Source organism: Schistocerca gregaria, chromosome 7 (assembly GCF_023897955.1).
Source record: "Schistocerca gregaria isolate iqSchGreg1 chromosome 7, iqSchGreg1.2, whole genome shotgun sequence".
NCBI classification, from domain to species: domain Eukaryota; kingdom Metazoa; phylum Arthropoda; class Insecta; order Orthoptera; family Acrididae; genus Schistocerca; species Schistocerca gregaria.
In genome coordinates, this window is record NC_064926.1 from 318,258,642 (window position 1) to 318,330,730 (window position 72,089).

Consider the following 72,089-nt stretch of genomic DNA (forward strand, 5'->3'; position numbering starts at 1 on the left):
TGCCAAAGGTAGGATTCGAACCTGCGACCGTAGCAGCAGCGCGGTTACGGACTGAAGCGTCTAGAACCGCACGGCCATAGCGGTCGGCCAGCCTGAATTAAGCATTTGATCTCATGTGCAGGGAAACAGCTACAGAAAGGGAGAAATTGCAAAAGATTTCAGGCACTATTGACTAAAGGCTTCCTGATTAGGCGGAAGAGGCCAAACCAGGTACATTTCGTCCCTACTGTGGAGCAACGACAAGGAAAGTAGAATGCGTGCTGAAGAGGCATGGACTGAGACCAGTGTTCCGCCGCGACTCCAGGATACAAGATATGTTACATCCCATTGAAGCCAACACATGCATTCGACTTCCTGGCGTTTACGGTGTCCATTGTGAAGGTCGCAGCATTTACACGTCACGAACACTCTACACTAAACGTTGTGCAGAGCACTCACGATATGTTAAACAAGAGGAACATACGAAGTAGGCCATAGCTGAACATTGTCTATAAAATAGAATTAAAATCCAACTTGAGAAGAAAAGAGATTTATCCTAAACATCATCATCTTGCCATTCTGTCACGAAAGGAGCGGCTGAAATTAGAATAAACAGCAACAATTTTAATAGAGACAAGGGGTACCGAGTTGATAAGGCTTGTGGGCGGGCTTCGTTTATCGAGCGAAAGCAAAGACGGAGGCTTTGAAGCTTAGTGGGAAGCAGAAGGGCAGTTTCAAACGCGGTGCCGACCCTTGACGCCACCACCAGTCGGCCATAGTGGCCGAGCAGTTCTAGGCGTTACAGTCTGGAACGGCGCGACCGCTACGGTCGCAGGTTCGAATCGTGCCTCGGGTATGGATGTGTGTGATGTCCTTAGGTTGGTTAGGTTTAACTAGTTCTAAGTTCTAGGGGACTGATGACCTCAGAAGTTAAGTCCCATAGTGCTCAGAGTCATTTGACGCCACCTGACGTTATTCGATCTCGCAGCGGGACGGAACTGTTATTAGCTGCCCGATACGAGTCACGCGCATGAGTCACTTATTTCCCCTCCGAAAAGTTCCAGGTGCTGCTGTTCCACCTGTTTGAGCAGATACCGTTACAACCCCGGCCGTCAATGATTTTAAGTTCTGATATCGAAAGCTCGAGTGTTCTATTCGAAGTGACGCGGCTTGTAAAGAAGATTTTGTTGTTGCATACCACTGTGAAAGCCTCTGAGGACACAATGTACTTATCACATAGTGTAGAATTACGAGTAACAAATTACTGACAGTAGCAGCGACATTTTAAAAGTTCTTTACAGGAATTGTGTTACAGAATACGAAATGCAACAGATATTGTCAAGTTGAGCACCTCAGCTAAACTAATACTAATTTTTATGGTTAATGAACATAGCTGCAGCTGTAGTACCACACATTTATTGTGTTACGATTGGTTTTGTTCGTAGAACATCTTCAGCTTGTAGAGTTGTGCCGAAGTCATGATGTAAATGGTACTGTTGTCGAATGCAATGTTAAAGACCAAATCCAGAAATAATGATCACAAACATTCCGCCGACTACTTGGCGGAAGTGTGGTGAGCAGACACGGTATGCTGCGTTTAGTAGGCTACTGATGTTTTCATGACATATTAAATAAGAGCATCTTTTATTTTGCGTTGAACAGTACATAAGATAATGTATCACAGCACGTCACTCATTGTGAAGTTAATATTTCTCTCCAGAAATCCATCCGTTCCTTGAGCATGTCTTGACGTGTCACAAATTCCAGTTTCATATCAAGATAGTTCGTAGCATTGGCCGTCAACCTTTCCCAGACCATTGGATTTCCAGAAGGCGCAGGATCCCTGGAAAAAAAAATTGGCAATCTTGTGATACAATATGCGTATCCGTCTCAATAGAAACTACTGTAACGCTTATATTAGTGAACTGCAACGTAAAAATTAATTCTTATGCATATCAGAAATGACTCTACTTGCTTGGAGTGTGAGAAAAGTAAATAAAAAACTAAATTTTTTCACAGATTTGGAAGAAATGACAAAATATTTCAAAGCTCGCAAGAATGTAAAAACGTTCACACCAAAGATGATACATGGTTGTCTTGGTCATGCTACATGCCAGCCAACGGCCATGCGAACGGTAAGCGTTGTCTGCACGTAGCAGCTAAGTGATGTCTGAGAGGAGAGCGGTGGTAGTGCTACGGTATTGGTAGGAGAAAGCTGGGACAGGCACACAGTAAAATGTCATATTTATCGGATTTCCTGTTCTTTATACACTGTTTTAGACTACCAGTTCCACGTTCAGGAGATTCAACCGAGTCCTCCCAAAGTGGCATACGTATGCAAGTACAAAAATTATGCTGCTTGACAAATGTGAAGGCGCCGGAAGAGAAAGAAGAAACGAAATGGAATTTTACAGTCTAAGATAACTTTTTTGAGTCATCAGTCTGGTTGCATGCAGCCCGCGCTAACCTCATCATGCACCCAATGTCCCAAATTATTTGCTGGATGTATTTTAATATCTGTCTTTCTAAACTGCGCTTACTGTCTATAGCTCCCTCTAGTCAATGGTGGTTATTCCCTGATCTCGGAACACATGTTCTATCATCCTGTCCCCTCTTCTTGTCACTGATTTTCATACGTTCCTTTTTTCACCGATTCTGCAGAGAACGTCCACAATCATTATATATTGAGAGGGTCTTTGGTGTTATGGCGGTGTTTACAAAATCGAGTCACAGATAAAACGAACTTGGCTGTATGAGCATAACGATGCCCCCCCATGGTCCAGATGTATGCACTGATTGTGCCGAGAAGGAAGTCATAATATAGTCAAATCCTCTTCTGAGGAAACCTCGCCCACAATTGTCTTAACTGCTCGTTTATATCCTGCAGCTTGCCTCTGACCAATGATTCAGAATGTCACGGAATATTTCAGGGACTCCATTGTTTAGTCTCGGATTGCATGCGCAGATGCGCTCTCTGTCACATCCGAATGGCGCACAAATTCGGGTGATGCATGAAATGACCAACCACAAAAGACCCACCATGAGGCTTTGAGCAGCCACAAAAGACCCACCATGAGGCTTCTTTCAAATTCTGTCAGATGCTGATAACGCTTTTTCGCACCAGTAGACGCTATCTCTGTTTCCCTCGCTGTCACTATTTAACAAGAGACACCATTCACGCCACTTATATGCCTTACCAAGTTGGTAACAGCACTGGTCAGTAATAATGCTCTCTGGCGGCAGTTCAATCTGTGACAGAGAACTGCCGCTGTAATCATTTACCCACCCGTCATAGGTAAGCATGTATACTAAGTTACAGTGACATTTTGAAAGGTTCTATGTCGCCTCTTACTTTATAAATTTTTAAAAAAATTTATATCATTTCACGGTGGAAACGGGCTGAATAAGGTTATTCTGATGAGAATATTTGTATTGAGGGCTCAAACTATTTTTCACTTGATTGCTACACATGTTGGGAATTGTATGTGGCCTTGCTTTTAGTTTTCTCTTTTACTTCCCCGTGTGGCTTATTGCGAGACGAGCGCTAGAAGATGCGACACACTGCATTTTCATGGGGAGTCTGCGCTTCCGCGAATATGGAGAGGGTCGTACTCATTGGGCTTGAGCGCCTGGCGGGGCGACTGACCTCAGTCGAATTTCCCCTATTGTGTGGAGGACGAAATGAACCTGTGAGCCATCTGAGTGTCGCCATAGTTTATGTACTTACCGTTCCAGTGCGTCTGGAACGAAGACTGTCGGTGCCAACTGACTTTATTGTTTTCATGAGTCTGAGAATTCTTGTGGACGGTGCCCTACCAAGTGCGACTGTCTGGCGCCGAATGGCCGGTGGTCTTGGCATACTGTATTCATAGCCAGTCAAACGGCAAGTTCAGTGCCCCCAGCTCAATAACAGAGGCACGATTGGTCAACTTAAATTGAGGCCAGTTGATGTCGTAAAGCCCTGCACGAAATTGGAGGGAACGGTCGCTATCGGCGCGAATGATGTTCTGAGATAGTGTGGGGAATTGATTAACGTTGGATTCGCTCTAGCGTTGTACGGATGCAAGGCCCTCGGGATCTGATCTTGGTCGAAATCGAACTGTCTTGCGACTTGGTCGCACTTTTTCGTAATCGTTGTGGAGCATGACTTCGGACATACTCCAGATTCATTCTACGAATTAAGATCCAGATTTCCGCTCTTGTACCGACAGGACGAGTTGAAGCGGTTTTGCTGTATCTCATCCTGGAGTTGCATCCTCGTGTATCAATGAATTTCTCTGCTTCGGCCAAGCGAGCAGAACTTAGAATCCTCAGACAGCATTCGAGGCCACGGGTTGAAACAGAATGGCTACACAGCAGGAGTCGGTGCCTACATCATCAGAACGCTGCCTACCGACGACGTGCTTCTGGTTTCAGACCTGGTAAAGTATTTTGCGACTCCGGCATTGTAGGACCTATCATTTTTATACTGAAGTCCTCAGCAGCATGCTGACTCGCATTGCTACAGTTCCACCCTTTTGTTTTCCATGTGTTCCAATTTGAGATCCGGGGAGAAATATTTGATTCATTAGGATCTCCAGTCTTTATCGTGAATCTATTGCATTACAGAGAGTAGGAGCCCCTTGTTATCGAGCCAAGTCTTATTCTCATAATAGTTCAGTATACCCTTTCCTTTAGCCTATTGTTTGTATCGACAATCAAGTACCTTTATGTTCTGATTTATAATAAATCTCATTGTAATATTTAATCCGCATATCATTTCGTAATAGATGCACAATCCCATTTCCTGTAGTTTATTATGATAAAATTACCTTCTTTTACTGATTAGGTTGCTATTTTTATTAAATTTTTGTGAGTGTGCATTCCTAATTTTGCCAACTAGCAGGGTCCACTATCAATTCCTTTCGTTACCGTTGTGCACGTAATTAATTAGGTGGTAGGTAAGGAGGGGGTCGAGTTCATGTGTAGTTCTCATGCAAAATTTGCCAGAATTAAAGAGGTACAAACTCTTCTTCATCCTGGCACCTCGCAATCTGACCTTGTATTCTGGGTGCTTTTGTTTCATGTGGTTTATATCCATTTGTTGGTGATAAATTTCAAGTGTGACTCATTAACACTCTTTTCAAGCAGTAATTGGCTTCTGAATGTAAGGAAGGACAAATTTTAATGACATACTTACCCGCACTTGGGGAGATTGGTCCACAGTGTTGTCAACTGATTTGACACTTTCCCATCGTTGGAATTAGGGTCTGCGTCTGATTGCGCAAACAAGTAGATTGTTTCCCCAGCGTGTACCATACCTGTAAATAGATTAAAGTAGTTGAGGCGCTAGGAAATATGCTATTGATTAATTCTATTATTTTTTTTTCTTTTTCTTTGTCATTGCAAGGAAAAGTGGTGGCGATTTGATAGACGACTGACATTCCAAGGGCAACAACAGTATGCAGCTCTAATTGTTTGAAAAAGGAACACTGAAAGCAACTTTTATAAGTTTCACAAACTTCTTTTTGTAACTACGCTAGGTAGTACATTTAGTGTAGCATAGAAGCGTGAGTACGAACTATTTACATATTGTAGAAGTATCAAGGCTAATTTCTAAATATATCTGGGAGGGCAGTGACATTAAGAATGCTATGGGTATTCCACAGCTAAATACAGTGGAGAGAGCGGATAAGTTGAAAGAGTATACTGAAGACCACTATTGGGTGGAGATGTCTGATGACGTGATAAAAGAAGAAATGGGAGACGATGTAGAAGAGATAGGGGATCCGGTAGTAGAAGCAAAATTTAAAAGAAATTTGGAAGACTTAACGTCAAGTGAGATAACATTCCATCAGAATCTGTAAAATGATTGGAGAAGTGGCAACATAACGACTATTCACGTTGCTGTGTAGAATGTATGAGATCGGCGATATAACATCAAACATTCGGAAAAACATCATCCACACAGATCCGAAGTTAGGGAGAGCCAACAAGTACGAGAATTATCACACAATCAGCTCAAAAGCTCCTGAGACTAGACGTTAATAACAGAAAAATATTACATTTTGTGGTGATGGTTAGTGTTTAACGTCCCGTCGACAACGAGGTCATTAGAGACGGAGCGCAAGCTCGGGTTAGGGAAGGATTGGGAAGGAAATCGGCCGTGCCTATTTCATTTAGATTGGAACGCCTACTGATAAGGTAGGATGGACACAAGTGGCCACGGCACATTTATTGTCATGAAAAGATTCAGCAATCTTTAATGAGAAACATACAGAATCAGAATGCTGTGTAATCTCGGATGACGATAAGAGTAAGTAATCCCAAGAAGATTCGATGGTATGTTAAAGCAGTAAACGGACCGACGCCATCTGTCCAGACATTCTGGCCATAATGGCTCTCAAAACGAGGACGACAGAAAAAGCCGAGATATGTCTTTCTCGAAAAAGGTTTCACAGGGGAGGATCGCACTTTAGTTCCTCCTTTAATCTGTCGGACGAACAAAAAATGACTGATATCGAAATAGGTGACACAGGGATAGAAATGCAACTGTAATCGTATCAACAGAGTTCTATTCTACACAAAGTATGCGAAAGAACTTGCCTCTCTGCTAGAATATGTGTACCGCAGATGTTTACAAAAGCGAAGGTTTCTTAATGTTTGAAAAAAAGAAAAAAAGAAAAACAGCTCATTATCATTTTCTAGAAAGATCGTCCGAAAGACAGTCCTATATCTCTGACGTTCGTCTGTAGTAAAATCTTGAAATATTTTTTGCGTGTCGTATTATGACATTTCAGGACACCGGAAATCCCTGATGCCATCAATATCGGTTCCGAAAACAATGATCGTTTGAAACCCAGTTCGCTCTTTTCATGCAGGAGACCCAGAAAGGGGTATATATAGGCACCCTGTTAGATGCCGTGTTGCTTGATTTCCAGAAGGCGTTCGATACAGTTCCGCACAGCCACCAAATGAACAAAGTACTACTGTACTAAATAACACACCAATAGTGTGGCTGGACTGAAGAATTTCTAGAAAACAGAACGCAGTATCTCATTGTAAACGAAGAGAAGTGTGATGTACTGATATACCGCACAAGAAGAGTTTGCGAAACAGAACGGTGAATAGAACTGTCGTGTATGTAGAGACTGTAAATCAAGACAGAAGATTAGTTTTCTTTGACTTCAGTTCATAGGACATTATTTCGTTTGTGTTCATGGAACTGTAGTCAACGTTGGACAGATAAGCTAAATCTGCATTATAAAGTTGCTGTAGCCATCGTGACCAAAGTTGTGTAACATATTACTATTCACTATTCTGTGTTACTTTTATTACGCGCGCGCGCGCGCGCGCGCGCGCGCGTGTGTGTGTGTGTGTGTGTGTGTGTGTGTGTGTGTGTGTGCTGCCCTTGAGGCTTTTTGGTGGACGGTGTTGTTATATACGGAGAATTCTCAACGGTAGAAAATTGTGGCGAAACGCCGGAAGACCTGCAAAGAATCAATGCTTGTTGAAGTGGCAACTGACTTACAGATTAAGCAAATATAGCATATTGCGAATACATAGACAGAAACATCCTTCGTTGTTATGATCAGACGATCGCAGAACATTCACTGTTACTCCCATAAAATACCTTTGAGTATGCGTACAAAGTGATTTGTAACGTGACAGCCATATAACATTATTCGCTAAGAAAGCAGATGACAGACAGAGTCATTGGAAGAATCCTCAGGAATTGTAGTTCATCAACATAGAAAATAGCTTACGAAACACTCGCCCGACCAATATTTGAATATTGCTCATCAGTCTGGGACAGGACTGATTCAGGCAATAGGGAAGACCCAAAGAAGAGCATCCCGTTTCTTTACAATTTCATTTAGTAAGCACGAAAGTAAAACGGATATGGCAGTCGATGCAACAAAGGCGTTCTGTACCAAGGTATGGTCTACGATTGAAGCCCCGAGAGCGTTCGTTTCAAGAACAGTCGGCCAATATATTGCCTCTTCCTACGTACGTCTCGTGAAAAGATAAAATTAGAGAGATTGGGGCCCACGTGGAGGCTTCCCGCAAACAATACGCGACTGGAGCAGAGAAAGGAGGGAGTGACATCGAGACACAAAATACCCTCCCCCACACAGTGTAAGGTGGCTTGCTGAATATAAATGTAGATGAAGAAGAATGTATACTCTGACGGAGGTTATTTAGTGAAACCCTTAGATGGCTACTTTAACTTGCGACACCTTAAATTAGACTCACATCTTCTGGACTTAAACTGTCCAAACTGCCTTCAACCTATCCAATTATAGCCCACTTTCTCCTGGTTCAGATATTATCATGTCTCAAAACTAGCCTGAGTAAACGCAGAATTATTGTAAAACTGGTTTACAAAACACTTCCTTCCACGTAAAGGTGAGAGAAGTACTTCGTTCAAGTTATGATGAACATATACCTGATTACCTTTTCCTGAGCTCTTAGAAACAGCCGAAGTGAAAGGTGTTGCTTTGTTGTTTCTGCTTCCAAAAACTACGAACTATTCGCAGCCATTTCATTCAGCGTCCTTCAAATCAAAAACGCTTATTGTTATCTAACTCACAGAGAATTGATAAAAGGTTACCCGGAGAAGGAAGCTAGGACGTTTGCATTTTAATGAACTTTTAACAGACTACTAGGGGAAGTCAGCGAATCTGAGATTAGTATGTGTTTATTCTGTCAGAAAGTTTCATGCTTTTACTTAGATAATACATTTGAGATAAATCACTTGTTTCACTCGGTTCAGATGTGATAATGCAAGCACTAGTAACGTATTTTCTTAACTGTATTCAGATTGATAAAGGACACACTAATAACATATTTTCACACTGAGGTTATCTAGATATTATCATACGTGAACAATTTATTTCTTTGAATTTTGAGCGAACGTATTGTGAAGCAATCATCTTTATAGGAAATATTACTGACCATTGTGCTGTTACAGTTTGGCTAGTGAATTTTATCATTTTCCTGATTTTCTGCTGCCTGTTGTCGATTAAAGAAAGGAAGATGTTCTTCCTTCGTAACCACAGCTCGTAAGCTACACCGTTCTACTGACTTTCGCGAAGCTTACACATATAAATATATTATAACACCTGTATCGTATAGTTGTTGGCTGACTGATGTAGGTTAAATCTGAGTTGCCTTCATTTATGAGTGATGAAGAAACAAAACTGATATATATATATATATATATATATATATATATATATATATATATATATATATATATATACCGTGTAATAAACCATATTACTAGAAATGTACGAGAAATTTATTAACGTAGTAGTGTTAACAAATAAACAAACAACATTATTCTGTTATTGAATTTTAGTCAAAAATGAAATTAAGAGGGCATACAAGACTACACTCTATGAAATAAAAGTTTTGGTGGATACGCTAAGAATTATTAGATAATTTCATGAACGTTATTAACATTATATTCAAATTTACGATCACTCTTTTTACGGACATTTATTTTTAGACAACAGCAATGCCTAATGGCGAACGCTTACCGTAATCCGTGGAACCGGTACCATTGTAGGCGAAGTAATAGAAGTGAACAGGTATACTGCTGGAGTTCGCCACCGCCCTAGCGAACGAGTCCGCTGGCTGAATGAAGAACACGTCGGAAAACAGCTGCAAATAGTTCATTTGTAACAATAGACATTTAACCTGTAGAAATATATAGGGACGTAGTCAAGTTTATCATACAGAACAGCGCTTCAGATTGCTAACCTTGTCGGCGGCCGCGGTGGTCTCGCGGTTCTAGGCGCACAGTCCGGAACCGTGCGACTGCTACGGTCGCACGTTCGAATCCTGCCTCGGGCATGGATGTGTGTGATGTCCTTAGGTTAGTTAGGTTTAAGTAGTTCTAAGTTCTAGGGGACTGATTACCACAGCAGTTGAGTCCCATACTGCTCAGAGCCATTTGAACCATTTTTTTGCTAACCTTGTCGTGTCTCCCAACTAATTCATAAAAATTTGGCATGTGTTTTCATTTGTGATAGCAGGATTACAGAAACAACGGTTTTCCGATTGCAATTATGTGATCTGCATGATGGTAGTCGCAACAGAATTAATGCGATTCTGAAATCTGTGATGACTGTGAGTGACGTTCCTTTGGTTACTCGATGCGAAATCTGGCGGATCCTCAAACGTGTGCTACGATGATAGGCAAATTTTTTGCCTAATAAATGGCCCGCCAAAACCCATAACGTAGGCTAATAACTACTGAAATGGGGGCGGCTTTTGAGAGATGCAATCATTCTTCACCAAAATCCTGTACTGCTGTTTCTTGTGTTATGATTGCATAGGTAATGAGAACATTTAGAAGAAAATCCTGGTAGCACATTGCTGTGCTGTCGAAGTTCGATGAAACGATATACGTACTTACATTGAAATACCGATCACCTGTCTGTATCAACTACTCTTCAGCGTATGAAAATATCATTCGCAAGAAAACTTTTGTTCCATCCAGAAAAGCGTTAAAGACTACACTAAGAGCTTATTCCTCGTCTCAATCAGACGCTTTCGAAGTTCTGACTTCCCAGGAAGGAATGTTCTCGTATAAAACGTGACTGGTGAGGATTGATGACTTTAGCAGGACGCAGCATTATTTATTTTCCTAAAAACCTCAAACACGAAAACTCTGAAAGTTCACAAAACATTTGGTGTTAGGCAGTCATGACTATTTTAAGCGTCTAGTAACAAAAGACTTTTAGACCCCTAAGTAACAGTAACTCGTATAGGAAGTTTCACACACAGACTTTTCTGTAATACCTAACATTAAAAATTATGGATTAAAGAAAATCGGAACACAGGAATATTGTCCTACATTCCTAGTACGAAACTCCTTCACTACAACAGAATTAAAGAGGAAGATTACGACACATGAGTCGCCAACCGCTCCCTGTCCTGTCACACTTCACTGTAAATGAATGAATAAATTATGAACCTGAAACTACAATGACTTGTTTCCCAGACTCCTAAGATCACAACGGAGCAATTATAAAAAAAAAATGGTTCAAATGGCTCTGAGCACTATGGGACCTAACATTTGTGGTCATCAGTCCCCTAGAACTTAGAACTAATTAAACCTAACTAACCTAAGGACATCACACACATCCATGCCCGAGGCAGGATTCGAACCTGCGACCGTAGCAGTCGCGCGGTTCCGGACTGAGCGCCTGAACCGCTAGACCACCGCGGCCGGCTGAGCAATTATCATTTGTGTCAAAACCGTGCTACTCTATTATGCGTAATGCTTATTGGCGAACAGATCGTGCCATCCAATTCAGCTTTGGGGAATTATAAGGAGCGATCAAAAAGCTTCCATTCGAAGACAGTACAGCACAGAATCGGTATGCTAATCAGGCAAAATCACGGTGGGCAATGAGGCAATTATCCCACAGACGCACCAGGCTGGAGAGACCCATTTGGTAAAACACAGCGTCCTGCGGTGTGAAGAAGGCCATAACTGCCTGCACACAGGACAGACGGCACAGTAGCTCAAAAAACGGGCACGGTAGCTCTACGTGCCCGGTCAGAGGGTTAGCTGCCCTCTGTAACAAAAAAAAAAAAATAAATATCTGAGTTAATGGATCAACGGTGATCTTGAACTAGCGTCATGGGACGTCCACCCCGAACAAATACAACGAACATTAATGAACAAGAAAAAGGGGGGGGGGGGGTAGCACCTTTGGTTCATAAGCTAAACGTCTACGGTCCCGGGTTCAAATCCTGCCACTGCTTAATACATTGATTAATAATCAACATTGGTGGCCAAAGACTTCCTGCATAAGAAATCACCCCGCTTGTGCCAACGGCCTTGTCAAAGAGGGCGGAGGAGCGGACAGAGGTTCAGGGCACTCTCTTAACCTTGGGGTGGGAAACTGCCCCTACAAGGCGAAAGGATCAGCAATGATCAACGGCATGAAGATCCAGAAGGCAATGAAAACCACTGCATTAAATAAACGTAACATGTATCCACAGGACATGTGGCCTCTAATTGAAGAACTGTCATGATGATCTCTCCATTGGCAAAAGATTCCGAAATAGTCCCCAATTCAGATCTTCACGAGGGAACTGCGAACGGGGAGGTTACCATAAGAAAAAGATTTGAATAATTAACGGAAGGGTAACGATCTTCGAGTCGGGGAGTGGAATATCGGAAGGTTGAACGTGGTAGAGAAACTAGAAAATCTGAAAAGGGAAATACAAACGCTCAGTCTAGATATAATAGGTGTCAGTGAATTGAAGTGGAAAGAAGACAAGGACTTCTGGTCCGATGAGTATATGGTAATATCAACAGCAGCAGAAAATGGTGTAAAGGGAGTAGGATTCGTTATAAATAGGAGGGAAGGGCAGTGAGTGTGTTACTCTGAACAGTTCAGTGATAGGGTTGTTCTTATCATAATCGACAGCAAACCAACGCCGACAACGATAGCTCGGGTATACATGCCGACGTCGCAAGCTGAAGGTGAAGAGAGAGAGAAACTGTATGAGGATATTGAAAGGGTAATACAGTATGTAAAGGGATATGAAAATCTAATAGTCATAGGAGACTGGGATGCAGTTGTAGGGGAAGGAGCAGAAGAAAAGGTTACAGGAGAATGTGGGCTTGGGGAAAGGAATGTGAGAGGAGGAAGACTAATTGAGTTCCGTAACAAGCTTCAGCTAGTAATAGCGAATATCCCGTTCAAGAATAACAAGAGGAGGACGTATACTTGGAAAAGGTCGGGTGATACGGGAAGATTTCAGTTACATTACATCATGTCAGACAGAGATTACTGGATTGTAAGGCGTACCTAGGAGCAGACATAGACTCAGATCACAATATAGTAGTGATGAAGAGTAGGCTGAAGTCCAAGACATTAGTCAGGAAGAATCAATATGCAAAGAAGTGGCATACGGAAGTGCTAAGGAATGACGAGATATAATTGAAGTTCTCTAAGGCTACAGATACAGCAATGAGGAATAGTTCAGTAGCCAGTACAGTTGAAGAGGAATGGATATCTCTGGAAAGGGGCATCACAGAAGCTGGGAAGAAAACGTTCAAGGAATGTAACTGCGAAGAAACCATGGGTAACAGAAGAAATACTTCAATTGATCAAATGTTCAAATGGCTCTGACCACAATGGGACTCAACATCTATGGTCATCAGTCCTCTAGAACATAGAACTACTTAAACCTAACTAACCTAAGGACATCACACAACACCCAGCCATCACGAGGCAGAGAAAATCCCTGACCCCGCCGGGAATCGAACCCAGGAACCCGGGCACTTCAATTGATCGACGAAAGGAGGAAGTAGAAAAATGTTCTGGGAAACTCAGGAATAGAGAGATTCAAGTCGTTGAGGAATGAAATAAATAGGAAGTGTAGAGAAGCTAAGGTGAAATGGCTGCATGAAAAATGTGAAGACATCGAAAAAGAAATGATTGTCGGTAGGACAGACTCAGCATACAGGAAAGTGAAAACAGCCTTTGATGACATTAAAATCATGGGTGATAACATTAAGAGTGCAACGGGAATTCCACTGTTTAATTCAGAGGAGAGAACAGACAGGTGGAAAGAATACATTGAAAGCCTCTGTGAAAGAAGAAGAAACAGGAGTCGATCAAGGAGAGATAGGGGATCGAGAACTAGAATTAGAATTTAACAGAGCTTTGGAGGACTTAACATAAAATAAAGCAGTAGGGATAGATAAGTAGGGATAGATAACATTCCATCAGAATTTCTAAAATCATTGGGAGAAGTGGCAACAAAACGACTATTCACATAGGTGTGTGGAATGTATGACTCTGGCGACATACCGTCTGACTTTCGGAAAAGCATCATCCCGAAGACAGGTAGAGCCGACAAGTGCGAGAATTACCACGCAATCAGCTTAACAGCTCATGCATCCAAGTTGCTAACGAGAATAATATACAAATGAATGGAAAAAATTGAAGGTGCGCTAGATGACGATCAATTTGGCTTTAGGAAAGATAATGGCACGAGAAAGGCAATTCTGACGTTAATAATGGAAGAAAGACTAAAGAAAAATCGAGACACTGTCATAGAATTCGTCGACCTGGAAAAAATGATAGACAATGTAAAATGGTGCAAGATGTTCGAAATTATGAGAAAAGTAGGGAAAAGCTATAGGGAGAGACGGGTCATATACAATATGTACAACAGCCAGGAGTGAATAGTAAGAGTGGACGATCAAGAAAGAAGTGCTCTTATTAAAAAGGGTGTAGTCTTTCGCCCATATTGTTCAATCTGTAATCGAGAAAGCAATGATGGAAATAAAAGAAAAGTTCAGGAGTGGAATTAAAATTCAAGGTGAAAGGAAATCAGTGATACGAATCGCTGATGACGTTGCTATCCTGAGTGAAAATGAAGAAGAATTACATGATCTGATGAACGGAATGAACAGTTTGATGAGTGAAATGGATTGGGAGTAAATCGAATAAAGACGAAGGTAATGAAAAGAGCGAGAAACTGAACATCAGGATTGATGGTCACGAAGTAGATGCAATTAAGGAATTCTGCTACCTAGGCAGTAAAATAACCAATGACGGACGGAGCGAGCAGATCAAAAGCAGCTAGCAATGGCAAAAAGGGCATTCCGGGCCAAGAGAAGTCTACTAATATCAAATACCAGCCTTAATTTGAGGAAGAAACTTTTGAAAATGTACATCTGGAATACATCACTATGTGGTAGTGAAACATGGGCTGTGGGAAAACCGGAACAGAAGAGAATCGAAGCATTTGAAATATGGTGCTACAGACGAATGTTGAAAATTAGGTCGACTGATAAGGTAAGGAATGAGGAGGTTCTGCGCAGTGTGGAAAACACTGATATGGAGAAGGGGCAGAATGATAGGACATCTGTTAAGACATGAGGGAATGACTTCCATGGTACTAGAGGGAGCTGTAGAAGGCAAAAACTGTAGAGCAAGAAAGAGATTGGAATACATCCAGAAAATAATTAAGGACGTAGGTTGCAAGTGCTACTCTGAGATGAAGAGGTCAGCACAGGAGAGGAATTCGTGGCGGGCCGCATCAAACCAGTCAGAATATATATATATATATATATATATATATATATATATATATATATATATATATATATAGAGAGAGAGAGAGAGAGAGAGAGAGAGAGAGAGAGAGAGAGCACTGCTCGAGTGTTTGGGACCTGTGCCACGTCGGATTAAAGAAGGACATAGAAGCAATTCACAGGCAGGCTGCTAGATTTGTATCCCTGGAGTGAAGGCGACATTCTTTTCGAGAAACACTATTGAGAAAATTTAGAGAACGGCCATTTTTAACTGACTGCAGAACGATTCTGTTGCCTCGGACATACATTGCGCGTAATGAGCACGAAGATAAGACACGGGAAATTAGGGGTCATGCGGAGGCACATAGACAGTCGTTTTTCTTATATTCTGTTTGCGTGTGGAACAGGAAAGGAAAAGACTAGTAGTGGTAAGGGGTACCTTCGCCACGAGCCGTATGGTCGATTGCGCAGTATCGATGTAGACGTAGATGTAGATGTAGCACGGAACCTGGCGCTCCATTCCACAACGGTGGTTTTCGACACACGCGTTGTTGCTTTTGTTTTGTTTTAGTGCACAAAAATGACTACCGTCATAGGCGCCCATGTCAAAACTGTGGAAATCGCAAACAGAGAGAGGAGTTAAAAACAACTACACGTCTATCCCAATCGACGAAAGACAAAGACAGTTGAAAACAGAGACCTGGAGGGAGGTTTATAAAGTACGCCATATAGAAACAGAGGTCCAGAACTAAAAATTAAATTTCTTTCATCATGTTGCTACGACGGATAAAAAGTAAAACGCGGTCGACAGCCTATCCGTCGTTCGCTGAAACGGCCGATAACTCACACGGCAAACACAAACGAGAACGTAAACGGTCAAGAAAAGGGCATTCCGTCAGGAAGTTGCGCAGTGTGTACAAAGTGTGCACAAAGTGGTGGGTGAGAACCATTTAACAAATGGCGATGGCTAAAACGACAGTGTCCAATACGCAGCCTAGTTAAAATGATCTCCTCGTGAATTGCGGTCATAGAGGACGTCGTCCAAGCCTCTGGGAGAGGCTTAATAACCCTGGCTCTTCATTTTCCGTTGGATGCCTGCCACTGCTTGTCCTACAGACAGCCAAGGCAAGAATAACAGCGTGTTGGTTTTGTTTGGACGCATTTAGTAACAACGTTTCCATAGGTCAAGTTTCTGCAGTTGCCGCACGGACGTCGGAATGAGAAGAATGCCTCAATAATGCTCTTCCTACGTATCGGTGCTTATGCAACCGCATTGGAGTCGCGGTACGTTGCGTACAGGATGCAGCAACGCCCTCAAATGGGAACTTTTTGATCTCCCCTTATATAGGAGACCCAGATTGCAACCAACTCGGCACGATATGGTAACTATCCTCGGCCATAATAGAATGTGTTATAATTACATCAACCACTGCCTGCATCTGGTCCATGGAGAAGCCCTCGTCCCCGAAGTAGAAGCGCTCCAGCTGTTCCGCTGCACGAGTCCGCTGTTCCTCCGTGGGCAGCGGTAGCTGGGAGCCGATCAGCGCCGTGAAGTTCTCCTTCATATCGGCTTGCCCCGCTTCTGTTAGCAATCGAGAGTCTGTAACACACAAACAGCTCTCCAGTAACAGCCAGCTTCTGCGAGAATGACACCGCTACAATTCCAGGTAAGGTGCACCTAAGGCTTTCTGCTGGCTAATGAAACGTACACCACGATTTCACGTCTGTTATAGGACACGATAGTATGTCGTACTTATCATCAGCTGACGTTCGCAACAAATCTCTCATCTGCGTACAGGGAGATAGGATACGCCTATACTCACACCGTTTAATGTTATGATGACTGAAAAATTTCAATGGTCAAACCTCTAGGTCTATGTTTCTTGGTAATTAATCACACTTCTATCCATTAAAATGGCAACACCGTGATGATGGCATGCAACTAACGTCAGACTGGCAAGTCGTATATTAGCTGCTTGGTACGCAAATGGAAAACCTTTCACCGCAACTGATTCTAAGGTAAGGTAGCTGACGGCTGCTGTGGCGAAATGGGGACTGACAGCTATTACGTTTAGACTCGTTGCTTGAGGCGAAGACACCCAGGTGCTCAAAAATAGTTCAAATAGCTCTAAGCACTAGTGGTCTTAACATCTGAGGTCATCAGCCCCTATAACATAGAACTACTTAAAACTAACTAACCTAACGACATCACACACATACATGCCCGAGGCAGGATTCGAACCTGCGACCGTAGCAGCAGCGCGGTTCCGGACTGTAGCGCCTAGAATCGCTCGGCCACAGCGGCCGGCAACAAATGGTTGTCAACGACGTTGGAGGATAGCTTCGTGTAAATGCGTGTAAATGCATCATGTAAATGCGTGTGACCTATAATTACTTCCAACCAAAAGTACAGTTTTTGTTGGAGTGGTCTACTGCATCTTGTGCTTAAAAGTGGGGTTTACTCAGATGAAAGTTCTGTACGAAATAAAACAAGGATTCCACTGGACCTCGGGGCCTTCTTCAGTTTCAGCTATTTTAGCTGTTTTTCTGCGCCACTGACACAAATATCCATATCACTCATCTTTGGAAATCTTACTCCTGGATCATTCTTGTGAATTCGCATTAAAAAACTGGGTTCAGGGTTTCTGTTTTGGTTTGCTACACTCAGTTTCTGTTCCCGTGTCATGTATGAATATGTGAACACTTTCTCTGGTGTCAGTAACAGCCTTTAATATTATCTGAATTTGCCAAGATTTGTGAGAGGTGCTTCGGTAATATTCTGCCACGGTAGCCTTTGAAAGGTTCACATACCGACAATTTTACAGCCAAATGCTTTGCTTTACACCTGTTGTGTAGTAGTCACTTTATCTGCGCAGAGACTGTGACTTAAAGGCCCATGACGAACTGTTAAACTAGGTACATATCCATCCATCAAGTCTGTTTGTTGCTGTTACACACTGCATGTTTCCCTTGTGAGTGCCTTTTGTAAATAATTATCGTACGTAATTTTCACAGAAAGCTTTCAGTAATACTTAGCAAAAGTCTAATCACATCGATTACTGACAAAACAGTAATTTTTGCAATGGATTATTTGCTGATTCATGGGACTTCCAGTAATGTCAGTATAATTGTGAAACATGGGCACGAGTGAGCTGAGGTGGTTCCTGCATCTCACATGTAGCTCCAATTTATTTATCGGTGGATCTGAATTTGCGTACTGCGACGATTACAGCAAATGTTGGAAGCCGTAGTGACGGCAGCAGTGTGGCAGAATTATAATCGGCCGCCTCGGCAGGGCAGGACGCAAATGCTAACAGACGTTTCTGTTTCTTACATAACGCATAACACGATAGTGTCACAAACACCATCCTTCAAATTCGTTTTCCGAACGAGACGCTAATTTGCAGTAGGAGTTTGGAACACAAATCGAAAAAAAGATCTATTTCACAGTCGGCACGCATTCAGAAAATATCGTTCTTACGCAACGCAACTATCTCTTTATTCCCATTAAGTAATGAGCGCTATCGACAACGAATCTCAAATTCATTCCATATTTCTAGATTTCTAGAAGGCCTTTGATACCTTTCCTCAAAAGTGTCTTGTAATCAAATTGCGTGCCTATGGACTATTGAGTCAGACGTACGATTGGAGTTGTTTTCTGTCGAAAAGGTCACAAAAAATGGTTCAAATGGCTCTGAGCACTATGGGACTTAACATCTGTGGTCATCAGTCCCCTATAACTTGGAACTACTTAAACCTAACTAACCTAAGGACATCACACACATCCATGCCCGGGGCAGGATGCGAACCTGCGACCGGAAAAGGTCACAAGTAGAAGTAACTGACGGCAAGCCATCGAATAAAACAAAAGTGATTTCTGGCTTTACCCAAAGAAGAGTTACAGGGCCTCTGCTGTTCGGAATCTACATAAATAGTTTAAGAGACAATCTGAGCATTTACAGACTTGTAAAGTCATCACAAAATAAAAACTAACTGGAAAAATATTTCGACAGATTATCTGTATGGTGCGAATTGTGGCAATGGACACTAAATAATGAAAAGTATGAGGTCATTCACATGAGTATTGAAATGAATCCGTTAAATTTCAGTTGTACGACAAATCACAAAAATCTAAAGGCTGTCAATACAACTAAATAACTGGAGATAACAATTACGAGCAGCATAAATTCGAACATCCACACAGATAAAAGAGGACCAAAGATCACGTTTTATTACTTTATTGCACTTAGAACATGCAACAAATCAACTAAAGAGAGTGCCTGCTGTACTATTGTCCGTCCTCTGCTCGAGTATTGCTGTGCGGTATAATGTCCTTACCATGTAAGGTTGACGGAGAACATCGAAAAACATCAAAGAAGGGCGACTCGAAAGATAATGGAAAGGATGCCGCGGGTATGACACTCGAGTTCCAATAGCAGTCATTTAAACAAACGTCGTTTTTCGTTGCGCTGAGATCTTTCCACAAAAGTCTCCACTTTTCTTCTCCGAATGTGAAAATATTTTGTTCACGCACACCTCATAGGGAGAAATGACTAACTTAACAAAATAAAATAAATCAGAGCTTACTCTATACTATTTAAATGTTGGTTTATCTTGTGTGTTGTTCGAGAGTGAGACGGTAGAGAAACACTGTGAAAGTGGTTCGATGTATCTTCTGCCATGCCATTACGTGTGAATTGCAGAGTAGTCATGTAAACGTAGTAGATATACACTCCTGGAAATTGAAATAAGAACACCGTGAATTCATTGTCCCAGGAAGGGGAAACTTTATTGACACATTCCTGGGGTCAGATACATCACATGATCACACTGACAGAACCACAGGCACATAGACACAGGCAACAGAGCATGCACAATGTCGGCACTAGTACAGTGTATATCCACCTTTCGCAGCAATGCAGGCTGCTATTCTCCCATGGAGACGATCGTAGAGATGCTGGATGTAGTCCTGTGGAACAGCTTGCCATGCCATTTCCACCTGGCGCCTCAGTTGGACCAGCGTTCGTGCTGGACGTGCAGACCGCGTGAGACGACGCTTCATCCAGTCCAAAGCATGCTCAATGGGGGACAGATCCGGAGATCTTGCTGGCCAGGGTAGTTGACTTACACCTTCTAGAGCACGTTAGGTGGCACGGGATACATGCGGACGTGCATTGTCCTGTTGGAACAACAAGTTCCCTTGCCGGTCTAGGAATGGTAGAACGATGGGTTCGATGACGGTTTGGATGTACCGTGCACTATTCAGTGTCCCCTCGGCGATCACCAGAGGTGTACGGCCAGTGTAGGAGATTGCTCCCCACACCATGATGCCGGGTGTTGGCCCTGTGTGCCTCGGTCGTATGCAGTCCTGATGGTGGCGCTCACCTGCACAGCGCCAAACACGCATACGACCATCATTGGCACCAAGGCAGAAGCGACTCTCATCGCTGAAGACGACACGTCTCCATTTGTCCCTCCATTCACGCCTGTCGCGACACCACTGGAGGCGGGCTGCACGATGTTGGGGCGTGAGCGGAAGACGGCCTAACGGTGCATAACGGTGTGCGGGACCGTAGCCCAGCTACTGTGGAGACCTCACGCCCCACGTGTTGAGCAATTCGGCGGTACGTCCACCCGGCCTCCCGCATGCCCACTATACGACCTCGCTCAAAGTCCGTCAACTGCACATACGGTTCACGACCACGCTGTCGCGGCATGCTGCCAGTGTTAAAGACTGCGATGGAGCTCCGTATGCCACGGCAAACTGGCCGACACTGACGGCGGCGGTGCACAAATGCTGCGCAGCTAGCGCCATTCGACGGCCAACACCGCGGTTCCTGGTGTGTCCGCTGTGCCGTGCGTGTGATCATTGCTTGTACAGCCCTCTCGCAGTGTCCGGAGCAAGTATGGTGGGTCTGACACACCGGTGTCAAAGTGTTCTTTTTTCCATTTCCAGGAGTGTTGAAACTTGCTGCGTTATTTATTCTTATAGCAAAATGTCGATGGCGTTATTCCTGACTACTGGAGTGTTAATCATTTAAACATGAAAGCAGGTAAAATAGACGTTTATTGATCGCTTTACTGCAGTGGTGCTACTGTAAAGGCCACATGAAGCGGCGGTACACTACGGTGTTTCGCGCTTAAATTGGTCCTCGCCCGCTATGTCAAACCCATACACTATTTATCACATCACTTTCAGCCACAGTAGAAGCCACAGCAACCACAGCGTTTCGTGGTCGGTTAGAGGTAAAAGAATGGCTAAATACAGCGCGCGCGTATCTAGCTGTAAGTTAATACTCGAAATTGCGTTTTTACCTACGGAGACATTGAAGCTTCTCTTAATGGTATACATACTTTTTGAGATGTTATTTGATAGTTCATAAACCAATGATTGCAATAATATGAACGACGATGCGTTTCAACAGTGGCGCGTGGGCTATCGTTTGGATATTTAGCCTACCTTTCTTCATGGAAGTAGTGAATGACGTTTACGATGCGATTTTCCTTGACAAGAAGCCTGAAGTTGCCTTCAAAACACAGGAAGCAATGTCACTTTTCTACACTCATAAAATTCAAATTATTGGCATGTCACAAAGAAAAAGTAAATGTGATTTCTGGCAGATGAACTGCCACTAAAAAGGGATGTTGTAAACCGAAGTACACCACAAGAGCGGGATGACGATGGTAGTGCACACAGGAAGTGAAAGAAAATATGTTGGGAAATGAACGTTTTGTGAAAAATTCACCGAGTACCTTATCATTTCGTTAAATTCTATATCAGTTCTAGCGACCAACAGACGTCAGTGAAAATCAATCACTATATTACTGTAGGGCATCCGTTAGTGGACGATGACTAAATCCACTTGTCTTACTGCCAAGACGGTATTGACGTATACTCATCACGATGGCTAAATCTAATGGTCTTACTACCACGACCACTGCTGAAGAAGACTCTGACAACAGTTTTGGAAATGTATGTTTTGTTTCAACTGCAGGCCGCGATCAGTCATAGTATTATTGCGTGAGTACGTGGCATCCCAGCCAGCCGCATCGCCCACGCCCACTGTCATCTGACGAACCAGGTTTATTTATATTCGAGCTAAAGAGCAGTTTCAGACTTCAACGGCTAATATGCTTGGCGTAATATGAACGAGTGAATAAGGTTTGTACTATAATGTGCTGTATTCACACATTCTAAGGCATAGACCCACATGACGTTGAATTTACCTGCATACCAAAAAGGACAAATAGAACGATTTTCAAATTGAACCTATAACAAAAGTTGCAAGTGAGTCACATGATTGAAAGTGATGGAAGTGGAGTCAGATTTTGTTACGTACTGAAGAGTCCGATAACTCCTTCTCCGGAAGTGACGCCCAGTATGATGGGCACCTGGTTGTAGCTGCCGGCCCTGATGGTGTCAACTGGAGGCTCGGTGATCACTGCAGAGTCTGATGCTGGCTCCACGACTGGCGCGAAAGCTATCGGCCCTGGGCACCACTTCTCCTGCATAGTGAAATCAGAGTTAATGATAGTACAACATATGTTAGCGATTCGTGTCTCCAAATAATATTCACCGTAACTATACTCAAATTATCACTTGGACACAATTTTCCTAAATTAAAATGGAAAGACGTATGGTTATACAGGATGTTACAGCGCTACGAGAACTAGATTACAGCTCTGTGTGTGCGAGGCAAGCTTGAAAAAGAGAGAAAGCAGGTCGGCAGACTGTGATGTTGCAGACGCTTTCCTACCCCCATTAGCGCCATTATATGGTGGAAAGGGAAGCGTGGTAGCGTATTGTTGATCTGCAGGGTCAGTGGCAATATACAGCGTGAGGCAATAAGATATAGGCCGAAACATGACATAGAGTTGTCAGATACTGGAATAACTAAGCACAGAATGAAAAATGCCTCTATCATAGGACAAAAAATGTGAATAATTCGTGGGAAGAGTTAGGGATGCAAAAGAAGCGAACTAGTGTAGCGTTGCTATTGCGGAGCCGAAAAAAAAGGTATTTTTTTTTGAAAAATGTAGAAAAAGTGAATATTTTGGTGGGCCACTTGACAACAGAATCAGGGATTTATTATACTATTAAAATAACATGCGATCGTTCATTTCTTTTACTTTACATTTGTGTCATAACTTTAGGCCATCAGGCGTGTACTATTGAGTGTATATTGATGTGTGTCAGGCGAAAATTACTAATATTACACTAGCTTTTGGACATATCTGGCAGTTTTGGAGACATTTAAATCAAAACATCTTGACATATATGTACTTTGTTCCTTGTTAGTATTAACACCCTTGACATGTAACACAAAGCATCATGTCCAGTACAAATTATGTTACGTCATCTGACATGGCACATGACATCATGTCATCCAACACAGCATTTGACATGTCATGCAATAGGCCACATGGTGTCTTCAATCTAAGAATGCATGCTTTCCCACTCTGGGATACTTCCTATTACAGAAGTACACCCACTCCCACATACTTCCTGTTATAAGTGTATCGCACTCTCTAGCAGCACACAAATTCGTGTCTTTTTGTTTTTACACCTCTGATCATATATGTAATAGGGGGTTTCTATGGGGGAGAAATTGTCCCCTTGGGGAAAAAAACTCCCCCCATACATAAAGCAAAAAATGGAACAAATCTACGCCCAGAAATTACATTCCCCCAGAAAAACTTTTTAAGCTATCACTTTTATGCTCTTCAGCCATACGATATTATGTACTGATTACTATGACTGGCCAATGTTCTGGATTTCTGGGCACATGATCAGAGACTTAAGCCTATAACTTGCAAGATTGAGGTGTGCAAAAATCTTGCAGCTAAGAGAGCTCACTGTGTTGAGGGAAATAGTGTTAAACTCGTAAAAAAGCGCGAATATGTCAAGGTTTTTCATTCTGGTTACCGGCTGACGCTCTGTCATAATTTTGACATTAGCCCGCCATACCTTGCAACTGATGTAGATTTTTGTTGACCCTGGCGATGCGTGATTCGTTATAGATTTTCTATTGTCTTTCAGTCTTGTGCCAACGGTTAAAGCTTTCAGAAAACAATAGGACGACCGTTGATTACATGTATTTGTCTACCTTTTTACAGAATTTGAACCGATTCACACGAATTTGAAATGTTGAAGTGACGTGCTTCAAAAACCTTGCAGAAAAACGTGTTGGCGCGCGTAAAAAATCACAAAAAATGTACTTTTTACACTTAAAATCCGATTGAAGCTAGAATTTTGAAATTGACTTTTCAATTTTATCGCAATAATTATTCAATCAGTATATTGAGGAAGCTGTGAAGGAAACAACAGAAAAATTCGGAGTAGGTATTAAAATCCATGGAGAAGAAATAAAAACTTTGAAGTTTGCCGTTGACATTGTAATTATGTCAGAGACAGGAAAGGACTTGGAAGAGCAGTTGAACGGAATGGCCAGTGTATTGAAAGGAGGATGTAAGATGAACATCAACAAAAGAAAAACGAGGAGAATGGGATGTAGTCGAATTAAGTCGGGTGATGCTGAGGGAATTATATTAGGAAAGAGACAGTAAAAGTATTAAAGGAGTTTTGCTATTTGCTGAGCAAAGTAACTGATGATGGTCGAAGTAGAGAGGATATAAAATGTAGACTGGCAACGGTAAGGAAAGCGTTTCTGAAGAAGAGAAATTTGTTAACATCGAGTATAGATTTAAGTCTATGGAAGCCGTTTCTGAAAGTATTTGTATGGAGTGTAGCCATGTATGGAGGTCAAACATGGACGATAAATAGTTTGGACAAGAATAGAATACAAGCTTTCGAAATGTGGTGCTACAGAAGAATGCTGAAGCTTAGATGGGTAGATCATATAACTAATGGGAAGGTATTGAATAGAATTGGCGAGAAGATGAGTTTGTGGCATAACTTAACTAGAAGAAGGGATCGGTTGGTAGCACATGTTCTGAGGCATCAAAGGATCACCAATGTAGTGTTGGAGAGCAGCGTGGTGAAAAAATCATAGAGGGAGGCCAAGAGATGAGTACACTAAGCATATTCAGAAGGATGTAGGTTGCAGTAAGTACTGGGAGATGAAGAAGCTTGCACAGGATAGAGTAGTATGGAGAGCTGCATCAAACCAGACTGAAGACCACAACAACAACAATGTGTTTTATTTATTTGATTCACTTTTAACCGTTTCCGGACGTTCAGTTCACGTTAGAACTAATCTTGCGTGATATGTCTAGCTCGAATTGAAACCATTTTATGTCGAGAACGGATAAATATTACTGGACAAAAAATTTCGTTTTGCCTTTCTTCATTTATCTACCTTCGTGTCAAGTTTGATCCGATTCGTATATGTTTAAAATATAGAAGTGGCGCACTTAAAAAGCTACCGAGAAGAAGTGGGCTACATTTAGCTCGACATTTAATCATCGTTTCTTGACAACGGTTAACGATTGTTGGATGATAAAAGTTCGTTTGACTTGATCCATTTATCTGCCTCCGTGCATAATTTGAACCGATTCGTGTAAGTTTGATGTGTAGAGACGACTGGCTTAAAAAACATCCCATAAAAACATGTTTCTTGAATGTTTCTGCACGGAAAATCCACACGGTACACATACAAATGGTGGCATTAGCTGAGCATTAATTTCAGAGCAACTAAAACGTTTTACGAAATGAATTAACTAATTTGCAAAATTTGCTTGGGCGTCAGTTCCTGTTCGCCGTTCAAACCTTGCTTAATATACTGAACACAGCTACAGTGAGACAAATGTTCGAATGGCTGTACAAACAGCCGCTGGTCCGGGCTAAATTAGTCCACTAACCTATCTCAAATATGAACCGAACAAGAAATCATACCCTCCCTCCCCCTCCCCCCCCCCCCCCCCCACCTCCCCGTCCCAGACAGTGATTCTGTTCGCGGTCTTTTCAGACATATTAGTCACAGGGCGCATGAAATTGAGACTTAAAAATTACCAGTTTTGGTATGAGAAAATGCGGCAGGTCGATGAATCTCAGCCATCTCATAACATATAAGGCAGAGAATTTAGAGATAAATTTCGAAAGTCTTCTGCTGGAGGATATTTTGCTACTATACGTAATGTGACGCATATGAACGGCTGATCGAAAATCATTCAAGATTTTAGTAATGCGTATAAGCAACAGGAGTCAACATCACATGTCAAATTTAGCCTCAAATGCACATCAGTTGCAGTGTCTTATTCAGATATCATTTTAAAATGGATATATATGTCTGACATCGGCTGCAATAGAATAAAAGAGGTTAAATTTTTCATGAAGTGTTATTGTAAGGAGCTGCAGTTTCCCAAACTAGAAAAAACGGTTATTACAGTCAGGTGGAGTCATTGCTGGTAGGCGCTTTCTGTAGTCTGACCTGGTCACTGACATGCATGCAGCCATCAGTTACAGAGACTGCGTTTCGCCACGAGCAGTATGGATGTTGCCCAACAGTCGATTCTTGCAACACACGACCTGCACAGCACCTGTTAATGAGATTCACCAAAACATTCGTGTAAATGTCTACCTGGAACTGTTCTATCCGGTTCAAAGTAATAACTGTCACCCAGGGAATTGACTCTGAGGCTGTTATTAATACAATGATTTTAATATTTTTTTGATCAAGCTTAGATTCTTTATAGAAAGAGGTTAACTGTCTATGAATATTTTTTCCAAAGAGCTACTAAATCAGTTTTGCAATTAATTAACGTACTGTGGAAATTAAAACAATTAAGATATAGATTTACTATAAATAAAAACCTTTAAGTGATACATTTAATCCTGTCATTTGATACTGATTTCAAATACTGTATTCATTTGTAATTTTTATATTTAACAAATGTAATATAATCCAATCAATTCTTAGCAGGATCGTTAGGCGTAAATAGTCATGTACACATTAATACACTTCAGATGTAATTCCACATTGTATTCCACAGACCACAGGAATTTCCTATTAGAGTCTTTGCAGAATAAGCTTGCTTTTGATTATCACTTTTAGTGCTCACAAATGGTTGAAGATATCCAGGAAAGTATTCCAATAATTCCAGTTACTCTTTCATTTCATTTATACGTTTTAGTTAGGTAGGTTAGGCATGTTACATGCAAAATATGAGATGCAATAAAAAAAATTCAGACTACGACAGGACCAAAGAGGAAAAAAACTGTCTAATTTTGGGCATTCTGCTTATCTTTTAACACTAACGAATGTCTTATACACGCTAACGACACACAACAAAGGAATTATTCTGATGGGACGTAAATAGGTATATATGATATACAAATACTGAGGTACATGAACAGATGTACAAATTGTTATAATTTCAGAAAAAATTGGATGATACATTCAAGAGAAGAGTCTTCACGATCTGACTAAGTCAATAATGCGTTGGTCAACCTGTGGCCCGCAAGAAAGTAGTTACTCGGTCTGGCATTGATTGACAGTGTTGTTGGATGTCCTCCTGGGAGATATCGTGCCAAATTCTGTCCAACCGTCGTGTTGGATCGTCTACGATGGTCATCGGAGCTTAGTTCGATGCGGGACTGATCGCCGATGACAATCCTACTCCAGTCAATGAGATTCCAGGCAGAACATCTTCAAACACTTTGTCAGCTAAAACAGAGCCGTATGATGTGTGGGTTCAGCTATTCTGATTTGTGTTTTCCGTCGCTGTAGAAATCGATTTAAACGTAGGAAATATGGAGATCGCGCAGGTGCAGGTGGAGCTGCCGAATAATGACGTCAACGCCAATAGCCCCGTCCTCGACTGACGGATCGAGAAATTGTGACCTTGTTACCAAACACGGGCAACGCAGCAGACACACGTCACTCGGAATACTATGCTCGCAGTTACTGTTAGGACTGATCATTACACGACTGCCTACTTGTGGGAAATTCAGCGAAGGGCGTGGTTAAAACTTCATACTCCTGATATCTCTACGCTGCAAGTACTATATTCTTCCGACTTTATGCGACGATTATGGCATTCTTTCCGACACTGTGGATACCAGGAATTTGTTTTTGGCTGAATATTTCAGGTGTAATTAGGTGATGAAATTACACAGAAAATATGTTACGCACTAACAACTGGAGCACTTACGAAATCAGAGAGAGCGATATTGGCGTCACCGGCGAGGTCTGAGTAGTTGGCGGCGCGAAGGAAGGCAGCCAGCCGCGCGTCGTCGTCGTCAGTGTGGTTATCGCTCTGCGCCTGGAAGCCGAGCGCCTCCGCCATCCGGTACGCCCTCTCGCGGGGTTTCTCTGTCAGTGCCCAGGAGGTCGTCGCTACTCCACTCTCCATGATCACCCCGCTGAAGAGACCTGCCGAGAAAGTTAACCTTTGGCATTAGAGCTAAACCGCTCCCACAATGTCCGAATTCCGAATACAATTATTTATCTACAGTGATATACTGATTGTATAGCACATTCGTAAAAAGAAAATAAAGTGTCAAGCCATTATTCTGACACACATTCCGACATTTAGGGAACGACACTCTTCCATATTGTAAGATTGGGTTGTGGTGTCTGTTCTTTCGAACACGCCCAAAAGAACTGACACCACGCATTCATATAAATGATTCGCCTCGATGGGCAGGAATCTTCCACCTGCAGTGCGGATGCACAATTACGTTAAACCTCCTGCGAGATCTCAAACTAGCGAGCATGGAGGACATATACGGAGACTGCGGTAGGTGGGGCAGGTTGGGAGTGAGATTTGGCCGGGGAGCGTGCCGAGGTAGTTGGAGCTTTTGTGACAAATACTGTGTCTCTGTACCGCAGTGCGTAACGCAGCTGCCTAGTAAGTAGGAGACCAGGGTTTGAGTCCTGGTCTAACATGTGCTTTTACTCGTTGCCGCTGATTCCGCACAAAGCCCTGACCACACTATTTCCTTCCTTTTCCTTTCCTTTCATCCTCCTCACTCTTAATTTACACAACATGTTCCAGATTGACTACATGAGATAACGCTTTAAAATGAAATTAGTATCGAGGCAGCAATTTCGCCCAAATACCTACAGTTTGCGAGTAGTAAGCTTCCACATCAACTACAATAAGGAGGTACCTTAAACCCCTCCCCTCAGCATTCACTATAAATGATCTAGGGCGGGGCCGCACAAACACGGAAAACCGCACGCGTGCAAAGCGAGGTGCAGCGAGTGCCTGCACAGTGCATCTGTTCAACTCGGCATCCTTCGCCTCAACTCGGCTTGCTAGGTGAGGCCGACGCTGTGCGCTGCCGAATGCGCTGCCAGACGGCTTAGTCAACATTGGAATACGTAAGCGCAAGACTATTACCGGAATAATGGAACCATCTGCTCCAAAAAAAAAAAAAAAAAAAAAAAAAAAAAAAAAAAAAAAAAAAAAAAAAGGGAAAATTGTCGAAAATCGATTTAAACCGGAATGGGAACTGTCCTACTTTTTTGTGCGTTGTGACGATAAAGCCAAATGTCTAATCTGAGGTACACTAATTACGTGTGTCAGAAAATCGTCTATTGAAAGGCACTACAGCAAATTGCATTCAGAAAAGTGTAGTGATATTACAGGGGATGCCAGAGAGGAAGAATTACGGAAGTTGCAAACTCTGGCAGAAGAGAATTCTCTACCTACAAACGAGGATTGTTGCAAGTACTGTAGCATGTATATTTTGGATAAAGGTAATGCGAAAAGAAATAACATTTGTTTGGATTCCTTAGTTTTCGTTTTCGCATAAATTATTTCTAACATATCTTTTTTTTCTCTACTTTATGGTGAAGAAGATGAGCGGTGTTGCGAAAATACTCTCAGACCTAGTTACAAAGGTGCTCTACGTTTAGCAAGAACTGAAAGGCCATTTATGGACGGGCCATTAATAAAAAACATTATGTTGCACGTTTTAGAGACAATGAATCCCACATTAGCTCCCGCGTACAGCGGAATACCACTTTCCAGAATGACAATACATCGGAGAACCAACGACATTGTTGAGAATTTGCATGAACAACTGCCATCCAAAATTGAAAACTTCCTAGTGTACTCCATCGCGCTTGATGAGTCCACGGATATTAACGACACGGCTCAGTTAGCAATATTTTTGCGTGGCGTGGACGACGACCTACATGTAACGGAAGAGCTCCTGGATGTGATTTCGTTGAAGGACACTGTTACAGGGGTGGATGTTTTAGCAGCTGTTGAAATGGCAGCTGAAGGAATAGGACTCCCTTGGGAAAAGCTGTTTTCCGTAACCACAGACGGGGCACCAGCAATGTGCGGTAAAGCAAAAGGGTTTATTGGCCTACTGCGGAAAAAACTTAACATGCCGAATTTACCTTCCGTTCATTGCTTTGCACACCAAGAGGCTCTTTGTGCGAAAGTTATCGGTCTTCAAGATGTGATGAAGATAGTGGTGTGTATCGTGAACTACATTCGTTCTCATGGACTCACTCATCGTCAATGCAAAGAATTTTTGATTTCCTTTGAAGAGGAGTATCCAGATATTCCCTCCTACGCTGAGGTGCGCTGGCTGAACAAAGGGAAAGTGATTTACCCAATTTTTCGACTACGCCACACTGTGGCTCAGTTTTTGGAGACCAAGGACGTCCGGAGCCACTTTTTCATGACCCTGAATGGGTAGTTGATTTAGGATTTTTAGCAAACATTATGGCTCACATAAAGGATTTAAGCCTGATACTCCAAAACGAAAACAATATCATCAACGATATGATCAGCAAAATAAACGCTTTCCAGTATAAACTGGAACTCCTCAAAAACAACCTTTCAGAGAAAAATGCCCAACACTTTCCTGAACTAGGTAAGCGAGATATAAATTGTACCTTTATTAAAACAGCCTGATTTTTATAACCGCTCTAATGAAAACGGTACTATGTTTTTGTTTGACAGTATCTGTGCAGGATGGAGCGCGCTTTGAAAAATACGTCGAGGTGCTACAATCCCTTGAAAATGCGTTTAACGACCGATTCCAGGTAATGTGCCGGTATATGACATACAGCTAAATAAAGGAGATTGCGTTACATATGCAAGTGTAACATTGCATTAAAACCAGTAGTACACATTACATATTTATTAAAATCTATCGCATTTTAGTACTTCGAAACAACGGCTTACATTACTTTCATTTATTAACATTGGCTTTGTTATTGTTTCAGAAAATTACCTATCTGCAGCCAATTCTCGATTTTTTTGTGAAACCTCTTTCGATGGATATTGAAAGTGCGCCTTCAGATTTACACTTCGAACTAATTGACTTGCAAAACGATGTTCACCGAAAGGATGTGTTTTACAATACATGACAATGACTTTCCCAGTAGCGTTACTCATGGTGAGAAAATTCTCTTCGCTGATGACAGCAATATTATAGTCACTGAGAGAACAAGAGAACTCCTTACCGAGAAAGCAAATGAAACTCTCAAGGAAGTTTACGATTGGTCAATAAGCAACAAATTGACATTAAACATAAAAAAAACTAATGCCATGAACTTCAGTTTGAAGAGGAAAAATGACAATGTTAAATTAAATGTAGATGGCACCTCTATAGACTGTGTAACAAATGCAAAATTTCTAGGAATGAATATTGACTCTCAGCTGAAGTGGTGCGAACACACAAAGGTACTTGCAAACAGAATGTCATCAGCATGTTATGCCCTTGGAATTCTATCATCTGTGTGTAACATGCAGTGTCTTTTAGTTACATATTATTCATATGTACACTCAATTCTTAGCTATGGCATTCTTTTTTGGGGAACAAATCCACAAAATATGAACACAATTTTCAAACTCCAGAAAAGAGCCATAAGAATAATAACCAGAAATAGTAGTCGAGCTCATTGTAAAGATCTGTTCAAAACACTGGGAATTTTAACTGCTCCATGTGAACACATTTACCAGTCAGTTGTACACATCAAAAGTAACATTGGCAATTACTGCACAAACAGCTCTGTCCATGACCATGCAACAAGAGATAGACTCAACTTACATTTACCAAGAAAAAATAAACATAAAACTCAAAACAGCATTTTCTACCAAGGAATAAAACTGTACAATAAATTACCAAAAGAGATTAAAGAAATTTCAAAAATACACTTATTTAAGAAGGCAGCTAAAAAGTACCTGTTATGCAATACATTTTATACATTGAAGGATTACTTAGATAAAGCAGAGTAGGGGTTTGATAAAAAAAATGTTATACAAACAAATAATAATAATAATGATGATTATAATACATCCAATATTCCACATAACACCTTCACTTTATTATTTTTCTTCTTTTTTCCTTTCTAGAGACACTCTCCCCTCAAGCTATGCATAGCACAATACTAACACCTCTTCCTCTTTCTGAGCTCAACATCTCACTCATTATGAAGGGATGCTGACTCAGTTTTTCAGGATAGCAAATGGGAACTTGCAGTACAGAAAATGGCCCAAGGATCACCTGTGTGTGTGTGTGTGTGTGTGTGTGTGTGTGTGTGTGTGTGTGTGTGTGTGTGTGTGTATGTAGTGAGTGAAGTGTTATGAAACAATGTGTGTATAGTGTGTGCAGTGACTGATAGTGAAATATGAGTGAATAGTGTGGCATTACATTATTTAATGAGTTATTTGTAAATAAATTATTGTATACCAGGAGTAAAATCTAATGATTGTCTCTAACTAGAAGTCTGTAAATATATGTGTATACGAATTAGCTTATTGTAAATTGATCTAAGCTTGTAAATACTTTGACATGTCCTATATCCTTGTAAAAAGAGATCTACGGATGAATAAAACTACTACTACTACTACTAAAAGGTTTGCTCCAATTCTATCAGAATTTGGCGAAGAAAGAATTTCTCAAGTTACACAGAGAAGCAGCGAAGATTATTTCTATGTATGGTTCCACTTGTATATGTGAAAGGTTTTTTTCTGTTTCGTCTTGTACAAAAACTAGATTGCGTGCGAGTTTTTCTAATTGTAATTTAAAAAATTCTCTCAGAATTGCTGTCAGCCAATCTCTTGTTCCAGATCTTAGTAGCATAATTGCAAATAAAATAAAGAGCACATAAGAAGATACATTTATGTTGAAACCAAATTTAAAACTGTTACCATTACATTTATTATATAAATCTCTTTTGTACCGGTACAGCAAACTAAGCTCTCCACCTAGTGTACATTAGTATTTGGCAATGACGAGACAACCGGGTAAAAGCTTTGTAACAGGTCGAGACAGGCGGCGCGAGTGACACAAGCTAAGGAAGTGAGAGGCAGCGCTGTTGCGCAAAGCCGAGGAGTGGGAGGGTCTGCACCGTCGTCTACATAGCGCAGCCATCTTCTGCACTCTGCACTGTGTGATGCACCGGTGCATGCACCTTGTGCGGCCCTGATCTAGGGCAATTATGCAAATCCTAAACTACAGTAACTAGACGTGAAATGATCCCGTGGTCCCAATACACGCGCATACGAGAACATATGATGCCTTTTTCACTCAGTATAACAGCTCGTTTCATTTCGAGAGATAGTGTCCTCAGATTGTACCACCAAGAGGTGGTTTGGATAGGTTACTCATTTACGAAGGGCGTGACACAGCTCGAGCCTGGAAAGTGGTGTGCTTTGTGGCAGGAGGCGTCCAAGAGAGCCGAAGCACAACAACACAATGAAGATATTCAACATTGTAGTACCTGGCTAGGAAAGTCTGAAAGTTACTAATTTCTTTTCAATGGCCTTAGCACGATACAAGCAAAAGTAATACTGTGAAGATTACAGAGTGATGTTATGAAAGTGATTTATGGTAGTGGTGAATTAACATCACATCTGTTAAGTGTGAAGCGCTCGAGACTAGTTACAGTGAAAACAACTTGGACGCTCTACGACAGAAAAGAGTAAGAAACTGTGAAAGGCACCGGAGTTTGCTTAGTTTACTTCAGAAGTTTTCATAAGCATGAGGTTAATCTGTCCAAGGAGTGAGCTTTAAGATGCACCTTCAAAGGGGAAACCAAGGACTGGCGAGTACGAGAAGATAAAACTACAATCATCAACCAATAATTGTGGATAAATGAGATAATTTATAATTTACGACATGCTACGCAATGGGCCTTGAGTATCCAGTGTCACGTGGGACCCTACCTCCATGCAGCGAGAGTAGGACAGGCCAGTATTTCACAACTTTTAATTGAAAACCGCATTCCAACTTTGTATTCCTTCGAGATATCGAACACGTGATTACTCGGCGCTCCACCGTGGTCGTGCAGCGAACTACGGTAGTACACTGCGACCGTCATGCAGACTGGAGCAGAGCGCGGTTCTAAACATTATAATACTTCCACATTGTTTAGTACCTGCACACCTACCTATCATTTGCAGAACAGTGGAGCAAGTGGACTATGAATGTTGCAGCCAAACAAGAAAAAATAGCAATGATTCTGATTTATGGAAATCACGCCGAACGTTTTCCAGAGAAAGCAGTCTCTCGTTAGTTCTCTTACAAGGTTGTGAAAGCCTTTGTGTATGATGGCAGCGTACAGACCAGCAGAAGGAAACGTCTTACAGGAGAAGCTAATGAAATAACTGCAGTGCTTCACAACTGTCAAGATAAGAGCCCGGCAATTACACTGCGATTCCGGTATGTCCGTAGGTAGGAATCATCTATACCCCGAGTGGGGTCTTTCCCACTCATCGCTAATAGGGTGCCTACGGGACGCTCCGTTCTCTGAATCCTATTCAACAATTTCAAACAAATAACATTAGTAGGTTTATTTCCAGAAAGCGAACTGAAAATATTTAACTTCCTTTACAGCAAATGTCGCTAGAGAGAGGCGACGTGAAAACATAATATTTCTTGCTATACACAGAGACTAAGGAAACACTCGATACTGACAGCGTAGCACTAATCACGTTGCACACTCGGGCTGATCTTGTGCGGCCGAAGCTAACAGCAGGTGCGTTTACATGCAGCTGTTGTAGGGGGCTCGCCTGGCGCTGCACTCCGCGCACCATTGGCCGCCGACTCTTCTCTGCCTTCTCTGGTCTTTCGTTTCACATCTTCGTTCCGGCGTTTGTGGTTACGCCGGAACACACCGTGTCACTGCATCAATAACTTCATGGCGCCGATTTCCATAACCGGGTAGTGTTTTGCGAATGGGCACGTCAACAAATTCAAACTACTCCCGCTTCCTTTGTCGGGGTACTAATTTCCGATGAGTCTACATTCACAAACCATGGTAGCGTTAAGCGGCATAACTGGACTGTGGACAATTCCCAGCGGTTACGGCAAGTTGGCCAGCAACATACTTGGTCGGTTAACGTATCGTGTGACATCATGAGGAACAAACTCACGGGACCACAACTTTTTGACTGCACACAAATATCGAATTTTTTGTGACAGGAACTATCGGCACTACTGAAGGATGTCACCATGGACGTTCGACAGCGTGTATGGTTTCAGCTTGATGATTTCCCGGCGCATTACGCAACTGAAGAACGTTAGGTATTAGATCGTGTTTACACTGGTCGATGGATCGGCAGATGTGGCCCTATTACTTGGCCCACAGGGTCTTCATTCTACGTGCATGTTTAAAAGGTATGGTGTACCAAAAAGTGCCAACAGGCCGTGAAGACATGGTTGACGGCATCAGAACGCTTGTGCTGACTTTCCCGCAGATATGCTTCAATCCTGTGTATGGTCATTTGGAAAGCGGATCACTAAGTATATTGAAGTTGGCGGTACTACGTTTGTACCCTTACTCTAACTGGAAAAGTAAAGTAGCGTTCGCCCCGAGCCACGATCACAGTCTAGCGTTGAGTAGTTGCCTGTTCGATGCATCGAAGGAATACAACGTTGCGAATGGGGCTTACAATTAGAAATGATGAAATGCTGGCATGTCCTAACCTTGCAACAAGGAGGTGGGGTCCCACGTGTCATTGAGTATTCAAGGGCCATTGAGTAGCATGTCGTAAATTACGACTGTGTACCCATATCTATTACTCCGATTACGGCCCCATCTGTGGTGAATGAAGCGAAGGAAACGATTCAAACAAAACGGATGTAGCTTTTGCCGTTGCATTAAAAATCAGGAGCGCCCACTAAAAAGTTCAAAGTTGCCCCCCGCCACCAACGCACGGTGTGGGGTGGGGGTTTCGAGTATAGTATCATTGGATGTTCCTCTCCGAGACAAACAAATAGGAATTATAACTTTTTTTTTGATCCGATGTACAGTTTTTGAGATATTTCAAAGTATTCAGTTAAAATAAACACACTGTACTACCATGCCACGTTATAAAACTAGGAAATCTGAAACATTAAAATAACCGACATACCTGGACGCATTCGTCGGTTGGCCATGGAGAATCTCAGTTCCATCAGCATATTAACAGACTGCATAAAAACAGTGCAGTTCACTCTAGAACAAGAAAGTAACGGTGCTCTTCGGCCCCTGAAAATCCATAGAATTCGCAATGGCAAACAAGAACCCAAGGCCTGCCGGGAAACCACCTAGCAAGCCGTACTTGTACGCTAAATCCCACCATCATGTGACTCATATTTTACACTCGCCAACCCCCCGAAGCCACCGCATCAGTGCGAAAAATAGTTGCAAACAAGAACTGAAAGAGGCAACGGATACGACAGTAAAACAATAAGATCTACAAGCTTCAAGGGGAAGACAGGTACAGAAAATGAAATAATAGAACTGCTCCCAGTGGTTCACTATGTGGTCCAGAGCGTTGTTGTGGAGGCGCAACCAGGAGGCTGAATCTCAGTATTAGGGTCAAATCCGTTGAATTCTCGCCCAGAAAGGATGGAGAACCCAAAAAACTTGATGCTGGCTCAGTGCTCCATTGCCGTTTTCCGACGGATGTTGGACACGTGCTATTAGATTCGTGGCAGTACTTCGGTTGCAATGAAGCTAGAACAAGTTCTACATGGCTGTTGTTGAAACTTCAAGGATCGTAATGCCACAACTCTCCACTAGGTAGCATTGAAGTCTGGAATTTCACACAAGCAGTCCTCACGGAAAAGGGACACACTGCTTACAATTCTTTTCTTCGTAACTAATTCTTGGGGAACAACACCGCATGCTCCCCCCTCCCACGGAAGCTCGACGCTCATTCCTAGTTGGCTACCAATTAGTAGCAAACTGTGTTATCTATGAATAGTCTACCATTTATCCCATCACTCTCTCCTAGTACACACCAGTAGTATTTCAGGCCCAATAAAATTTTAAGAAATGTGACGTCGGTGGTGTTATGAAACGTTCAAAAATGCGATATATTGAAGCATCCATTCATAGCTCGTCTTTACCTAAAGAAGGTTGCTGCAAAATAACCGAATGTCAGCCACTTTAGTATTTCATTGTTTTATGTATTTCATAAGAGGTGACGTCAGTACATCTAGAAGGTTTTAATGTAATGCTCCAAAGGGGTTGCAAAGAAGTAAAGAACCTGAAAGATGTGCATTAATTTCTCAAACATGCTAATACATCTAATTTCCTTATGTTCTTTATCGGTGTTCTAATTCCTAAACGAATACACACAGCTTTTGCTCTTGACAGTTTAATGAATGCTCACCGCCAGCCACCGGCGAGAGGAAGAGGTGTGACGTGGAGGCGCCACCCGCGCTCTCCCCAAAGATGACGACCTTGCTGGGGTCCCCGCCGAAGGCCGCGATGTTCACCTGCACCCATTGCAAAGACAGCACCTGGTCTTTGAGGCCCGCGTTGCCTGGGATGTCGGTGTTCTGCAGGCTCAGGAAACCTGCCACACGCCGACACGAAATTACCAAATACGATTTCTTGAAACATGTGGACTGTTAGACGTAATCGCCTCGTTTATCGTACATACAAACGCCTTAACATTCAGTGTCTAATTTTTTTGTTATGAGACAAAGTGTCTAACATAATGTATGTTGTGTATGGCTTCACACACAATGGTAAGGAGACGTGGGCTACAGAGTGGTGCGGCGACTGCCATCGTAGGAAAGCTGGCAGGAGCAGAAATAATTAGCGAACAAGTTAACACAGCAAACAGGTGATATATTTTACTTGTATTTCTCCAAGCGAATCAAGGCTTGTTAGGACTAATGCAGCAAGGATTAGAAACAGCTCAAACAATAGCAACTAGGATGTGGCTCGCTGTATTAGCATGAACGGTAGCGTAAGGATGAGGCTTAAAGTGCAAATGGGTTGAGTGGCTGCCGCTGGTCATCTTGTACTTCTACAGCAGAGGGCTCTCGTAATCTAGAGCTGCTGGAGGCATGGCTCAGCGGTTATGCACCATTGGATCCTCCAGATGCCGCGAGACCTCTGTCGGCGTCTAATGGAAACTTGCAATTCCGTTATCAAATGTAGAACGTCAGTGAGGTGCTATCGATGTGTGATATCACAATACATAAAATTCTGCAGATAGTCATAGAAGTTTCATTGGGATATCCGAGAAAAAACTGATGTACTGAACCATCAATTTCTTAAATACGTTGCCTGACAAAAAAATTGAAGTACACTGAAAGAGTGGAAGAAACAAAATGAAACCTCTCAAGTCGGGAGGGAATATAGTGTTATTTCAGTGATTACAAAATTGTGTCAAATTTAGGAAGAACTTGGCAGTATAGCGTTGTGCTCTCTCTGGTCTTTGCTCATGCACTGACTTGGTTAGAAAGTGTGTCGTATGACCTTTGTATGTTTTGCAGAGATAAAATGGCCATCAACTGTTGCAATTCATTCTACATATCCTGAATAAGGACACCGCGACTGAGTCGACATCTGGCCTGGTCCCACACATGTGGTTTTTGGGACAGAGCTGTGGATCCTACTGGCCACATGAGCACATCTACATCACGCAGTCAGTTCTTAGAGACACGTTTTATATTTCGAGGAGTATTATACTGTCGAAAAATTGCACCAAGAAACTTGTGTAAGAGGTAACACAAAAGGACGCAGGATGCATGTGACGTGAATTTGTGCCATTAGTGTTTCCGCAATCATTATTAGCAATGGTACTAAGTGCCTCCCTGCACCATCACCGCAGGAGTAACACTTGCTGTGCTTCCCTAAAACAACGGAAGAATGGGAGCTGCCCAAGCTCACCACTGTACTTGCCGACCATGATCATGCTGATTTTGCAGATCCACAGTAGGACACTTTCTTCAGCAGTCCATGTTTCCAGGTCACCACACCATTGCACCGACGTTGTGTTAATGGTGTTGCGGTGTTAATGGCAGTCTACACATGGTCCAGTAACTCCGTAGTGGGGGAGCTGCTAGTTTTCGACCAATGGTGCGCAATGAAACAGAATGTTGCCGGGAGCCGATTACATGTTCTCGATGGCAGGCGCACATGTGAAGATGTTACGGTGTGGAAAGCGTACAATATGGCGATCCTCCTTTGTGGTGATTAGACGTGGTCGACCAGAACTTTGAAGATATGTGTGCCTGACCTCGAGTTCCTAGGCAAGCCAACGTTGGGCCAGTGTGACATTAGAATACCTAAAAAAATCTGGATATTATTCGATAGGAGCATCTGGCCGAATGGCAGCCCACAGCGAGACCCCTCTGAAACTCTGTCACATGCTGATAACGCTTTCTCATATGAGTATGCGGCGTTTTCGTGTTCTTCACAGTAATTACTTAATGTCGGACCATGTTAACGGCCCTTGTATGCTCTAACAGACTAGGCAACGATACTAAACACGTACAACAGTAAAGTACTTTGTGGCCATTCTGTCTGTCACTTGTCTGCTCATTCATATGCAATTCTAATCATTTCACTGCCCGCCGAGGAAGTGCATGTGTACGAAATTGTATTGACATGTCTTCTAGGTCTTTCACTTCTTTTTCTCAGACAGTGCAGACAGTGTGCATTGCTTAAACGCTACGGACACAGTAACACAGTAAGGGACCCCCTAAAGCTCAGAGTTAGCTTCGAATTTCCAGAAAGAACTGAAAAAGCGCGGTGCTTACATGTGGCATATGAATAAATCGTCTCTGGAAATAGATAAAAATCAATCTTTTGTTTAAAATTTATCTTCACAGCAGAAATGTCGGTGGATTCAGAAGCGTGCATATCACAGGGAGGTTAGAGATTCTCTGGCCTCTGCTCGTTCATATGCATTCTTAGATTCTCTACAATACTGCCTTCTACAACTGTGTTACGTTCTTCAGGACGAAAGGTGTTTGTTTTGGCATGCTTGCTATTGGCTATTTCTCGGAAGTTTCTGCGTTACCTTTCATCGCCTGGACACAGAATCACGACTCGATGTCGGCTGGTGCACCCTGAAGTCTCGGTACGAGTGCCTAGGCTACGTCAGGGTACAAGTACATCAGAAGTATACGGAGAAATGTAGTTTTCTTACCAAACGGCGATAGCATAGTGCGATCTCCGGTGTAAATGGTTTTGTTTTGTTGCGGTCTTCAGTCCAAATGCCGGTTTGATGCAGCAGTCGACACAAGTTTATGGTGTGGAACTTTCTTTCTCCCTACATAAGAATAGCAACCTACATCTATTTCAACCTGTTTACTTCAGTCAAGCCTTAGGTTCCTTCTACAATCTTTACCCCTCGTGCTTCCTACCATTACCAAATTGATAATTCAGCATCAGCGCCAGGCTGCACCGTACCAACCGAGGTCATATTCTAGGCAGTTAAGGCTATAAACTGCTTTTGTTCCCAATTCTGTCCTCTAACTCTTTACTAGTTATTCTATCACACATTTAGCATATTTTAGTAGAACCAAATGTTAAAAACTTAGTTTCTCTTCTTGTCTGAACTGTGGATCGTCCACGTACCACTTACGCAGAAGACAACAATACATCTAAATACCTTCATAAAATTGTTCCATATACTTAAACTTACATTTGATGTTAACAAATTTCTCTTTCTGGTACGAGTTTCTTTCTACCACCAGTCTGCATCTTACGCAGTCTCTACCTTGGCCTGAGTCAATTATTTTGCTGCCCAAATAGTAAAACTCATTGAAATCTAAGTCCTTCAGCGTCGCCTGATTTAACACGAGTACATTCAATCCCTTTTTTTTTTTTTTAGCTTTGCTGATATTCATCTTACAATATCTTTTCAAGAAACCGTTCCTCTAAACTATTCTTAAAGCCTTTTGCCGTTTCTGATAGAACCACAATGCAGTTGGTAAATATAAAAGGTGTAATTTCTTCTGTCTGGGGTTAAATTCCTTTCCGAATCCCTCCTCGGTTTCCTTTACCGCTTATTCAATGTAAAGACTGTATAGCAGCGAGAATTGGCCAAAACCGTGGCTCCCTGCATTATCAACGATTGATTTTCTTCATGTCTCCGACTCTGATAACTGCAGTTTTACTTCTGCATAAATTGCAGGTAACTCTTCTCTCCCTGTATTTTATCACTGCTGCCTTCGCAGTTTCAAAGGATGCGTTCCAGTCAACAGTTCCCGAATCTTTTGCTAAACCTCTGCTATACGCGTAGGTTTGCCTTTCAATGTATTCTAGGGAAATCCGTCAGTACTGCTTCGCGTTTCCTTACACGTTTTTCAGAATCCAAACTGGTCTTCCATGAGGGCAGATATTGACAATAATTCCATTTTTGTGCAAAAAAGTTTGTGTCAGTGTTTTACCGCCATGGCTTATCGAACTGATGGTTCGGTAATATTCCAATAATTGCGTTCTTCCAAACAGTAATAGCTTTTCTTACAAATAGATTGTAATATTTAAATTTTGATAGCGATATGATTTGCTTCGGCATCAAACCAGGCAATAAATGGCTAACAGATTTATGTATATACTATCAAAATTTAACGCCTAAATTGTCACTTCACTCCATAAAAGCGCAAACGAAAGGATTAACTCACCAAGAGCACCGAGACGATAGGTGGTTGTCACCAATACAACGCCCTTCTCCACAAAATAGTCTGGAGTGCCGCTGGAAGACGACCCACCTACGAAGGCACCGCCATGGATGTAAACCATGACGGGGAAAAGACCGCTCTACGTAGCCGGCACGTACACATTGAGGTAGAGGCAGTCTTCGGAGCCAGCAGCAGGCAGAGAGAGCCGAGAGCCGATGGCTGGGCACACTTCTCCGCGAAGGACAGCGCGTCTCGAACTCCGGACCAGGAGGTCACAGGCTGCGGGGCCTGCGAACGTCAACACACGAGGCAAGGAGTGGCTCAAATTACGTATGTCTAATGGGAGATGCGTTTTTGCAAAAATTGCGGTATTAATTGACTAAAATATCGAAAAGCAAGAAAAGTTCGACGTCTTTTCACTTTTTTTTTTTTTTTTTTTTTTTTTTTTTTTTTTTTTTTTTTTTTTTTTTCCAAGCGTTGAATTGTGGACTCCAGGCTGTCGCTTAAATCAGATCACACAGCTTACAGATTGCGGTAAAGATATATTTATTTTCAAGCGATAGTGGCGAAGCAAGACATACCGATGAGCCAAAACGTTACGACCACCTGCTTAGGACACTGACAGAAAAAAATAACACCAAGAAGAAGTTATGCGACATAACGAAAGTTAGTAGACGTGTTTCTACATATGAAAGTTGGTGTCTATTTTAACACGACAGTGTATTTTAAAGGGAAGAGAGACCTTATTCAGTCACAAACACGCGACCGCAGACGCACAGGCGGCGGTTGGGATCGGGCCAAATCGGTGTTGACAAATTAGCTAGTCAGGAGCACGTGGAGGGCCAGTTTCACACTATGCTCCACAGATGGGGTTATCTCAGCACTTCCATTGCCCGCTAGGGCGACCCAGTGAATCGGAACAGCCGTCCGTTGGGCAGCAAAATGACTCCTCGTTTCTCATGACCGTGTTTCACGTCGAGTGCAAAATTAAAGCTTACCCCAGAATTAATAAAGACTGAGCCATGTCTATCACTGATAAGCCAATAACCTCATTTGAAGAGGAAAATTACGCGTTTTAGAATTTTCCTTCGATAGCTGCATTAGTTTATAAGATATGGCAAGTTAAATGTTATGAATAATGCCTGAAATGTAAAAGTGAATGTCTCGGCAACGCATTATGCAATTGCGACAAACGAGGTGTCTATGGTTACATCACGTAGAACTGTATTGGACTGTGATAGTCGATTCGCTGAAATTATTAACACATTTAAATGAGCGACTGAAAAGTGGACTTCACGCAACTGAAAACAGCTTTTCTTACTAAATAAACAGAGAAACATTAAAACTAGTGACGATACCGTAAACTTGACATATATACCAGGTTAACTAATGTTTAATTTAAATTGTTTCTGAATACTTACACTTATAAATCCGGAAATAGAGGAAAACTATAGAAATTGTTGTTTATAAACAAACTATGGCAGATAAAAGAAAATTGATAATATATCTCGGAAAATTTCCTTGTGATTTGATGTATCATATGTGTATAAATGGTTAAATTAAGAGTTTCAGCAATTTTCATGTTTAGTGCTTTAACTGACTTCAGTGGCGCCTGACCCATGTTTCCTGGTTGAACAGCGCCGTTTTAGGAGTCCAGCATCGGTCGCCTCTGCAGACGGTCAGACTGTGTTAGGAGGATGTTTCATCACATAAGCTGTGAAATAGCTGCTAGTTCGCATGTGTAAATTATTCAGAGTTCCTACTTTCTGACACAGAAATTTTTTGTCATTTGATGAACTTGGTGTTTTTCGGGTCGCGTGTAAACAAGATGCGTTTGTAAGGTTTCAGTATGTAGCCGTTGTGGAATTTATAGTTGAGATACGGCGGAAATTTAATAGTTTTCTAAAGATAACTCCAGCAATTAATATTAGTTTATTAAACCGCCTCCAAGATCTTAAGAAATTGAGTCAGGCTCTCACAGTAATTTATTGTGAAGTGTGACTTTCGATTTTTCTATCTTCTTATTAAAAATTAACTCGAATTTGTGAAACTTGAAAAAATACGGGGGTTTGTACATGATTTTTGCGTAGCAAATCCTGCCTGAATTTCTATTAAATACTTTTGCGGAACACTGGATACATTGCGAGGAATGCGATTGGCGCGCCATAGACGAAACGTAGCCAAACTTGTAGTCCACCCACATTCAAGTGGGCCCATTGAAGTGATGAATGGGTAAATCTTTTCGTGCAGCAGCACGTGGGGTCTCCGAGCTGATCTAGCACTTGTGAACCATTTAGAACTTCGATTTTCGGCGGTTTGATGAGACAGATTGTATTTTATTTCGTCGTCCACACTACATGCAGATACCTACACAACACGACCGGTCGCACTGTTCAAATTTCGCGCCCGTCGGATAAGAGTGGTTCCAATAGTGCCACTATGAGGATACATATCAGGTTTGCTTTAAATACACAGTGTAACGCTCGCGAGCAGATATAAAGTGGTATGCCCAGGTTTCGTCACACGCGACAATGGAGTCCAGAAGGTTGTCCTTTTCGGCTGAAAGGCGGTTAAGAAATGCGCGGGAAGCATCAACTCGCCAGTCAGCACGCGCGGCACCCATCAAACACCTTCCGATAGTTCAATGTTTCCGTTAAAATTCTGCGAGTGGTACTTCGGAAAACCTCAGGAACCAACGTGCAGAGATCAACCAGTGTGATCCACTGATCTTCACTCATGCTTTGCTCAACCTTCAACACTGTCTCCTCAGAAATTAACGGTCTCCTCTCCTTTGTTCGTCGTGAATTTCGGTCCGACCAGCTACAAACTCTCTACATCACTTACGAACATTTTTGACACCCATGCACCACTCACCATACACTTCCGTCAACTGGCGATGGATTTCAATCGGCGCAGTGCCCTTTGCGTTCAAAAACCAAATAACTGCGCGCAATTCGCACTTGGTGATAACATCCAACGGGAGCTCCATTCTCAAAGGCTACCAAGCCAAGAATGAGCGCTGGCCAGGGTGACCGAGCGGTTCCAGGCGCTACAGTCTGGAACAGCGCGACCGCTACAGTCACAGGTTCGAATCGTGCCTCGGGCATGGACGTGTGTGATGTCCTTAGGTTAGTTAGGTTTGAGTAGCTATAAGTTCTAGGGGACTGATGACCTCAGAAGTTAAGTACCATAATGCTTAGAACCAGAGCCAAGACAGTGCGTCAGCGCGGCGTGCTCATGTTTACACACAGCGCGGAAAGTACTCTTCATAACAATGTGACCAACTGCCACATAAACAGTGTTCTGTACTTATTAAAAAAATAGGAGACCTTCCTTTTGGGATTAACCTCGTCTCTACAAAAATAACCTCAAACGACAGAAACCTATCAGTGTAAAGAAAGAAATGTATTTGTTAGTTTTATGTTCCATGGATAATTTGTACAACTAATCGCAATGATTTGGAACAAGCCATTTTACATTTTTGTTACACATTCATATGTAAATATAGCAGCAAGATGACCATTTTAAAGTTTTTAAATAGTAGTAAAACATTGTTTAAAATAATTATAACAAGTAACATTGATGATATCCCGGCTTCGGCTATTTGCATTCTCAGTTTCTAATCTAAGATAAATTGTTCTTATAAGACAGTATGATCTAACTATGTGCCATATGGGTTTGGAACAGGTTACGTTATTAGTTAAATAAAGTGATGGCAAGTATAGGATGTTAACACGTTTTATGACTTTCATTTGTTGTACTTACACGGAATCGAAGATCTCCCAGAGGTGGCGTGGCATAAGGTATGCCCCGGAACTGGTTGTAGAGAGCGCCATTCAGTGATGTGGCCACCACGCCCCTTAAGGCACCGTTTTCTATAGTCACCAAGACGTCGTCTCCCTATTTCAAGTTCTCAAATTACCACCAATCATGCACACACTCAGACATTACTCATTTGAAGAAAGCATCAATGAGACTCACATGTAACACCCAACTGTGGCTAAATATATTAGTTGTGGGGAGAGGTTCAAAATTTATCTCAGGAATTAATCGGCATTATTTCATATCCCATTGTCGGTGACAGTTTCTACCGCTTTCATTATTAAATCTCCTGGGGAGGGAAGAAAGGAAATTCACGGGACGCTTACTTGATTCTGTACACCACCTACAAAACATAGAAAAGTCCCTGAGAAAGGGAACGTTATCCCCGAGAAACGCAAGGTTATGTTACTTTAATGAAATTTTAAGGAACTAACTGTTCAGAGGAGGGAGTAATGTCTGATAATGGATATAGGATAGATAAAGTAAATTCTGCATTTAGAGAGGAGCAGACTTCATGTCTGACGTAAAATAATTTTTGGTGTCTCCCAACCACTTCAGGAGACACCTAGAACGGTTTTCTTAGTGATTTAATAAAGCATTGTTGTCTTCGGAACTGCTAAGTGGGGAGTCAGTCCAGTTCATTTGCAGATAACTGCAGTGAACATAAATTTTGCTACGGTTGAATGAATATTAAAATCTATTTTCCAAAGCTTTAAGCCCACAAAAAGCATGTCAGTGTCGCACTCAATGAAACTGATAGAACTGTGACAACCAGTTTGAAAAACTTACTTCAATGACACTATCACCTTACTGACATTTTTCCTTTAAATGTTGAAACAGCTCCTTCTGGGAAGGGTGGAAGAGCCAGATGTCTAACCTTACGAAACTCACGCACAGCCAGCAGTTCAAAGCTCCCTATGTAAATCAAGGAAGAGCTTCACGCTTAGCATCACACCCATGATATACAATCCTGACACATATTCGATGTTGCTGGATTACAGAATTTGTCACCTAAGGCAAAAAACGGCCGACGTTCGCCATTTACCATACACCTGGTGAAATGAAATGAAATAATCGTCTGGTATCATTGACCGAGAGCCCCCTCACGGGGAAGTTCTGCGCTAAATCTTCTCATTCGACGCCATGTTGGGCGACTTGGTTGTCGGTGCTGACACACCACCCAGTCCTTGTGTGAAGAACATCTCCGACCTAGCCGGGAATAGAAGCCGAGTCCGCTGACAACTCAGCTGAAGGGGCCGACGTACGCTCGATAGGTTGAGGACTGCAGGAACACCATGGTGAAATGGAATTACAATGACAACATCATTTTAGATTGCAGACAAAGCTAGAGCCCTATACATCTTAAATCAATGCTATTCTGTAAACCTGTAGACTGGTTTCATCATAGAATAGTTCTACAAAAGCTTCGTAATATCTGGAAACTATTTACTTCTCTTTGCATTCGGAGAGTAAGGGAACAGTCTGAACTGCAGCCACCTACAATTTTAACTTTGCTTCCTTCGATGTCCATTACCGTACCTCTTGAACGATGGGAAGGCGTGGGACAGCTGCTGCGTTCGTGAAGAAGGCAGCAGCGACTAGCAGCAACGCAACAGAACGCATGTTTGGCTCTGAACAACAGCAACCGTCACGGCGATATATATACCCCCAGATCGGAGCGAAGTTATTTATCATTTGATCTGTAATGAAAGAAAGGCGGTAATTAACTATTGTTCAAGTATCCCTCGAGTGGTTCAGGAAACACGTTGCGTCATAAATAAAGTATGTATCTTATCGCCAGTAAGGTATCGCGGTGCAAAATATGATAAAATTGTGCACCCCGTAACGCATGCATATTAATCACACATGGGACTAATACGGATATTCATTTTAGAGCCCATGTTTACTAGATGTTTTTTCTTGTTCTGGTGCATGCTACAGTCACTGAAAGTTTCCTACCCTACAGGAGTAGTGTCACATGTACTCCATTGTCAGAGGTATCAGAACGATTTTCGCTTATTACTTACGACTCGTTTGTTTCCTGGCCATGTTTCCTTACCTCAAACTGATACATCTATCATACTCCATCATCCCTCAAATGTTGTAACAACATCACGTTATCATATTGTACATGGTGTTTCACAATTGATGTTACACACTTCTAGAGGTTGTAGAGGCACTTAACAGATCAAGTTTTACACAAGAAACTATTCTACAAACGAAATTCAACGAAGCTACGAAGAATCAAAGTTATAAGCACCGGACCCTGTAAATATATGTACATATAGGGTGATTCCGTGACGATGTTACAAACTTTCAAAGATGATGGAGATAAATGTATCAATTTGAGGTAATTTTCCTTGGTTCGGAAACGGACGAGTTGAAAGTTACAAGCGAAAATCATTCTGGTATCTCTGACTGTGGAATGCACCCACCAGTACAGTTGTTGCTAAACATGTAGGATACGCAACTTTCAGAGCTGGTAGTATGGACCAAGACAAGAAAAAATGCCTATTGAACACACACTCTAAAACGCATAACTGATGAGCTAAGAGCATTTCCACTATTGAACAACTGTTCGTTGCTCTTAGGGTATGCATTTTGGAGCCCTATATTTTCTTGATTTCGTCCATACTACCACTTCTGAAAGTTGCATACCCTACATTTTTAGTAATGGTAGTACCAATACAAGTATACCACTGTCAGAGATACCAGAAATGTTATCGCTTATAATTTTCGACTTGATCGGTTTCATATCAGGAACCCTTACCTCAGATATACATATTTATCAGTCTCCATGATCCTTGAAAATTTATAATATTATCACGGAATCATCCTGTACATACGTACATTTACAGGCACCGACGTCTATAATTTTGACGCTCTGTAGCGTCGCTGGATGAAGTTTCTGAACGTGGGTTCCTATGTAAAACTTTATCTATTACGTTTCCTCTACAATCTCTAGAAGTGTGTAACAGGAATGGTGAAAAACCTTGTATATACATATAAATACGGACATTTCCGGCCACAGGTTCATGTCTTCATTTCATTCCTCAAGACACACACACACACACACACACACACACACACACACACACACACACACACACACACAAACCTGAATGGTTTGCGTTAGGACGTTCACACTGCTTGGTTGGCCGTGAGGCTTGATAGGAATTAGTATGCGCATACATGGTTTGTCTTGGCGACGAAGCCCCATTACATTTGGACTGGTTAGTCAATAAGCAACATTGGCGGTTGTGGGGCACTGGTAATCAGCATTTCACGATCGAGAAGTCTCTTCACCCGCAACGGGTGGCCGTGTGGTGTGCAACGTCCAGTCACGGAATAATCGGTGCGATATTCCTTGATGGCACGGTGACTACCGAACGGTACGTGAAGGTTTTTAAGATGATTTCATCCGCATTCTCCAAAGTGACCTTGATTTCGACAAGATGTGATTCATGCAAGACGGAGCTCGACCCCATCGAAGCAGGAGAGGATTTGATGTCCTGGTGGAGCACTAGGGGGTCTGCATCCTGGCTGTGGCGTACCCAGAGGCCAGTGGCACGGGCCTCGTTTGGCCGCTATACTCTCTGGATCTGCACGCATGCGGCTCTTTTTTCGTGGGGCTGCATTAAAGACAAGGTGTACGGCAATAACCCAAAGACCTTTGATGAGCTGAAAACAGGCATTCAGGAGATAATTGCTAGTTTCGATGTTCCGACACTTCAGCGCGTCATGCAGAATTTCGCTATTCGTCTGCGCCACGTCATCGCCAATGATGGCAGCCTTGTCGAATCAGTCATAACTCAAATCCGTATATCTGTAGCGACGTTTACATGTTGAATAAAGTGTGTGCACGCAGTAGTTAGTAATTTTTACTTTTTTCATATAGTTCAATGATTGTTACCCTGTATGTATGAGCCGTGGCGACTTCATTTCATCTTTTCTTTCCGCTTCATTTGCTGCCTCCCCGCTAGGTGGCATGAATTTCCCTTAGCTTCTTGTGTGTTATAGCTCTCGGAGTCTTGAAAAACAAACCGGAGCGTGTAGAGTTGGGAAGTGTATAGGTTCTTGGCGAGGGGGAAACACAGACAGTGGTAGGCTGTCACCTGTGTGGGCCGTTGGCCCTATTCGCACGGAGGCCGATTAGTTACGAGTGAACCATTAATGGCTCCATTGCAGTTTTCACCGCTCCCTTCAGTGTGCTTTCGCCTTATGTTCATGCTGCGTACTTTTGGATGATGGTGTTTTGCATTGAGCTGATATTATGGAATAACGATTTCTTGATGCAGGAATGGTTGATATCACTCGCACGGTGATGTGCCCGCCTCTAAGGCTTTCGCTTTACAGCTCTCTCAAAAATTTTTCACCCATTCTACTTATTGTTAACTACAACTGGTGTGTTTGAGTTTGACCCATTTAATAGTTAGTGCTTGTTCCGCACATGTAAAGGTGGCTGCTTGCACTATAACTTGTTTACGAATGGCTCAAATGGTTCAAATGGCTCTGAGCACTATGGGACTTAACATCTGAGGTCATCGGTCCCCTAGAACTTAGAACTACTTAAACCTAACTAACCTAAGGACATCACACACATCCATACCGGAGGCAGGATTCTAACGTCAGACCGTAGTGGTCGCGCGGTTCCAGACTGTAGCGCCTAGAACCGCTCGGCCAACCCGGCCGGCTTAACTTGTTTACGCCACAAGCTTTTAAAATTGTTCAAATGGCTCTAAGCACTATGGGACTTAACATCTGAGGTCATCAGTCCCCTAGACTTAGAACCACTTAAACCTAACGAGCCTAAGGACATCACACACATCCATGCCCGAGACAGGATTCGAACCTGCTACCGTAGTCTAGAACCACTCGGCCACAGCGGCCGGCCACAAGCTTTAAACCTGGTGGCTTTCAAATCAGTGTTATTTTCCTGTGAGCCGTCAGGTCGTTTGTTGTTACTCTAGTGATTAATGAAATTCGGTAACTATTGCTATTTTACTCATGAGCTCTGTGGTAAATCTGGTTTATGAAGTAGTTGTTTTAACGCCTTGGAATATTTTCGTGTATTTATTATTTAATCTTTTAATTATTTTAAGGAAATATGTCGAAATAACGCTTGCTGTTCAAATTGTGTATTAGATCATTCTGCCTATGTGTCATAGAAGAGAGCTCTACCTGTAAATGGTAGCAATTAACTACCGCACCCTAGAGGTAAGCTTCTCATAGAAATTTCAATTTGGCACAAACAAGTCGGTCTGTATAGCCTAGGTGACTTATTGACTGTTTTTCTATTAGAACTAAACGTTTAGTGTTATTAAACGATTTTTGCTCTGTGAAAGTTTGAATAACGTTACTGTTTGGTTATTATGGCAGATTTAACGGATTTATATCATTTGGTTATAAAGGTGTGGGCGAATTGTATTTCCTTAACTTGCATATTTTAGCTATGTTTCATTTCAATGGCGCTTAACGGCTCTTAGTTTTACAAGTTTCGAGTCTGTTGTTGAGGAGGCGGTTGGCTGTGGGGACCTGTTACTGTAATGCATTAGTATGGTGTTTCTCGGGATTATTTGTGGCTGCCCTACATTACCTTAGTAGAGCTATTCACGCTAGCGCCGTATTTGTTAAGTTTGTTTAGCATACGCTCTTATTTACCAGCTCTTATGTCCATATTTTCTGCCAAATATTTTTTGTCACTCCTGAAATGGGTAATATTATCAGATTTATGATTAACCTTCAGATTTTCTAAGTGAGATTATTTCAGTCTGTAGTCATTGTGCTAATATTTGGAAACTTTGTGCTTTTTTTCGTTAGTGGTCAATGTGTGAGATGTTTTTCTAATTATTTTGCCATAACTTTCATTTTATATTCATTTCATGAATCTAAAAGAAAACCTTGCTGGATCGTAACTGTTGGTGCTTAACGTTTCTGTTTAGTCTGTTCTGAAAATTGAATGTTTGGAATTATCATTTGGTAATTAGTAATTGCAGTCGCAGATGCTGAAAGGCTAGTCTGGTTAATATTGAAATTAATTTACATATTTACAAATCCTTTTATGAGCCATAAGTTGGGATTTGTTCTGAAAGTGCTGGGAGAGTAATTCTTTTAATTATTCCTAGACAACATGCATTAATTAAGAAATGTCTTACCTTATTATCTTGCAATTTTGTATTTATGACTGATTTCTTGCTGGTGGCTTGGGGCCTTTTATCAGTAGTTAAAACTGATTATTTGTAAAAAAAGAAAGGAAAAAATCTTAAACATTTTCATAGCTATTACGAATTGAAGATCACAAATTTTGAGGACTGTCGGTATATGATTAGGAATCTAGAAATTGACTTACGTTTTTAGGGCAATGTAAAAACGTGGTATGTTAAAAATTCATTTTATGTAAATAATTGTTTCCTTCATTTTATTCAGGGTACTACCTAATAACTGAAAACGTACAGCACCTTTCTGAAGTTTCATAAACAGCAATCCCTATGTAGCGTATCTGGCTTAGTATAAGAAGATAATTACGCAGCACCACGAGGTCACACGATGGATACCTACAGTTCTCAATTATTTAATGAGAACCCATCGTTCTAGCTAATAAAATTTATTGAGTGATTAATTGAATATTTCGAATCTTTGAAATTTTAATCTGAGTAACAATATCCTCCATTTTCTTTGTCATAAAATATGCTGGCTGCCAAATGCGTGCCATAAATCCACGGATGTAGTTGATGCTGTTATATCCTCATCGAAGAAGGACTGTAGCATCACCAATGATTACGTGTTGATTACTCCATAATTGTCCTCAATATGATATAAAACTGGGAGTCTTTATCCTTGGTGGTATCTCGAAACCAATCTTCGCTATTCCCCATTGCCTCAACTGCTACTTTCCATTATAATTTCTCTGTCATGGCCGTATTCAGTTTCTTCCTACCTTCCTCCAATTTCGAAGAAGGTGTACTGATGCCCCTTTTCTGCTCCATTATAAGTCTGTTTTGAATTCTGGAACTTAGCTTCACTGTATTTATTATTGTTCCTATGACTCAGTTCCTTTCACGTGAAACCATTTACGATTTACGACAAATCCCACTGATTTCGACCTTATACCGACACTTACACATCATTTTCACTGAGAAAGTTAAATTAAAATCATTTAACGTGAATAGTATCATATTACAGACACAGTAATACGATACGTTTTTCTTGATGAAATTTCAGAAACACGCAGTATCATTTACATGAATGGAAATGGTGTAAGAAATCTACTTCATCCAATTTTCTAGCAACGTTTAGCAAGAAAGTAAAGTGTATTAATGGTAACAATATTTTTAAAAACATTTGTTATGTCATTTCCATTAGTTATATGTCCACTTATCATATGTAACTCTGAAGCACATTCATAGTTAGGGGTAAAATGCCCTTCTATTAACAATCTAATGCGAAGGATAAGCACCACTCAACACAATGTTTTTTGTGAAGGTAAAATATTTTAACAAAATCTTATAATAATCGAGATCGCAATTTTGTACGTTCAAGTGAGTATTACGTAGTTTCAGTTCATTATCCCGCCATCTTCTTTCGAGCACGTATGTCCGTTGTTACGTGAGACAGAGTCACAACGTGATTTATTACACTAGTACGCTATGTCAATCAAGAGAACGGTATGCAATAAAATGACATATAATATACACGTAAAACATTAGGTGAACAAGACCCTTGTCACTCTAGTCACAGATATACAATATTAAACTCGTGAGAGTAAAATTAAGCTAATAAAAATATTTTCAAATCCTTGCCATGTGTTTATTATTCATTCTGAACTGAGTGCATTATCACTAGTTTATATGGTTCAACCGTCATTTTGGAAGGACGATGTGGCTGCATTTGTCTCCACACAATCGCCACCAGCATGGTACAGATGACATTTACTGCTAATCTCATCTTCCACGAGGGCTGTGATAACGTGTCGATAACTGCGACAAGCACAAAAGCGAGTAAAAACAAATCTGCGTCTATAAATGCCTTTGGTTCTCATGCACCGAGCAAGTGGGTCGATAACGAGCAACTTCCAGTCAACCTTTTACCTAGAAATAGTGAGCATGACGAGGCAGGTGCTTGATTACAATCGTTTCATCACACCTCTGATGAAAGCCTCTGGAAAGCGATGTTTCTTGCAGCGTAGACAACCTTTAAATACATTTGATGTGTCCAATGGTAACCGTGTGCACCACGTCCATATTCTTCTCAATATATTTTCGATAAATGGCAGCATCAATTGTAAATATTGAAATCCTTTATTTTACAGATCGATTTCAGTCACTGTGTGATCATCTTAAGTACCAAAAGTACACAAGAACCGTCAGACATGACGATCATAACATAAATGTGGCCCTATTTGTAATCACCTTCAAAAACTACAGGAGCAGAAAATATACAGATTCTCGTTCATACTAAATTATTCGAGCCTTGTAGGCTCACATCATATTAACACAACATCTTCCGCGTGGTGCAACATGTACTGCGATGATCACTTCCAACAGATATCATCACTTTTACTGCATACAATAATTTTAACTTCACAGAAGATCTTGAAGCAACTGCCGATCCAACGTACAGTGAGCCTTGTAGTTTACATAGCCAACTAACTAAGGTCAGTGTTGCAAAAACATGCATCATATTCCTCAGCGCTATGATCACGAAGTTCAGTCCTACGGTCACGGAAGCGGACGTGTTTGCGCTACCAAACGCCTACCGCATCTACAATGACTCCGGACGCACCTTCCTTGTGCTTTTCTTCACCAAATCCCCCTCCACCGACCACCCACTCATGCAGGGAGCCCTTATTTATAAGCGCCACCAACCTGTTGACCCTCTCCGCTCTCCTCACCAGTCCTACTAGTGCCAAAAGTTCCTGGTCTATAACGATCACCTTACCTCTGCCTGTAAAAATCTCTCACCTGTCCACACTGCAAAGCCTCTCATTTCCTCAAACACTAGTCCGGAACCGCGGGACTGCTACGGTCGCAGGTTCGAATCCTGCCTCGGGCATGGATGTGTGTGATGTCCTTAGGTTAGTTAGGTTTAAGTAGTTCTAAGTTCTAGGGGACTGATGACCACAGATGTTAAGTCCCATACTGCTCAGAGCCATTTTTTTCCTCAAACACTGTCCCAAACTTGCCCCTTATCCTTCCTGTATACATGTAATAAAGTCTACCCCACCTATTCCTCTATATGTAAGGAAATCACACCCCCAACCAAACCAGAGCTCACACCGAACCCATTCATCACTTTGATCAACCCCTCTGCCCCAACAATTCCCTTGGCCCATCGACCACAGTCGAAGACATCATCTGGTTCCTTACCATTGTCCTTCAAAATATCCACACATTCTAGTGACCACGCATTCTCAAGCAGATCTCCCTGACTGCCTGCTCCGTTTTCCACCTGAACACCTACGCCATCTATTCTTCGTCTTTACCTGCCTCGACACCCTCATAAGCCTTTCTCACCCATCCTCTCCTTCCTCTTCTTCCCTCTCCTTCTTGGCACGACGACAGTATCACCTTCCTTATCAAAGCAGCTGCCCCTTCCCTGCCAGTAAGCCCCTGTTCTTGCATATCCTGTCCCAGCACCAGGTTGACGCTTTCATCCTCAATGTAATCTTCCCCCAACCTTACCATATTGTCCACACCACTCCCTATGTCCTTCACCGTACTGCTAATTCCCACACCTATCACTATCGGCCTCCTTAAGCTTATCACAGTCTGGCTCAGCCCCTGCTCAACGATCCTACCAAACACCTGATCCTCAGCTTCTTCATCCTCATCCTCACCCTCACTACCAACTGGGTCCCCATATATGTCTGTCCTATGATTTCCATATGGCTGCAACTTCTTCACCAATGTGATTGCCACAGCCAGGACCCTGCCACTCTCTGGTGGTGTCATCAGTTCCTTGACACCCTCCAAGGCGACCTTGTCCCCCTCCCTCAGCATTCATGTCCTGAAAGTAACAACCCTCGATGTCGTCCTCATGTCCCCCAGCCTCCTTGGGTGTATCACCATGGAAACGGATGATAATGGTGATGGTGATGATGATAATGATGACATGGTGGTAATCAGCTCCCACACAAGTTCCCACTGTTTCCATTCCCAATCTCGCTATGTCTCAAATGATGATGAGATTATGACAACACAAACACCCAATCTCTGGACAGAGGAAGTCCCCAGCCTAGCTGCGAATCGAACCCTGGAACCCATGATTCAGAGGCAGCAACATTAGCCACTAGACGACGAGTTGCAGACATGATGGAAGTCCTCAATCCTATTGGAGGTGACCACCTCCATGTCCTTCTCACCATCTCATTTTCGCCTCACCCTCTGTGGCTCCTCACCCTGTCGCCCCTCATTAGGTCGTTCAAGACTACCACTGTGCTGACTGGAATGCTACTAGGAATCCATCAACACTCAGATCTTTGGAAGCCATCTACATCTACATCTATATTTATACTCCGCAAGCCACCCAACGGTGTGTGGCGGAGGGCACTTTACGTGCCAGTTTCATTATCTCCCTTTCCTGTTCCAGTTGCGTATGGTTCGCGGGAAGAAAGACTGTCTGAAAGCCCCTCCGTGCGCGCTCGAATCTCTCTAATTTTACATTCGTGATCTCCTCGGGAGGTATAAGTAGGGGGAAGCAATATATTCGATACCTCATCCAGAAATGCACCCTCTTCAAACCTGGCGAGCAAGCTACACCGCGATGCAGAGTGCCTCTCTTGCAGAGTCTGCCACTTGAGTTTGCTAAACATCTCCGTAACGCTATCACGGTTACCAAATAACCCTGTGACGAAACGCGCCGCTCTTCTTTGGATCTTCTCTATCTCCTCCGTCATCCCTATCTGATACGGATCCCACGCTGTTGAGCAATACTCAACTATAGGTCGAACGAGTGTTTTGTAAGCCACCTCCTTTGTTGATGGACTACATTTTCTAAGGACTCTCCCAATTAATCTCAACCTGGTACCCGCCCTACCAACAATTAATTTTATATGATCATTCCACTTCAAATCGTTCCGCATGCATACTCCCAGATATTTTACAGAAGTAACTGCTACCAGTGTTTGTTCCGATATCATATAATCATACAATAAAGGATCCTTCTTTCTATGTATTCGCAATACATTACATTTGTCTACATTAAGGGTCAGTTGCCATTCCCTACACCAAGTGCCTATCCGCTGCAGATCTTCCTGCATTTCGTTACAATTTTCTAATCCCCTCCCCTTTGACGATCCTGATTACATCACTCACGCCTTGTCCTTCCTCCAGGACACAGTCACTGATGCTATGGTGGACCACATTAGCACCAAACGTAGCCACTTCTACCATCTTACCCTTCCTCCACAGGCTGTACTCTTTCTCTGAGAATCCCATCGGCTCTATTATTCGGTCCTCCACACTCTGATTGGGACACACTCTTCCGCCACCGTCAATCACAAAGACATGTTCGAAACCTTTTGACAGAAAAGAAAGACTGAGACTTACTGAGACTTCGAAACCTTCTGGCAGCAAAGAAACGCTGGGACTGACGCCATATATGCACATGAGTCAATGTCACCCTCCATGTCAACTTCTTCCACCGCCTTATTGGTAGCCACCCTGCCCCACATAACCCAAGTGCCCCTTCCCTGACAACCTCAATAAGGCTAACCGTTTTGCTTCCCACCTCTCCGAATCTTCTCCATACCCAGTGATCCTCACTTTGATTACTTCCTCTTCCCTGATGTCCTAGACTGCACCAATAACACTTCCCGCCACTTGTTCTGAGCTTCTAGTACTTGGACCAGTTACCGTCTTTAGAACTGAATATTCCCATCACAGCACAAGACATGAAACTCATCCTCTGCTCCAAATGCAACACCATCCTTGGTCACGATTGCATCACCTATTGCCAACTCAAGGAATGCCACCTTGTACAACACCATCCTCTCCACTGGCCTTTACCCTGACCTCTGGAGGTCTTTTGTTCCTTAAACCTAACAAGCTCCCTTCCAACACCTCCTCCTATCGCCCCATGTGCTTCACATCCATGTTCAGTAAAGTCTAAGAATACATCCTCTCCTGCAGTATCCATTGTATTTGTTTATTTATTTACACGTCAAGTTCCGTAGGAACAAATTGAGGAGCGAATCTCCAAGGTCATGGAACGTGTCAGTAACTGAAAATACAACGTAAAAGTGATAACAGATAAAAATAAAATGTTTATGAACCCAAGAAAAGTAAAGCCATAAGTTTAAGTAAACGCAATGAACAATACAGCATGGGAATCAGCTCAATGTTTCAAGGAACTCCTAGACAGAATAGAAGGAATGACTGATGAGGAAACTCTTCAGTTTTGATTTGAAAGCGCCTGGATTATAGCTAAGACTTTGTAATTCTAGTGGTAGCATATTGAAAATGGATGCAGCAGTGTACTGCACACATTTCTGCACAAGAGTTGAGGTAGTTCGATTTCCGTCGAGTTTTAACTGAGGGGAAGCTACTTATTCTTAGGAATAAGCTGATATTGTTAACAAGAAATGACAGTAAAGAATACATATATTGGGAGGCCAATGTCAAAATACCCAGACTAGTGAACAGGGGTCTACAAAAGGTTTGCGAAATTACACTACTTATTACCCGAACCGTCCGCTTCTGAGCCAAAAATATTCTTTTAGAATGGGAAGAGTTACCCCAAAATATAATACCAAGTGACATAAGCGAATGAAAACAAGTAAAGTAGATTAATTTTCGTGTCGAACAGTCACTCTCTTCACACACCATTCGAACAGTAAAAATGACCATTAAGTGTTTGAACAAGATCCTGAACATGGGCTTTCCACGACAGTTTACGATCTATCTGAACACCTAGAAATTTGAACTATTCAGTTTCACCAACCATATGCCCATTCTGTGAAATGAATACGTCGGGTTTCGTCGAATTGTGTATTAGAAAGTGAACTTATGTCATGAACTGCACTATTTGAAACCGAGCCCATGTTGCACACAACCTCCTTTACTACCAAGCTAGTGTCATCACAGCAAACAGAAATATTTTAGCTACCCATAATACTAGAGGGCATATCATTTATACAAATAAGGAACAGGAGTGGCCCCAACAGTAATCCCTGGGACACCTCCCCCACGCCTCCCCCCCCCCCCCCCCATTTGACTGTACCAGACTCAGACGCTACATCACAGCCATTCTGAACACTGTGAATAATGACCTTCTGCTGTCTGTTGCTAAAGTAACAGGTGAACCAATTGTGAGCTACTCCCCATATTCCGTAATTGTATAACTCCTGGATCAATATTTTGTGATCAACACAATCAAAGGCCTTAGTTAAATAAAAAAATACGCCTAGAGTTCGTAACCTTTTGTTTAACCCTTCCAGTACCTCACAGAGAAAAGAAAATATAGCATTTTCAGTTGTTAAACGACTTCTAAAGCCGAAATGTACATTTGATAGCAAATTTTGTGATAAGAAATGATCAATTACCCTTATGTACACAGCCTTTTCAATAACCCTTGTCTGTGCCACAGAAGTATATTTCAGACATCAATCTCGGAAAGGCATTTGCCAAAGAGTTACACTCCTGGAAATGGAAAAAAGAACACATTGACACCGGTGTGTCAGACCCACCATACTTGCTCCGGACACTGCGAGAGGGCTGTACAAGCAATGATCACACACACGGCACAGCCGACACACCAGGAACCGCGGTGTTGGCCGTCGAATGGCGCTAGCTGCGCAGCATTTGTGCACCGCCGCCGTCAGTGTCAGCCAGTTTGCCGTGGCATACGGAGCTCCATCGCAGTCTTTAACACTGGTAGCATGCCGCGACAGCGTGGACGTGAACCGTATGTGCAGTTGACGGACTTTGAGCGAGGGCATATAGTGGGCATGCGGGAGGCCGGGTGGACGTACCGCTGAATTGCTCAACACGTGGGGCGTGAGGTCTCCACAGTACATCGATGTTGTCGCCAGTAGTCGGCGGAAGGTGCACGTGCCCGTCGACCTGGGACCGGACCGCAGCGACGCACGGATGCACGCCAAGACCGTAGGATCCTACGCAGTGCCGTAGGGGACCGCACCGCCACTTCCCAGCAAATTAGGGACACTGTTGCTCCTGGGGTATCGGCGAGGACCATTCGCAACCGTCTCCATGAAGCTGGGCTACGGTCCCGCACACCGTTAGGCCGTCTTCCGCTCACGCCCCAACATCGTGCAGTCCGCCTTCAGTGGTGTCGCGACAGGCGTGAATGGAGGGACGAATGGAGACGTGTCGTCTTCAGCGATGAGAGTCGCTTCTGCCTTGGTGCCAATGATGGTCGTATGCGTGTTTGGCGCCGTGCAGGTGAGCGCCACAATCAGGACTGCATACGACCAAGGCACACAGGGCCAACACCCGGCATCATGGTATGGGGAGCGATCTCCTACACTGGCCGTACACCTCTGGTGATCGTCGAGGGGACACTGAATAGTGCACGGTACATCCAAACCGTCATCGAACCCATCGTTCTACCATTCCTAGACCGGCAAGGGAACTTGCTGTTCCAACAGGACAATGCACGTCCGCATGTATCCCGTGCCACCCAACGTGCTCTAGAAGGTGTAAGTCAACTACCCTGGCCAGCAAGATCTCCGGATCTGTCCCCCATTGAGCATGTTTGGGACTGGATGAAGCGTCGTCTCACGCGGTCTGCACGTCCAGCACGAACGCTGGTCCAACTGAGGCGCCAGGTGGAAATAGCATGGCAAGCCGTTCCACAGGACTACATCCAGCACCTCTACGATCGTCTCCATGGGAGAATAGCAGCCTGCATTGCTGCGAAAGGTGGATATACACTGTACTAGTGCCGACATTGTGCATGCTCTGTTGCCTGTGTCTATGTGCCTGTGGTTCTGTCAGTGTGATCATGTGATGTATCTGACCCCAGGAATGTGTCAATAAAGTTTCCCCTTCCTGGGACAATGAATTCACGGTGTTCTTATTTCAGTTTCCAGGAGTGTATATGATTTCCTGTAGAAACTAAATTTTAATTTAATTGACAATCGATGCTCAGAAAATGATTATTAAACATTTTACATATATCTGATTTATCTGTAACAGAAATATTTTTACTACAAACTGACTTTATACTGTCGACCTTGTGCTGCTGACCTGACACTTCCTTCACAACGGACCACTTGGTTTTAATTTTATCCTGTGAATTAGCTATTCTACTTGCGTACCCCATACTCTTTGCCTTACTGATAACATTTTTAAGCACCTTACAGTACTGTTTGTAGTGGACTGCTGTAGCTTGTTGTGACAACTTCCAAAGTTTTGATGTAATTCCCACTTCGTTCTGCATGATACCCTTATTCCACTAGTCAGCCATAAAGGCTTCCATTTACTGCTAGTACCCCATTTAGAACGCTCTAATGGAAAGTGACTCTCAAAGACCGTGAGAAACGTCTTAAGGAAAGCATTATATTTGTCATCTATGTCATCCTCAATATAAACATGCTGCCACTTTTGTCCCCTGACGAGGTTTAAAGAACTCTCTACTGCCGTTAGATTTACTTTGCTACATAGTTTGTAACTGTATGTAACATTTTTTTGAGTACAAAATCTTGTTTGTGTTAAAATTTGCGCATCGTGGTCTGAAAGGCCATTCCCCTTTTACTAACAGAATGCCCATCTAGTAATAAAAAATGAATAAAAATTTTGTCTACGGCTGTGCTACTGTTCCCCTGCATCCTATTTGAAAAAAAAGGAGCCTGCATCAGATCATACGAATTTAGGAGATCTACCAACATACTTTTTCTTGCACCATCATATACAAAATTAATATTGAGGACACCACATATAACTAATTTCTGGTACTTAATATAAAGTAAATCAAGAACCCTCTCTAGCTTGAGCAGAAATGCTCTGAAGTCAGAATTAGGCGACCTATAAACAACAAAAGCACCAATAACTCCCTCTTATCGCTTGTGGTTTCCGGCCCTTCTTCTCCACCAAACCAGTTCCTTAACCTCGTCTCACTCCAACGTAACTCCCGTCGCTGTGATATTTTTGTTTGCCTTGACCATCATGTTTGGCATCCTGAGCTCCTTTTCAAGTCAGACTTATGCCCTTCCTATCAACTTCATCCACCTCACTGCCTCATTCCACTCCCAACGTCTTTCCTATGTCACCACTCATAATACCAATTCCAGTATCTTCTAACATATCACAGGTGTGTCTCAGGGCTGTGTCCCTTCTCCTCTCCTGTTTCTCTGGTAGACTGCTGAGATACCCAAACCACCCCCACCCATCCATCACCTTCAATATGTCGATGATACTGCCTTTCTTGGCATCTGTCCTACCCTTCAATGGTCCCAGCGCTCCCTCCAAACCCATTGACACCACTTTACCAATTGCTACAACCAATGGCCCCCTCAAGTCATCCTTCCAAATCCAAGGCAAAGATTATAGTATGTACCACTGCCTTCTTCTAGCTCCATGATTTCTGCCTCGCCATCTATGACCACTTTATCCAACTAATCCTCATCTTGAAACACCTGGGCCTCATCCTTGAGCGTCACCTCACCTGGACTCTCCATCTCCTTACCCTCCAACGCAAAACCTACAGTAGACTCTACCTCCTGAAACTCCTGTCTGGCCAGACATTGCGATGGCATCCTTCCACCATCCTTCATACCTACAAATCCTCAATCAGTCCCATGTTTTGCTACACCCTCCTAAATTCCACAAAGCCGTCCAAACTCTTGAATGCCATGTTCTCTGCCTTACTTTCCATTTGTGTCTCGTGTCCCCCATGAGAATCCTTTATTAACTCATCCCCTTCCCACATTCCCTCCTTTTCCTTGAACACATCAATATCCTCTACACCAATCGTCACCTTGAACACCCTAACCCCCTGATATCATCTCCACTCGGCGTCTGATTCCGCGTCGTTACCGATATTTCCCATCCTCTCTCCATCTACACACACTCCACCTTCTCTCCCAAAGAGACTGCCAACGTCTTCCATCCAAGAAGATGTGCTTCACCTTGATATTTATCCGTCCTTCCAACTCTGACCCTGCTCTCTTGGGCTCCTTCTCCTACCCTCCCCCCTTGCTGTTTCGTCCCTCCTACCCCCACCTTCTTCTCACTTCTCTTCTCTCAGTCTTTGTGCTCCCTTCTAGGCTGCTCCCTCCCCACCCACCCCTTGTCTCCAGTCCCTTGGTATGCTACTGACTCCCACCCTTCTGCCCCTTCCTGCCACCCCGCTCCTCTGGCAACCATCCTTCTATCTTACATCTCTCCCCCCTCTCTGACCTCGCCTCCCTTGACAGGTCTTTCATATTTGAATCCAATTACGTTCTCGTGTTTTTATGTTCGCCATGAATATAACATCAGTGCAGTGTTCAGGTCGTCGTCCCGTGTGGCTCTCATTCAAGCGAACGCCTTTTCTAATTATGCTCTTCATGGCGCCAGTATTTAAATGCTACTTCTTCATCGAGTATCATTTTAATTACAAGTGGATGTTATGTAAGCGTGCCTCGTCAAACTACCCCTTATTTGTATATATTTTGACTCCTATTCTTTCCCCTTCGCACGAGTAAACTTTATCTTATATCTCCTTTGTTGCTATACGTAGTCTCTTGGCTGAAAACCAGCGAATTGTGCCACTGCAAGCCCATTCCTGCCCAAATTGGGCAAGTATATGAAATAACAATATAGAAGAAAAAACAAAAAAGCTAATATTCTGTCTCGTTGCTGATTTTCTTGCCTGTGTTAGGTGGCTGTCAAAGTGGCTCAGAAATGAGCACTTAACGTCACCCTCCCACTCGGTAACCAACGTGCAATTACAAGATTTCAAATAGCAGAAAATCTCAATTTCCTCAAGAAAACGAGATATCTGCCTGTTTCTCCCCTATGTAGCAATTTCAGCTACGATGTCAAATTAGGAGGAGCATGGTTCGTATCAATCAAATGTGCCCCCAAGTTTGATCTATTGGCGACATCCCTCCTATCCAGCGCAACAAGCTCACGTTACCTTTTTCGAGTTTTATCCATGTCTGTCCCACACAAACAGCGTTGCAGTCGGCACGCTGTAATCCGTAAACCACTGACTCTTGGAAAAAAATAAATTTGTATATATTATTAATTAGTAATTTATGGAACCTATCTTCAATTGAAAATGAGGAGCGCATATGTAATTTTTTTGAAGATCAGAGCAATTTTAGCAATAAAAAGGTAAAGTAACAAACTTTTTCTTAGCATTACTATTCTAATTGGCACACATTCCTGCTCATTTTTCTTTATTTACTTGTTATAAATATTTCTCACATGATCATCAGGATAGTTATTCACTCTCGCTGTGTACAATATAGCTTCTGATGATGGTAATGTATACATTTTATTGACAGCTAAATTGAAAAAAAACTTATTTTTGTGCTGATCTGGGTGGTTAGAATTATAATATAAGACTCTTTCAGTGCACGTATTGTTCCTACATATTCTGAAGAGGGCCTACCATTTTCATTTGTTATAAATAGGCCTTACTCACATGAAAAATAGCAGTAGTACAAGTCCTGTACATCATATGAGAGTATTGCATTTTTGTTAACCTTTTTATTACTTTTTTAAAAGTTGCTCTAAAGAAGTTACGATAATAATGTCAAACATTATGTTGGTCAACTCATATGAGACTATTGCATTTTTGAAATGTCTTTTTATTATTTTTTGTAAATGTCTCATAAGAATGTACGCTGATAATGTCAGTCATTAGGTTGCTCAGCTCTTAGAGTACGATAAGAGAAGGCGTAACGTCCCAGAGTACAGAGTTAATGTTTTAATATGTAATCAATGTTTTTGGAAACGTAAAAATGCTGTTTCTGACGTTAAGTTTTCTGTATTTGTTTTTAAGAAATTACTATGTACTTTCAGGTTAGGTATATTCCCATAAAAATTTTATCTTGTACTTTACGTCAGAGGGCGTAACTTTATTGCATTTTTTTATTATGCCTGTACCGCGTTTTTATAGTTTTGCTATAGCTTCTGACGGGAAAAAAGTCGTCATGTGATTTTATTTTATATGTAAGCTTTGGTTTTTCTATTGATGGTGTCTAATGTCTGCATGTTGTATGCTTCGGAATATAAAGAGCTCTATGATGCTTGTTTTTGCAATACTGAGCGTAGTTAGTTGTCTGTGTAAACTACGAGCTCACTGTACGTTGGATCGGCAGCTGCTAAGATTTCGGGATCTTCTGTAAATTTAAAGTTATTGTATGCAGTAAAAGTGAAGATATCTGTTTTAAGTAATCCTCACAGTACAGGTTTCATCTCAAAGAAGATGTTGTACTAATGTGTTATGGGCCTAAAATGTTTGAATAATTTAGTATGAGCGAGAATCTGTGTATTTGTATATATTTTCTGCTTCTGTAGTTTTTGAGGGTGGTTACAAATAGGGCAACATTTATGTAAAGACCTACATGTCTGACGGTTCTTATGAATTTTTAGTATTGAAGATGGTCACACAGTGACCGAAATCGATGTGTAAAATAAAGGGTTTAAATATTTTCGATAGATGCTGCCGTTTGTCCAAAATGTGTTGGCATCAAAATTACATCGTCCTATTTCTTAATAGATCTTGTTATCGCTGGAGATCGAATACTTGTTGACGTACTGTAGGCTGTATTGTTTGCTTAGACAGATTATCTGCATTCAAACGTCTCCACATGTTAATCTAAAAAAGCGTATGTGCAAAGGGCCGCAGGCAGTGTCTACAAGCATTTTAGAGTGTCTATGAAATACTGACTACTGTCATAGTGTTCATCTGCATTTTTGTTAATAATTTAATGCTATGAATATCATCTACGTTAGATAATCTCATTAAAATACGTTACGCTACCACTCACAATGATCCGGCATGGAACAGTAAACTAATGTGTGGTAGTGTCTGTTCGTAGCTCCCTTCTTGCTTAATTGTTGACCGCTGTTTCAGTTCGTAAGCTGTAGACAACAAATCCGTAGGTCCTTAGTTTTTTATCAGTAGTCGGTTCCTCTCACACATACTCCCTCAAAATGGTTCAAATGGCTCTGAGCACTATGGGACTCAACTGCTGTGGTTATCAGTCCCCTAGAACTTAGAAGTACTTAAACCTAACTAACCTAAGGACATTACACACAGCCATGCCCGAGGCACGATTCGAACCTGCGACCGTAGCACACTCCCTCATTCATAGTGTCAACGACTTGTTAATATGGGAAAACAAAAGATCCGTCATGGTTGGGAGTCTACATTAAAATGTAGGTCCCCTGAAAGCTAAATCAATTCAAAGGCATCTAGCTACCGCAATAGCTAAATCAGGTCAAAGGTTGAAGACAGGGAAGGAACATCACATGCAATTAACATCAGATTATTTGAAATGAAATCTCTATTGTAGCATTCAAAACCATTTTCCTAAATTCGCTACATGATTCTTATTCGTTACCCAGCACGCTTACACTCTGCTGGCTCCTTTATTTTTCTTTTATATCGTTGCATTTGTCACTATGGACAGACTCTTGTAAGTACCTTTTGTGCTCAATCAATGTTCACCAGAATATTATCGATTAGCTATTACCTCCGGATGTGTTCGGATATCAGTTTTGTTATGATCATTGATGGTGAGTTAGTAAGTTACTGTATATGCAGTAACATCACATGACGTCATGTGTCTGCCTGTTTTGATAAGCCTAGCTGCTGATGTGCTCCCCACTCCCACCCCCTCCCCAGCCCTCTTACGTGCATAGAGGCATGGGTAGGAGCATGCATCAGTGCATTGTGCCACATTGTCCTATCAAAATGAATTTGGTGGTCTCCTGGCTCCAAAAACCACTAAAACAACGATCAAACACTGACTACAACCTCACATGGGCAAATATAGCAGGGGAAAGATTCACAGTTCAGTTGTTGTGGACCATGCTTTGTAGCCAGGAGACCATCACATTCATTTTGATAGGACTCAAGTACTGGCATACACAAGCAGATCCAATAAAAGGCTATACAGAGAGGCTATAGAGATTGCTAAACGCTCCAGGAATTTTAGTAGGAAGGAGGACATGAAATTTAATGATATCTAGATGCAGGTGCTGAAGAAGACGTGTGTGATATATCCACCATGGGGTGAAGCAACAACGGGTGACATGAACTGACAACAGCCTATTGTGCCCGGCAATTCAAAGCATGTAACGTCACGACGCCGAGCATGAGCACGCGTAAACGGAATAACGAGCCAAGGTGTGAATCGGTCACTCAAATAAGCTTGATCCTCCTTGAAAATACGATGCTCAGATGGGAACGAATCGTTGGGTTTTAATGTGAAATCCAACCCACCATTGTATAACAGTCCGGAATATTTTATTAATTATGACTTTTTTGCCCGTGAAAGTTTACATTTTGCAATGGTTATGGGTTGTTTTGTGTGCTTTTTTTCACATTTTTGTTCATCCCAGCATTTGGACATCTCATACGTAAGTCTCATCACAGGTTTGCTGATGTCGGAAACGGAGGCTCTTCTTCGAATAATTTCAAACAGAAACCAGGAAAGATACTCAAGTATCATCTTATTAAACCTACGTCACAGATAGATCATTCCAGATGATTGTCGTAGAAGAGATACGAAAAGAAACCAACTGCTGTGGTTATCAGTCCCCTAGAACTTAGAAGTACTTAAACCTAACTAACCTAAGGACATTACACACAGCCATGCCCGAGGCACGATTCGAACCTGCGACCGTAGCAAAATAAATCTCTTAGCTCTGTGTGAATACCCATAGACTCAGCTATTTTGCTTTAGGTTTCTCACCGTGTCCATAAATGACTCCAGATGGAGACCGTGTCATATTTCATGCCCCGTCTCGATCCATTCAAGCTTGTGCTCCATGTGCGATGACCAGAAGATCGACGATACGTTTAATTTAACTTGTTATCTTCTATACTGTGTTATTCTGTGCAATCCTGCAAACAGCTAACGTTTACTAATGCTCAATACCATTATGAAATGATTAGCTAGATGAATGAAACTTTACGTTTACAACAATAATATGTACGCGTTTGTTTTGCTTACAGAGGAAGTCAGGAAACTGTGCTCAGATTACAATTGAGCAGTTGTAGCCACAATTACTACACGAAAAAGACAAAAATATTTTGAGAATAGTTCAAAACACAGGTCAAGGCGTTTAAGGACGGAGTTTTGAAGTAGAAAGTCCTGAATGGAAGAAATATCACCATTGAAAAAATTAGTTATACTGTACCAGCAGAAAAATGCGCCTATCAGAGCACAAAAATTTCGAGTACGTTCCTGTTTGTTTAAAAGAGATTCAAAAGTGGAATACTAGATGCCACAGCACATTAAACAATTTGTCCAAACATTTTGGCATGTGAAGATATAAGTGCATTTTTTTAACATGGAATTCACCTCTCACTCTCACATGCTCCGCTGACTGTAACTCATTCACCCATTAGACCATGGCTGCAAGCCACTCTTACCAGTCCTCTACCAGCTGACCTTTCTCACTCACTCACTCAGCCCAACTCATTGTCGTTATCTCTCTATATTTCTCTGTTGTCGTCTCCCATGTCACAGCCACAGTCCCCTCCATTCTATCCTGCTACTAGTCACCTCTCACTGTCTGTTTACTCTTGCTCTCTCTTACCGCTAATATCTCATTCCTTCCTTCTTACTGCTGCCATCTCTCCTCACTGTTACTATCTCTCTGTTCCTTGTTAATTTTCTCATATACTCTTTAATTAGCACCTTTCTTTCCCTTTATTCCTCCAGCATGACACTGTCTTCTTTACTCTTTTCCTGGCACTGTTCTGTTACAGTCAAAGATGTTCCACTGTCACTGTGTCCCTCTCTTTCTCTCATACTGCCATTTTCTCCTTCGCTCTTTCTATAACACGACCACTGTCTACTACCTTCCAGTTTTTATTACTTTACTCTTTGACGGTGCCATTGCCTTCTTCTCTTTCAGCATAAAACAGCGCGAATATGTTCGCGTGTCAAAAGTTTTGGGAAGTTAAAATGAAACAGCTGGTACCCACTTTTCAGTCAGAGTCTTTTAAATAAACAGCAACATATCCGCTTTTTTTTTCGCTCCAGTAGGAGCATTTTTCCGTTGGTTCTCTCCTTTTTTTCTCCTGTAGCAGGACATGCAACTCATATGAAAAGAAATGGATTCGTCAGTAAAATTTTTGTCGTTAAAATTTTGGTGGTTAACTTATGTGAAACAGAAACAATGCAAAACTAATTTTACACCTCAGACCGGATTATACGTGCAAAAAAATTTGCGTGTACTTCAGTACAACAACATGAGGGTCAGAATGATAACGGAGACACTTTACAGCGTATTTCTCCGTGATATGTCAGTTTATAAACTACGTTATCGCCTCACAGGGGATTGTACAAGTAGGGTACCTTGTAACCCCGGCAACTCGGAAATGAATAAAGATACGCAGACAATTTTCAAGGTTGTGCGAGACCAGGATCGTAGTAACATACCGTAAAAATTAAAGCCATTTGCTCGCTGTAGCAGTCTTGGGGAGGCTTGCGTGCCTTAGCAATACAGATAGCTGTACCGTAGGTGCAACCACAACGGAGGGCTATCTGTTGAGAGGCCAGACAAACGTGTGGTTCATGAAGAGGGACAGCAGCCTTTTCAGTAGTTGCAGGGGCAGAAGTCTGGATGATTGACTGATCTGGCCCTGTAACACTAACCGAAACGTCCTTGCTGTGCTGGTACTGCGAACGGCTGAAAACAAGGGGAAACTACAGCCGTAACTTTTCCCGAGGGCATGTAGCTTTACTGTATGGTTAAATTATGATGGCGTCCTCTAGGGGTAAAATATTCCGGAGGTATAATAGTCCCCCATTCGGATCTCCGGGCGGGGACTACTCAGGAGGATGTCGTTATCAGGAGAAAGAAGACTGGCGTTCTACGGATCGGAGCGTGGAATGTCAGATCCCTTAATCGGGCAGGTAGGTTAGAAAATTTAAAAAGGGAAATGGGTAGGTTAAAGTTAGATATAGTGGGAATTAGTGAAGTTCGGTGGAAGGAGGAACAAGACTTCTGCTCAGGTGACTACAGGGTTATAAATACAAAATCAAATAGGGGTAATGCAGGAATAGAAAATAGGAATGCGGGTAAGCTACTACAAACAGCACAGTGAACGCATTATTGTGGCCAAGCTAGATACGAAGCCCACACCTACAACAGTAGTACAAGTTTATACGCCAAATATGCCAACGAGCTCTGCAGATGACGAAGAAATTGAAGAATTGTATGATGAAATAAAAGAAATTATTCAGATCGTGAAGGGTGACGAAAATTTAATAGTCATTGGTGACTGGAATTCGGTAGTAGGAAAAGGGAAAGAAGGAAACATAGTAGGTGAATATGGATTGGGGCTAAGAAATGAAAGAGGAAGCCGCCTGATAGAATTTTGCACAGAGCACAACATAATCATAGCTAACACTTGGTTCAAGAATGATAAAACAAGACTGAATACATGGAAGAAGCCTGGAGATACTGACAGGTTTCAGATAGATTATATAATGGTAAGACAGAGATTTAGGAACCAGGTTTTAAATTGTAAGACATTTCCAGGGGCAGATGTGGACTCTGACCACAGTCTATTGGTTATGAAATGTATATTAAAATTGAAGAAACTGCAAAAAGGTGGGAATTTAAGGAGATTGGACCTGGATAAACTGAAAGAACCAGAGGTTGTAGAAAGTTGTAGGGAGAGCATAAGGGAACAATTGACAGTAGAAGAAGAATGGGCAGCTTTGAGGGATGAAATAGTGAAGGCAGCAGAGGATCAAATAGGTAAAAAGACGAGGGCTAGTAGAAACCCTTGGGTAATAGAAGAAATATTGAATTTAATTGATGAAAGGAGAAAATATAAAAATACAGTAAATGAAGCAGGCTAAAAGGAATACAAACGTCTCAAAAATGAGATCGACAGGAAGTGCAAAATAGCTAAGCAGGGATGGCTAGAGGACAAATGTAAGGATGTAGAGGCTTATCTCACTAGGGGTAAGATAGGTACTGCCTACAGGGAAATTAAAGAGACCTTTGGTAAAAAAGAGAACCACTTGTATGAATATCAAGAGCTCAGATGGAAACCCAGTTCTAAGCAAAGAAGGGAAAGCAGAAAGGTGGAAGGAGTATATAGAGGGTCTATAGAAGGGCGAAGTCCTTGAGTACAATATTATGGAAATGGAAGAGGATGTAGATGAGGATGAAATGGGAGATACGATACTGCGTGAAGAGTTCGACAGAGCACTGAAAGACCTGAGTCGAAACAAAGCCCCGGAAGTCGATAACATTCCATTAGAACTACTGACAGCCTTGGGAGAGCCAGTCCTGACAAAACTCTACCATCTGGTGAGCAAGATGTATGAGACAGGCGAAATACCCTCAGACTTCAAGAAGAATATAATTCCAATCCCAAAGAAAGCAGGTGTTGACAGATGTGAAAATTACCGAACTATCAGTTTAACGGCTGCAAAATACTAACGCGAATTCATTACAGACGAATGGAAAAACTAGTAGCAGTCGACCTCGCGGAAGAACTGTTTGGATTCCGCAGAAATATCGGAACACGTGAGGCAATACTGATGCTACGACTTATCTTAGAAGCTAGATGAAGAAAAGGCAAACCTACTTTTCTAGCATTTGTAGACTTAGAGAAAGCTTTTGACAATGTTGACTGGAATACTGTCTTTCAAATTGTGAAGGTGGCAGGGGTAAAATACAGGGCGCGAAAAGCTATTTACAATTTGTACAGAAAGCATATGGCAGTTATTAGAGTCGAGGGGCATGAAAGGGAAGCAGGGGTTGGGAAGGGAGTGAGACAGGATTGTAGCCTCTCCCCGATCTTATTCAATCTTTATATTGAGCAAGCAGTGAAGGAAACAAAAGAAAAATTCGGAGTAGGTATTAAAATCCATGGAGAAGAAATAAAAACTTTGAAGTTCGCCGATGACATTGTAATTCTGTCAGAGACAGCAAAGGACTTGGAAGAGCAGTTGAACGGAATGGACAGTGTCTTGAAAGGAGGATTTAAGATGAACATCAACAAAAGCAAAACGAGGATAATGGAATGTAGCCGAATTAAGTCCGGTGATGCTGAGGGAATTAGATTAGGAAATGAGACACTTAAAGTAGAAAAGGAGTTTTGCTATTTAGGGAGCAAAATAGCTGATGATGGTCGAAGTAGAGAGGATATAAAATGTAGACTGGCAATGGCAAGGAAAGCATTTCTGAAGAAGAGAAATTTGTTAACATCGAGTATAGATTTAAGTGTAAGGAAGTCGTTTCTGAAAGTATTTGTATGGAGTGTAGCCATGTATGGAAGTGA

The 72,089-nt window shown here is 42.1% G+C and overlaps 1 pseudogene; it reads right to left on the reverse strand.

Moving 5' to 3' along the window:
- Window positions 1–16,377: 16,377 nt before the first annotated feature.
- On the reverse strand, window positions 16,378–43,452 carry LOC126282381 (venom carboxylesterase-6-like; annotated as a pseudogene).
- Between the last annotated feature and the right edge of the window lie 28,637 nt (window positions 43,453–72,089).